The sequence below is a fragment of the Abrus precatorius genome, unplaced genomic scaffold (assembly GCF_003935025.1).
Source record: "Abrus precatorius isolate BTA unplaced genomic scaffold, Abrus_2018 Scaffold8, whole genome shotgun sequence".
In the NCBI taxonomy this organism is placed as follows: Eukaryota; Viridiplantae; Streptophyta; class Magnoliopsida; order Fabales; family Fabaceae; genus Abrus; species Abrus precatorius.
The window spans coordinates 14,160,993-14,233,081 of record NW_020874428.1 but is presented as its reverse complement, the minus strand read 5'-3'; the positions used below and the strand labels follow the sequence as shown (position 1 = coordinate 14,233,081).

Genomic DNA, 72,089 nt, shown 5'->3' with positions numbered 1-72,089 from the left:
ATATACATATTTATCATAATAATGCAATTTTAATTAAAATAAGAAAAAACAGGAATGTTACAAACCTTCCTCTTGAATTATATAATGAAATGTTTTTGTGGTAAGTAGGATCTTGTCTGGGTTTAATGCTTAAATTGACCCTGATACTTCTCTCTAATCTAGAGGTAGATTTGCTAGGATCTATGTAGAGTTTGACCTTAGGAAAAATCATATCCTTTCGTTTAAAAGTTGAGTATGAGGGACTACACCTTGTATGCTTTTATTGTGGAAAGTATAGTCATAGGCAGGACTTCTGCCCTGACCCCTATAAACATATTACTAATAACACTGAATCTATTCCTAGTCCTATGAACCTTGAGGAAAATAAAGTTGAGGATCTTATACCTCACAAGGAACCAAATAAAGCAAAAAATAAAGGAATTCAGGAGGGTGCTTTAGTAGAGGAGTAAGGTCTATTTTAAGCCCTAGATATTAGTTAAAAGGCCTATTAGGAGAAAGATAGGACCCCATTGCCAAGCAGCTAATCCTATTCAAGATGACATGAATAGAAAAGTAATCTTAGGGTCAAGATTTGATACCCTAGGAAGTTCTAATCTAGATATTCATTACAAGTTAGTTTCAGATGTGAAGAAATCTCTAGATCTCCCAATTAGGTCTGAGGAGGAGGGAAAAGTTCAAAAGGATCATGGAAAGAATAAATCCTTAAAAATTACTAGTGTTGAGGGGATCTCCTCTGGAAAACCCCTCAAAGGCAAAAACATCTTAAAATGAATATATGAGCAAGGAGGAAGAGAGAGTTAGTCAACCTCAGAAGTTAAATGAAGAAAGTAATGATAAAGATTGTCAAAGCTTTAACAATAAAGAACATAAATAAATTTTCTCCATTATAAATAGAATGTATAAAAAAATTAATAATAATCAATCTTGTAATAGGTCCATCCAAAACCTACTAGGAATGAATCTTAATACTACTTGGAGAAACCAAGATCCCACTAACAAGCCTCCTGATCCAGGACCTTTTATGGATGTTGATACCTCTAATAAGTACATTAGCCCTTCTGCTCTCTATCAATCCTCTAGTTCCCAACATCTTAAAGATGTTAACTAGTCTCTCCCTATTACTATTCATAGACTTGTTAATGATCTTATAGCTATTTATAAGTTGGATTTTATTACTCTATTCATACCTAGGATTAGTTCTGATAAAGCTGACAATGTTATCAAGAAAATTAAGTTTGATAAGCATGAAAAAAATAGATGTTATTAGTTATTCCAATGGCATTTGGTGCCTCTGGAATAGCAATAAAGTCTCTGCTTCCTTACTCGCTAAGTTAAATTCTTTTATTCACCTTAAAATTACAACTTTTGGGCATAAGGACTGGATCTTATCCTCAGCCAATGCTAGTTTGGAAGGAACTAATAGAGTCTGTCAACTACCCTTAGAACCTAGTAGGTGACTTTAATTCTATACTTTATAACTCTGAAAAAGTAGGAGGTAAACCCCTTAACTCTAAAAATATATATAATTTTGTTGACTGTCTTCTCTAGTGTGGTCTTTAATACTTGTGTTTGAAGGGAAACCCCTTCTCTTAGCATAGGGGAAACCTTAACAAAAGGCTAGACAAAATTGTTGCTAATGACCCTTGGCACCTCTCATTTCGTAATAAAACTGTTATCCATATTCCTCCCTTAAAATCATATCACTTTGGCCTTTGGGTTAAAAGCAAAAATAAAAACTTCACTGGTCATAAAAACAAAAATTCTAAATTTCTTGCCCCTTGGTTGTATCATCCTGACTTTCATGATCAATTAAGAATTCTTGGGTGCTTTCTAAATCTTGGAAAGATAATATCTCTAATTTTAAGACTAACATAGTTGATTGGAACAAGAATGTTTTTGGTAACATTTTTCAAAATAAAAAATGTATTCTTTGTAAAATAGAGGATATTTTCAGAAAATTAGGCTTTGAAAATAATCTTTTTCTTACTAACTTCATGAAATCCTTATGGAAGGGTTATTAACTCATTCTTGATCAAGAGAAAACTTATTGGTATCATCAATATAGGGCCAATTGGATGTTTTTAGGTGACAGAAATACAAAATTTTTTCACATAGCTGCTTTAGATAGAAGGATCAAAAACCATATTGAGACTCTAAAGGATGATGACAAGAATTGGGTATTTGATCCCTCTGTTTTACAATCTATGGCTCTAAATTATTTTAAGGCCCTATACTCTGATCCTAACCCTCTGGACTTTATGATAAACACTTAGTCTTCTTCCTCCCCCCCTTAGAGTTGTTGATGATAAGTTGTTTTCCCTTAGAGTTTCCATAGAAGAGGTCAAGGCTGCCTTATTCAGTATAAGTAATTTTAAGGTCCCTGAGCCTGATGAACTTTATGCTCTATTTTTTAAAAACTAATAGCATTTTCTGGGCCAGTGTTTATATAGCTTTATGATGAGTATTTTTCAAGATCCTAGGAAAGTTAGTGAGGTTAATAAAACTTGCCTCACCTTAATACCCAAATCTGATCACCCAGAATCTATTAGAGAATTCATTATAACCAAAATTCTTGTTAATAGGTTAAGAGACTTTTTCCTATTTGATCTCTACTAATCATTATAGTTTTATTCCTGGAAAGTAAGGGATTGACAATTCCCTAATCCTTCAAGAAATAATGCATTCTTTCCATAGCATTAAAGGCAGAAATTATTATATGATAGTCAAGCCAGATCTATAAAAAGCTTATAATAAACTGAGATGAAACTTCATCATAGATACTTTGATTAGGGTTAGCCTCAATTCTAATATGTAGACCTCATTCAAGTCTATATCATTTCTCCCTTTATGGTTATTAATTGAATAATAGTTTCACTAGATCCTTTCAACCTGTTAGAGGAATTCGTCAAAAGGATCTTATATCCCTTATTTAGTTGTTTTGTGTATAAAGTTGTTGACCCACTTTATTCAAGACAGTATTCTCAAGAACGATTAGGCTCCTTTTACCTTTGGTTCTTAAGACCTGCATATTTCTTATCTTCTGTTTGCAGATGATATTATTTTGGTTGCTAAGGCTGATCTTAACCAAGCATCTATCATTCAAAACATTTTGACAAATTTTTGCAAAGCTTCTGGTCTGAAGGCTAATCTTAGAAAGTCTTCCTTATTCTTTTCTAAGAATGCTGATCATAACCTTAGTTAGTAAGTTTCTGGGCATTAAGTCTCTAGTTAATTTGGTAAATATTTAAGAATTCTCATAAATCATCTTAATCCTTCTAAAAAAATAATTCTCCTTTTTAGTTGACAAAGTTAGGAAAAAACTCCCTTTAAAATATGTCATTCCTATCTTATTTTGATAATATCAATATTTAAGATTTCATAAATAAGATTAGATATTTGATTTGATAGGACATGCAACGTTTATGTATTTTAAAAAATATATCTGTTTTTAAGATTCAAAACAATGATAATTTGAATTAATGTATTACATGACTTATAACAAGATTATAAAATGATGTGTTGTAAGAGGTTTTAAAATTTATAATTTAATTTTTAATAAATTTTATAGATTAAATTTTTTTAAAATTAAATATTTAAAATAAATTATTTAAAAGTATATATTAAATATCTTTTAAATGATGTGTTATCCTACTTTGAATTGTGATCTTTGTAAATAGAACTAATTAAATTTGTAAATATCAAATATTCATCCTAATTCTCTTAGAAACAAACAATTTAGCTAAATTGAAATAGGGATGACTATTAAAAACTGCAAAAGAAATCATTTTTTGTAATTTTCACTTAAGCTATACCAAAAGTTAAAAAATGTAAAAAATTATTTTTTATAATTTTCACTTAAGTTATACCATATTCACTTAAGCTAATTTTATATAATGATAAACATACAAATTTTGTCAATATTTGATTAAGTCATAATAATTTTGCTTAAGAAAAAAATATGATACACACAATCTTCAATTCACTTAAACCAAACTTTATTTACTTAACAAATATTATAATATTATGTGTGGCTTATGTGAATCATTGGATAAGGGAGTTTTTTAAGTAAGGAGCTTCACAACAAGATGCATGAATTAATGACCACTTAAGTGATATTTATCTAGTGTGCCATTTTTTTTTCTTATAACTCTCACTTAAGTGAAATTTACAGAAATTATAAAGAATATCTAAAATGATATTGAACAATCAGTCAATATAAAAGCTGATTTTCATAATAAATTGAGATTGTGATAGTTGATGTAAAAGTTTTAATTATGATAATCATAAATTTTATATATAAATTTCATGGAAAACACTAAAGATTTAAAATAATATTCAACGTTCTATGAACTCAAAAGTTGTTTTTAATTATAAATTGAAACTGCATTAGTGCATATAAATGCTTCTTAAAATCACTACTTAGATACGAGATACATACAAAATTTGTTTAAAAAAAATAAAGAAAAAGCTATCAATACAATCATATAAATATAAATATTATAAAGTTTTGAAAGTTTGAAGAATAATTTTACAAATTTTTAGGAATGATTAAATTATAAATATATAAAAGTCAATATTATTAAATTACATGTCAAATATCTGAACTATTTATTTTTTAAAAAAATTCATCTAATAATTTAAAAATATTCACTCACTCATGCTCTACTTACTAACTCATGTTAGCTTGAGCATAAAATAAGATAATTTCATGTATGTTTTCGATTTCAATTCTTGTAAATACAAGTTTTAAATATTAAGAGGAAGGGTTTTATCATATATGATGATTTAGTTTGAACAAAATAACTTACCATAAAATACACATGCGGTTTAAATAAAAAAATGCCACCAAATATCTAATAATAGAGTTTTTATTTATTGATAACAATCCTCAAATTAATATATTTTATATTTTATAAAAAATAATTAAATAATATAAATATTTAAATTTGACTCTTAATATCCTGACTTATATGTATATATATAATATTTAGATTATTTAATAATTTTAATAAAATATAAAAATCAATTTAACAGTTTAATTATCTTATATTTCTAATAATTGTATATATAATTTAAAGATTGTAAGTATATTGTTTAAATTTTAATATTTATTTATATTTTAAAAATTTATTATACATTGAAATAAAGTATTCATTTATTTTATTTTTTTAAAATTTTATAAAATTAATTTAATTTAACAACAATATTTGAACTAATTATTATATTGATTAATTTAATTTTTTTTAATTTATTAAGTGATATTAGTATATAAATTTGACAGTTAATGTCAATAAAAACTAACTCATTTATATGACATAAACTTAAATAAAAAATTAATGACTTGTATTTTTTTTATTTGAGAAATTTATCTTACCATTACTCTAGAGATAAGATGGTCATAACTGACTTTTTGACTTGATATTTTATGCTTTTCTATCATTAAATCATCGTTAAGTTTATATTAAAATCAAATAATGATGAGAAAATTTAAAGGATTATTTAGTTTGTGGAAATAATTTTTATTTTTAAATATTTTTATAAGAAGCAGTGATAATAATTTGTTTAAATTTAAAAATATTTGATGACATAAAGATTAAGAGTGTAAAGTAGGAAAATATGAAATCATAAAAACAAAATTATCTTGAAATTTATATTGATTTTCTTCTTATATAAGAAGCAGAGATAAGGTGTATGAGATTATGGATGCATTTATATTGATATAACATATAAACACTTTTACATTTTTTAATTTTTTTTATATATAAAATGTAATTTTATCGATCCATTAATTAAAATACTATTATATATTATTTTGTGTAATACTTTTATAAAATCAATAATTTAAATTTTATTTTATTTTAATTTTTTTTATCTTTGTAATTTAATTTATTCTTTTTAACTAAAAATAAATTATTAATTTAATCAAAAATTTATATAAATTAAAAAGCAATAAAAGCATAATCAAATAATTCTTATCTTTGGATAAAATAAGAGTTTACTGTCAACAACTTCTTCAACTGTTCTTTTCTTTAACTAAAAAATAATAATTTTATGATGTCTTATAAATTAAAAAGACATTTTATATTTTCTTACATGTGAAACAATTAATATTATTAATTTTATATAAAGTATATAGAATAAATAGTGGAAATTAATAATTTATTTATATAAATATTATTTAATCTCTAATTTTTAATATTTTTACTATTAGATTTTAGGTTATATAATTAAAATTATAAAACTTATCATTCCAATTTTAGCCAAAAGAAATTTTAACAAGACCTTACCTTAAGCCATTTCATCGAGATCACTGTTTGAGAGGAAAAGTGGTTTTTTTTTTAATCAGAAAAACGTAAGTATTAAAAGTATTTATTATTTTAATATAGTTTAAAAGAAAATCACTAAAGTAAAATTATGGTATAAAACAAAGGTAAAAAACATTGTTACAGCAGAAGATAAGTTTAGTGTGTGGGTACAGATAAATACATTTTTGTAATAACATTACTTTGGCTAAAAAGCCGAGAAAAAGGCAAAGAGAAAAAACAAAGAGAAGTCGTTGTTTTTGGGTCAGCAAGAGAAGTGATGAACCCCCTGCGTTATTTTATTTTGTCAACAACACCTTAATTCTCAACAGAAGAACTGAACAGATTAGTCTCTAAACTTATTTGGGCTTGCTTCAAATTATGTCGGCCGAACAAAACCAAAACGTAGGTAATTGATCCAAATGACAAATCGCATTAAAATGACATAAAAATTATTTAATTAAAATTCGTTAGTTTTTTAAAATTATCTTTTTTATTATCCAAATATATAAATTATAATAATTTTGAAATACTCTACCCACATACAACCTTAAAATGTATGAGAATGCTTTTTGTATTGTTTATTTTTGTCCTTTCTTGTTGTTTAATGAAAAAAGTCTAATCTAATGTTTGAACGAAACAATTTATAATTTCAAAGAATTTTAAATGATGTAGAATCTGAATTGCAAGAAATGAATAGTCATCGTTTGAAAAATATTCAATTTGAATAAAAATCGAAGAAATTTGAATAGAATATAATATTAAAGATAACTTCTATGTTGATACGTTATACTCATCTAAATTTGTTTGGTTATAGATATTATTTTTTTATTTAAAAAAAAAGTACAAAATTAAGAGTGATGGGTATTGTGTTCATTAAAATAGTAACATATTGAGATTAACAGAAGTCCATTGAGAATCTAGAGCCAATACCCAATGGGCAATGACAAATTTCAGGAAGGCTTTTAATGGCCTCATGGTAACTTTTAATTATTTATATATCTATATGCAATGTTTTTCTTTAACAATCGAATACACGATTTTGTTTCCATTCATTACTATATTTTGTATTAAAATTTAATTTTATTCTTTTAGTTTTCATGATTTATATAAATAGAGTTTAATTTTAATATGATTTTTACACTATTAACTAATCAGAATACTCTATAAATATAATTTTTATATTAATTATTGTAAAAAAGAATCATTATTGTTAATACAACAATTCATAATTGAACAGAAATATAATTTTCTTCCAATAATAGTGTATTTAAATTAAACTTATATAAATAATTGATTACCTTAAAAAATTTTATTAAAAAAATTATATAAATTTTTATTAAGAATATTATATTTTAAAATAGGCTTAAATATATTATTGGTCCCTATCAATATAGGTCATTTTGTGATAAGTCCTTATAAATATTTTTATTATGAAGTAGTCTTTGAAAAGTTAAAAATTTAATATTTAATCCCTGTTATCAACTCCTTTCTATTAAGTGTTGAGGTAGCTGATAGAAAGCCAGTTCAACACTCACACGTAGTGCCACGTGATATGCCATGTAATTTATTTATTATTTATTATTTATTTTAAATTAATATTACAAATAAGTCCCTAACATATTTTTAACATTTGCAAAAAGATTTTCTTCTCTTTTCCATTCTCTTTCCTCTCCGTTTATACCCCATCTCTTATTCTAAACCACAACCCCTTCTCCTAAACATAAATCTCTCCCCTTTCCCTAAATCGCTATTCCTCCACCCCCACCGGCCACCACACCACATTACCCCACTCAAAGGTTGTGATTCTTTTACTTTGTTTTGTTTTAATTTGTTTTTTTCAACTTTTGACAGATGGGTTCCGCACGGCTTAATTTTTGGCCCATCGCTAGCCGTCAATCACGTTTCTCATGGATCCATCTATTATCTTGCAACCATTTTACATTTTCTTTTTAGAGGTACCAACACTTAAAAACATACATTAAAATCTTACTAATATCTATAGAAATTCTTTAAGTTAAATAAACTAATTAGTAAAACAAAAAATGTGCGAGTTCCATGGACATTGCCTAAATGAATAATTCTATATGGGGAGGGGTTGGATAACAAGAGAGGTGTGGAGATTAGAGTTAGAATAGGTAGTGGAAAGGGAGATAGTAGGGGTACTGGGTAGAGGTAGAAGAAGGGTAAGAATGAGGAATAGATGCTAGAAGGGGTAGGAATGTGGGAAGGAGAAGGGATGCTGGAAAGGGGTAGGAGAGGGGGGCGAGTGAAAGTAGGAGAAGGGTGAGAATAAGGAATAGAAACTGGAAGGGGTAGGAATGTGGGAAGGAAAAAGGGTGTCAAAAAGGGAGGCGAGTGGAGGTAGGAGAAGGGTGAGAATGAGGAATAGATGTCAGAACGAATAGAAATGTGGGAAGGTGAAAGGGTGTCAGAAAGGGAGGTAGGTGGAGGTAGGATATATACTTCTTAACAAAAATATTTATAGAGATTTATCACAAAACGACTTACATTTATAGAGATTAATAATATATTTAAGCTTTTAAAATATAAAAATAAACAAGATTTATATCAATAAATAAATATAGTTGTATTAATAAAATGTTGTTTTATAAATAGCCCTATGTTTAATTTTGATTAAAAATATTGAGATTGATTAAAGAAAATAAAAATAGTGGAATTTTTAATAAATAATTAATTAAATAATGAAATATTAAATTAATTTAATTTTATATAAAAGTTTAGAAAATTCAAAATTAAAAAAAATATGTAATTATATTATAAGAGAATGTATAAAAATAAAATAAAGACTCAAATTTGTTATACAATAAATATATGTTTGATTTAAGTGATGTATGCTTAATAATTTTTTTAAGCATAATTTTACCTTTTGAACATAATCACTTTCTATGGAGGATACTTTAATACCCAAAAAATTCTGTTTTAAAAAAGATAAAGAGTTTATACATATGTAAAGAGAAAATAAGAAAAAGATAAACAATAGCATTATTTGCACAAAAGAAATAATAAATATTTCTATAATTTTTATCTATAAAACATATTTTTTGAATTAAATATTTTAAAGTTAAATCTGTTAACTATTTAATTAATTTGCACAAAAGAAAAAACATGTCACTCTCAACAAAAACACTAAAAAATCAAACAAATTTCTCGCAACCAAGAAGATTATGCAATCTCATATTTGCTTGAAAACAGTACACATGTATCTCATAACTACTTGTGTATCTCACAACGAATAAATACACTCCCTATACGAAGACAAGAAAATTCTCATCTACCTTAGGCATCCAAATCAAAAGTTAAATGGGTTTAAAGTTAAATTTACCAAATAATTAGTTAATTTCTACAAAAATAAAACATTTCACTCTAAGCAACAAAAATATGAAAACAACATAAACAAAATTTTTCATGCTTAAGAAATTCATGCATATATCCATGTATATGTACCTCATACTTGCTTCTGCACTTCATAACATAACGAATATACTCCTATGTCAACCTAACACTCCAAAATGGACTCCAACAAAAGATGTTGCTCACTCTTTTCATGAAACATGGGCTCCACATGTTCTTAAATCTAGGTTAGTTCTAACCAAAGGTTGTCATATCTGTATAATAAAACAAACGTAATAAAATTTTAATTATTAAATTTAAAATTAATCGTTTAAATAAATTTTTTTCCTTGAAGGTTAAAATTCACATGCCTAATGTATTATCTAAACAATGATATTTTCAAATTAAAAAAAAAGTCTTAATATATAGAATAAAATATCTATTTCTTTTCTTCCTATAGTTGTATAATAATTTAAAACTTAAAAAGTTGTTTAATAATTTAATTTTTAAAAATAATTTTTTATTTTCAATTTTTAAAACTAAAATTTAGATTAGCTCCTATGGTGTTTTTGTTTTTGATTTTTGATTTCTCTCCCAAAACACTTTGAAGATGTGGAGGATTCAATTTTCATTAATGAGACTTTTGTAAATTAAGTAAAAGTTGGGTTATGGCTCACATAGTCACAACACAGTGTAGTCTCTCGACATCTTCACAGTCACACCCCCTTCTCAGTCGATGCTCACCTTCACAGTCAACACTCACCCTTACAATTAACACCCTTAGATGCCCTCATAACTCAGTCGAGACTCTCATATTGACATCTTTACAACACTGTCGACACCCTCTTAAACCACTCTTATAGCACCATCAACCATCTTATGAGAATGATGAAAGAAATTATGACATAAATTTGATAAGCACTCAAGTTTTTTCTTTTTCTCATCTTGGATTTCTTTTTCACCATTTTTTATTTTGATTTGGATTTGGATTTAGATTGAAACTCTTACTCATAACAAGCACCAACATATTTGAAGAAAAAAAAAAGCTCAAATTTGATTCTTCTCTTCTTGTATTTTTTTTTTTTTTTGTCTTTGTAGCCATACAATTTAACATTATGTATGAGTTTAAATGTTGTGTGATTTGAGTGTGGTAATGAAAGCAAAGATAAAGGTTCAAATTAGAACTCTAAGAAGGGTAAGATTTCTTTGACAAATCCTTATTGTTTTTAAATGCTCTATCTATTACCTTAACTATAAGTTGCAGCTGATATGATTTTATCAATTAGACATAATCTTTGTCAATTGTAGTTGTTAGACTTGACCATTAAACTTTAGTCATGTGCTCAATTTAGTTTTATTGAAATTATAAAAAAAATGGATTTGTATGCTATCAACAATTGGGTTTTTTGAAGTTTTGACATTAATGTTTGCTTATTTTTAATATTTCTTTATGATAGATGACAACTAATGTTGATAACAATGAGTCAAAATGTTGGCCTGACTTTGTTGTTAAGGCTTTCATTGATATTATAATTGCTGAAACCATAAAAGGAAACATGCCAAATGGTGCGTTTCACTCTAAAACATGGAATTCAATGACTATGAAGTTAAATTCCATAACAAATCGTTCATATAAATCAAAACAATTAAAGACAAAAATCCACAAACTATGAGCTATTTATCATGAATTTTCTCTACTTTTGCAACAAGTTAGATTTGGATGGAATGCAAAAACCAACACTATCACTACAAGTGAAGAGGTATGAAAAAATTATCTATGGGTATTATTTAATTTAATAGTTAATATTTTTTTTTTCTATTTAGTACAATAATTAATAGTGTATTGACTATTTGTTTATATTATTTTAGGTATATGATAAAGCTGCTCAATTTCAAAAGAAAAGATATAACCATTATAAGTTATTGGGAATGATATTCAATAGAAGTACTGCAATAGGAGTACTTCATTATTCATCTACCCAAGATCCACCAAATACAGATTAAAAAATGAGCTCGAAAATCAATACCTTAATAGTAGAGTTATGTAAATGTTGATAATGATAACTTAGATGATGACACAGTAGAAGTAGAGCGCATCATATGTAGTGAAAAATACACAATTTATGCAAAAGATCACAAATCTAAGAAAGAGTTTAGGGCATTACAAATGGGAGAGACACTTGCAGCATGGGTTGAAGCATCTGAGGCAAAAGTTGGGAAGTATAAGGCTTGGAGTATAGAAGCTACTTCTTCACTTTTTACACCAAATCATTCTATTACTAAGTGTGTGGCTGTTCTCGAAGAGATTGAAGGCATATGAGATGACATTTATGTGAAAGCCTTAGAAAAAATTAGGAAGCTTGATTGGAGGAAAATGTTTCTTGTCATGTCTATAATTAGGAAAAAAGCTTTAAGGATAAAATTTTAGACATCTTTTTAGTATCTTTGTTTATTATTTTTATGATTATATTTTTAATTTGTGGTGAACATTTATTTGTGTGTTTTTATGAACTACTTTGCATTTTAAGTTATGTTATTGCACTTTTATTATATAATTTTCATTGAATATCTTTTTTTATCAATGCTTTTTTTTATTGTGTGGAATTATATGACATGTTATAATTATATGGATATTGATAAAAGTGATGATTCTTCTTCTAATTTAAGTGATAATGAGTTAGTTGAGTTTCTTTTAATTAACATACTTTATGATTATGATCATAAATTTCTGAGCAAAAGAAAGGTTTGAACATCTGCATTGAATAATCGTGATTATACTCAAGAGTTATTAAATGGATCTAGTACTTTGAGTTACTTTGAATGAATAAGGATTGGTTTGTTAAGTTTTGTGACGAGTTGAGGGTCAAGAGCTACTTAAGTGACTTAAGGAATGTGCTTCTTGAAGAGAAGGCTACTATGTTGTTATTTATAATTGACCATGATGTTTGCCATAGAGTTGCTGCAAGCTTTCAGTACTCAACAAAAATAATTTTTCGTTATTTTAAGCAAGTATTAAGAACAATGTGCTTGTTGAGAAAAGAGCTGATAAAACAAGAATCTATAGAATTGTCTAGTAAGATTAGAAATGAGTCAAAATATTATCATTATTTCAAGGTATGTGTGTAATACTTATTTATTATTTTAATTAGTTTTCATTTTATTCTTTTATTTTATCTTGTTTAATTTTTTTATTTTAGCTTATGGTTATAGAACTGCAGAGATGCAATTGATGGTACTCATATAAGTGCACGAGTTTCTGTTGAAAAATAAATTGCATATAAAGATAGAAAGATAACTATCATACAAAATGTTATGTGTACTTGTGATTTTAATATGATGTACATTCGTGTATTTAGGATGAGAAAGAAATGCACATGATTCAAAAGTTTTTTTTTGGATACAGTTACCAATCCAAATGCAAATTTTCCATGGCTATCTAAAGGTGAGTATTTATATTATAACTCAACTATTTTTAATTAATAAAAAAATATTCATAAATATATATTCTATGTGATGTAAGTTTGTTCTCTCTTGTTAATTCTGACTGTCCATATAGGAGTGATTTACTTCTCCTTTGTAAGGAAGAAAGGTATCATACACAAGAATATAGAAGCTAAGCCAGGCAACTAAGAAATCTTACAAAGTTATTTAACTACAGACACTCTTCTTTGAGAATGATCATTAAGCATTTTTTCGTAATTTTAAAAAATATGTTTCTTATTTTGAAGTTGATACCTTTATATAAACTTTCTAGGCAAAGACTCATAATAACAACATGTTATGTTATTCATAATTACATATGGAAGTGGAATTTGAATGATGATTTATTTAAGATATGAGAAAGAATAGATTCTATAGGAATTAAACATGAGAATAAAAGTTTAAGTATGAAAGAAACTAGCTCCATCATAATTTAGAACTAGCTCTATCATAATTTAGTCAAATTATGTGATAAAGGTGCACCTGAGATGACAATATTTAGAGATTATATTACAAATCAAATATAGACACAATATAGTAATTAGTTAATATTAATTTACACATATATATTTACAAATAGTTATATTTTACATTGTAGGATTTGTTCTTAATCTATTGTATGTGTTATTTACTCTTTTTTTGTGATATTATCTATTCATACTATTTATTTTTTTATTAAAAATAATTTTAATATTAAAATTAATTATTATTTTTTAGTCTAATATTAATTTATTTTGTAAAATTTGTTATTTATAAAACTCTTTCCATTACAAGTATTACTTCAATTTAATATTAAATTTTGATGTTTTACTAATTTTTTAATTCAATGTTTCCTTTGAAATATCAAAAATATATTTAATTAAATAAAAAATACTAAAATTAAATATCAAATATATATATATATATATATTCATAAAATAAATAAAACCAAACACAATTTTTAGTTTTAAAATTTTTTAAAAACAAATTTATCAAATAAATTTTCTTATTTTCTCATCTTAAAAATAGTTTTAACAACTAAATTACTAAATAAATTTTATTTTCATTTTTTTCCTAAAGATAATTTATAAAATTATTTTAAAATATAATTTTTAAAAATTAAAAAATAAAACTAAATCAAACAAGTTTTATGTTTCTTAAATTTAACTTTTTTGAATTTAAAATCGAGTCCACGCTAAAAAAATTATAATATCGAAGATCATTTTGAAAAAATAAAATAAAATAACGTCTTTCTCGACGATCATGAGATGCGATTTTCGGACTCTCATGTTGCCCTGACACGTGTCCTCTCTAGATAATTCCGGAAGAAACACGCACTGAACACGCGTTTGAATGCACTTGTCAGTTATATTCCCAAACTTACACCGCCCACAGACCAAAATCTTGTTGAAAGTGACCCAAGAAAAAACGTACATACTCCATACTCCATACATAAGTACAAATCGCGAGTATTATACACAAATACGACAACATTTAGCGATAAAAATTAAAAGCCCATATATACGATTGATAGAATAAATATCATAACACTAGAATATTCGAGTCATAAATATCCTGTTGTAAGAATCGAAAGTTGCTTTCAAAAGCAAAAAGATGAAACTTCCTACCAATTGCTTCGTAGACTTGGATCATTCTCATCCACATCATTAATATTATGTGTTATTATCGATTTTTTTTACGCTAATTTCTTGCACACATAAAGTTGGTCCCACATACATTATGCGTGTGTGTGTATATATAGACACTTCAGCTCTTGCACATGTATGAGCATATAACTGTTGCGAGCTTTGACTAATAAGAAATACCAAAAGCTTGAGCAGAGACCAAAGAATTTACAATAATCATATACCCTTTTGTGCTTTGTGCCAAAATGTGTTCCCTAACACCCAGTGACTTGCAACGGATTTTTGAGAAGCTGGACATGAATGGCGATGGGATTTTGAGCCTTGAGGAGCTGAACGTGCTATTAGAGAAGACAGGCTTCAAGTTTAGCATAGAAGAATTGGAATCTCTGGTGGGAAAGCAGGTCTTGGACTTCAGTGAGTTCTTGTTCTTTTATGACTCCATGTTGAAGCAAAACAATGAGGAGGAGAAAGAGACTAAAGGTGAAGGTTGTGTTGAGATTGAGGAGGTAGAAGGGGACCTTGTGAAGGCTTTCAAGGTATTTGATTTGGATGGGGATGGGTTCATCACTAGCCATGAGTTGGAGTGCGTGTTGAAGAGGCTTGGCATGTGGGATGAATGCAGTGGCAAGGATTGTAGAACAATGATTTGTTCCTATGACACTAATTTGGATGGCAAGCTTGATTTCCAGGAATTCAAGGACATGATGCTGCTTACAACTTCATGATCGTCTAATTTTGCTCCAATCGATCATTATGTCGTGTGTGTCAGCTTCTACCTGGCCATACATTTTGTGTGTTTTATTGTTGTATATAAATTATATTAGTTGCAATATATCTATTGCTACTGTTATTGGTACTGCACGTTAATTGAAACTGTTAATATAAAACTCAAGTTACCTCACTCTTAAATTAACGACTCTTTTCCATATTTCGATGGTTTTTAATAAATTTTAATATTTAATTAAAAAGTGTATTAAAATTAAAAAGTGTTATTCCTCTCAGTATTTTGTAGGCATGTATATTAAGATACAGAAAAGAGAATATGAAGATCCACTAACTCTTGGAGCATGGTACATAACAGAGCACAATGCTCATACGCGAATATCTGTATGTTCTCAAATTCAAGTATGCTTCTTATTGATAATTTTTATGTATATTATTTTCTAAGGAAAATATTTAACGGGGAAAACTAGCGATATTCTATATTGGTCCTCGAAGTACTGAACGACAGTGATTAATTTTGTAAGTCGTTAAAAAAAAAACAAAAAAAAAAGGGCCATCACAGGATAGAAAAATCTAATTTTTGAAGTAGCTAGGAAAGAAACTTGCGAAGGAATATTTGCAGTCATAGGCGCGAAAGACACTGCACGGAAAATTGAAGAGCGGATTGACCTAGCTTTGTTTTTTTAAAATTGAAGTTAAAACCATCAAATGATAAAAAAATTTCTAAACCCTTGGGCGGTGCGTACGTGGCACCAATGTCACGGTGATGTGCTGATCTATATAAAAGACAGTGTGTACCGTACGAGACGTTCTCGTCTGGACTTAATTTTGACTGTATTAGGGATGCAAGTGTCTCTAATAGCCCTGTGCCTGATCAGGTTAAATTTAAATTTAAATTTTTTAAAAATGTTTAATTAATTGAATAGCATAAGTTTCAACTTAATTTTTTTTATCAAGCTTACTTTTTTTAGTCTATTTAAAATTTATTAATTTTATAATAATATATAACTATTTTTTATAAAAATTATAATATATTTATAATATTATATTAAAAATTAAATTTTACAGTAAATAAAATTTAAAATTTTATAATATTATATATATATAATTTACCGCCTATCTAAAACACACTTATTTATATACTAAATTAAATTAAATTCTTACAAAAATTAAGTCAAATTCAATAATTTTTTTTAATAAATGATAACTTATAAAATTCAAAATTATTAAATAAGTTAAATATACTTATCTAAAAATTTAAGTTATTTCTTTTCTTGTTTATATATGGTTAATATTCATGGAACTGAATCGGTATCATATATAATATACGTACTATTGTTAGTATTCAGTAATTTTTACTATATTAATTTTATTTAATAAAAGTTTATAACTTACAAAAAATATTAAACTATTTATTATAAATTATATGAATTTGAAATTAATTATCATCGTTGACATATTAAAAAATTTTCATAAATCATTTTAAAATGAATTAATGGTTTGATATTTTATTAAAATGGATTGTAATTTTTTAAAATAGAAAATAAATTGGCATCTATTTCATTTATTTATGCTTAAAGTTTAAAACACTATAAATTACCATTTTTTTTACTAATACTTATTGTTATATAAAAATTTAATTATGATAAATAATATCTTTATATTAATTGAGTACTATAAAATCCATAATAAATGATATAGTAAAACAATATATGAAATATTTACTATTAAAATAATTAAATTTCTTATTTTGTATAATTTTGTTGACAAATAAATGAAAATAATATATTTTAAAATTTTTTCAAAGGGTAGAAATTTTTATAATAACTACTTAAGGCTTTTAGGATACACCTTACATATTTATCATCAAGTTGAAAATTTTGAAGATATATACTAAATATTATATGAAAATTCAATGTGATCTGAGCAGAGAGAAATCTCCACCATCCACAAGGGGGAAAAAATCCTGTGGGTAAGGTATCCCGTTTGCGCCGCAGCAGAATCAGGATTTTGCGTCTGGGTATATAACTACACTCTTTAATCATCTCTCTCTCACTTCGTTGGGATCCGGTACTGTGAATTTCTTTGTAGTGTTTGTGGCTTTGTGCCCTTAGAGAATGGAGAACTTCACTATGTCGCATCGTGATTGCTTCAACCATTCACTTTCAAATCCACACCATCCTTCGTTCAGGTTTCTCTTCTTCTTCACCTACACCCTGTATTTTTATTCCCTAATGAAACTTTTGAAGTGCTATTTCAATTGCTGCTGCGATACTTATGATAAACTGCAAATAAATACGACTAATGCAACCGAAATTAGTAAGATTACGGTGGCCATGTAAATTCCGAAATTTTAATTTCGGATAAAGAAATTTGAATACGGGTATGTATTTCGCACAGATATGGGACGAGATACCACAAATTTTAAATTGGTACTTTCCTCTCAACTTTGGTCCTGCAAATGTTCGAATATGACACATAAAAGCAACTAGTGTAGCCACGTTGACCAACACATGATATTTGTGGATCCTTTTGGCAATGATACCATATTCATTACATATGCACTAAGTTTAGGAATCTAGTGCTTTATGATTACAACCATACTTCTTATTAATTATGCACATTTTTTAGTTTTTGCATTCAATTAAAGGCCTTCCATAGTGTCCTCCAGATTAGGATTGCTTAGGCTAGCCCATGTGAGCAATTGATGAAGTAATTGAAAATGGAAATATATGTTAACCTCCGTTTCTCTTGTCTGGCTTCCTAGGCTTTACTCCGAAGTTTTAAGCCTTAGTTCAGCAACGGTTTAGATTGTAAGTAAGAAAGAACCATGCTAAGTTCAACTAATGGCTACAACATTAATTATTCTTAACTCTATATTTTGGAAGTTGGGTTTAGAAAAGGAGAGGAAGAAAAAGGTAAGAAGGATTTCAATCTTGTTTAGAAGTTTTTTATTTAGGAAGGTAAGAGTTTTAAGGCTTTTTATAAACTCCTTAAAATCCTTTCAAAGTTAAATTGTTGAGTTTCTCAATTTGGAGAGGTTTTTTTTTCTTTTACTCTCTTATATTATTTTTTTAATATTAATTTTTTAAATAATAATTTTTAAAAAAATTTAAAAATATTAATTCTAAAATTATTATATTTTAAAAAAATTATTTTTTATTTTTATAAAAATAAAAAATAAAAATAAAAAATGTAAAATATAATAATATTATTTATATAATTAAACATTCTATTATTTTATTTTTTAAATATTTAACAAGACAAGAGAAAAAATTAACCTCTTTTTTTTTCTTTCTAAACCCTAAACCCTAAACCCTAAACCCTAAACCCTAAACCCTAAACCCTAAACCCTAAACCCAAACATATTATTAAAAGCATTTTTAACTTTACTTTGAAGTTTTTTATTTTAAAATATTGAAAACTTTTGTACACAGGTGATAACGATTTTTTATACAGGAAAGATTTCATAGTGGTAAAAATCAGCTTCTACTTCTTTATATTCAATATTTAATAGAAGAAGAAACTCAAATAAATTATATAGTTATTTATGGCTTAAAGCCACCTTTGACAATAATTTTAATGAGTTGCTTATCTCGATTATATAAAAGAATGTATAAACCAAGGGGCTTATCGAAGCAAATAAAGAGAAAATTATTTATATATTTTTAAATTATTTTTATAATAAGAAATCAATGGACGAGTCTAAAAGTATTTGCAAAAAATTGAGAGTTTGAGTATTAAAATTGAGGGTTTAAATAAATTTAAGTTTTTTTAACTTGTAATTCATGGACGCTTGGAACGAGCTAGCTCACAGACTGATTGATGTTTAAATTTTTTTAAAGTAAATATATTTTTAAGGTAATATTTATTTTAAATTTATATTGTTATTTAAAAAACTAAGAATATTAATTTATTTTATGCTAAAATTTATTGACATAATTCTAAATAACGATATTGAGGAGGATGAGAAGAAAGTTATTGTAATTGAAAATACAAATATTTCTTAAGGAGGTTGATATAATTGAGAAATTAGTTGAAATATTTATTTTTATATTTGAGATTATTAAAAGTATTTATTTTAGTTTTTTAAGATGAAGTAATTTGATTATATTTTTATTTTATATTTATTGGACAGATATTCAATATTTTAAATTTTAATATATTTTAGAAGATATTGTTAACACAATCTTTTATTTTTAATATATATAAAGATTAATTATACTTTTAATCTTTATACTTTGATGAATGTATAATTTTGATTTTACTATTTTGATTATTCATATTTAGTTATTTTAATTTTTTTTAGAAGTTTAAATTAAATTTTCTATCTCAAAGTTTTATTTACTTTTTAATAAAATTTTTATTTAATAATTTTCATTGATTTATTAAAAAAAGTAAATAAAAATTATAAAATATTTCAAAAATATAATAAAATAGTTTTATTTTATTTTATTATATTTATAAATTTTAATAAATCAATGATATATTAGCATTTTAAAAAAATAAATACAAATTCATTTATTTATGTCAATTTATAAAGAAATACACATAAAATATTTTAATATACATTAAACTTATTTTTTATTATAATTTTTATATTTTATATTTTATTTTTATTTAAGTATGTTGAATATTTTTTATTTTGTTATAAATTAATAATATGTTATATCTTTATTATATTTTTACTAATTTATTAGCCAAAATTCTAAGATAAAATTTTAATTTAACTATTTAAAAAATTAGAAGAACTAAATATAAATAATTAAACTGATTAAAATTTACATATATTAAAATATATGAACGAAAAGTGTACTTTATTCTAAAGGTTATAAAGCGAGTCGCACCTAATAGCTCAAATTGAAAGTTTTATTACTAAATAGAATTTATCCATGTTTCCTAACTTGGCATGGTATTTGAATAATATTTACATTGAAAATAGGCACCGCAAGTTGCCTAATAGATCCAATAATATTTAAATTTAACACTATTATATATCAACAAGTCTTAATTCCTGAAAATGGTATATTTTTATATTTTCTGTCATATAATGTCATTGTTACTTACTACTTTTAGGTGAAATATATATATATATATATATATATTATCTTTTTAGTTATATTAGAAGTATTACCCATTTTTAATAGTAAAAGTATGTAAATATATTAATATTTAAATTCAGTTGCATAGGATAGCATTTTTCATATGTAAAATTTTATCAACTTAATTTATTTTTATTTAATATAATGAGCTATGAACTATTATTAATAAAAACTTATTTTTCTTAAAATTTATAAATTTTAAAAAGGCTGTGTAATATGATTTTAAATTTTAAATTATATTAATTCAATAATATTAGTGTATTTAATATATTATATATAATAAAGTTCATAAAATTTTTAATAAAGATAATATTTACATTAATTTTTTATGTATAATTTCTCATAAATAAAAGAATTCTATTTTGATTTTCATTTTTATTTTTTAATTTAATTATTAATGACTTCAAAAAGTTACAAAGTTGATAATTATTTATATTTCAAGATATAATAAATTTACGAATAAGTAATGAAGTACGGTTTTTAAAATTTATATTAAAATATTAGTTAAATTTTAAATTAAAGTTTCAGTCTTAAATCTTAGAGAACTACTGAATTTGTTAAGTGTTCTTTTACTTATTTGAACTAATCATCTGGAATAATGTTATCAACTTGAGTCTCAGTTTTTATGTGATCATTCATAAAATTTGTTTAATAAAAATTAATAATGTTATGTCCCACGATATATATAAAATGTATTCTTTAACATAAAATAAAAAATTTTAATCTTTAATTATTTAAAAATTTGCTAGCTACTTGATTTATGCGCTTTAGGCATCACTTTGAGATATTTTTCCTTTTACAATTGTTTTTAGCTTGACTTTTACAACTTTAATATCATTCAATTAGAAGCCCCTCAATTTATAAAGGTGAGATTAAGTTTTAGAGATATAACTAAACTACTTTAATAATGGAGGACAATATCTTTATAACCAAAATACCATAAAAATATCTAAAGATATTGATTAGAGACAAAGTTATGGGAGTTAAAGTCTCACTTATGCCATGACTAAAGATGGATTAATTAGAGCAAAAACTTGTTCATGTGGAACTAGAAAAGGGTAAGAGACTAAAGTCGAAGGTCTATGTTAATGATGAAGTGTTTTGTGAATTATGTCAGTTATAGGAGCTTGCTTTAATAATTAAGTTGCTACGAAAAATTGTGGGAGTTCATTGTAATGATTGATTGTTTGAAGCAATTGTGGAAGCTTATCGGGGACTTTGACATAATGGATGTGGTCAATGAATTTTATATGGTTAAATTCGACTATTACGCTAATAGAGAGATAGTGACCAATGGATGGTCTTGGATAATCTTTGATCACTATCTTGCTATCACGAATTGTTTCCCAAAGTTCATTTAGCTGTCTGCCAAATTCACTCATACGTTGGTATGAATTTGTTTGTCAAGTCTGAATTTTGTTTTTTTATGATGAAAATTTTCTCTTGACAATGACTTTCTCAGTGAGCTCACCTATTTGTTTGAGGACTAAAAGTGATCACTATAGAAGATTAGTTGAGGAATCACCTTGTGCGTAGACACTTTTGGGACCAAAAGTAGCTATGTTAGAAGCTTAGATGAGGAATTATGTTGTACATAGACACTTTTTATGCCAAAAGTGGTCACTCTAGAAGTTGTGTTATGCAGAAACCTATGCGCGTAGCTACTTTTATCATAAAGAGTGTCCACTTTAATGCTGTACATGCTGCACATAAACACTTTTTGGACAAAAAATGATTACGCCAAAAGTACAGGAAAATTATAAATAAAAAAGTAAGATGTTTTAGGATTTTTTTTTTTCCACACACTAAGAGAGTTAGAGAGAGAGATAAGATTGAGGGCAAATTTCAATGCTCAATTCTAGAGGAATTAGGCTTGGGACTTAGATTCATGGAGATTTTCTACACCTTTTCTTTTACTCTTTCTTTTAGAATCATGTTATAATTTTCTTTGGTTAGGGATTGATGGATCTGATTTGAATATTGTAAATTGATTATGGATTAGGATTCTAAGATTTTAATTTTATTGAACATTTAATTTTTTTCTTAATACAATTCTTGGATTAGTTAGTCAATTAAATTAAACCTAGAAAATTTACATCAATGAAAGTTGAGTGAATTTTTCATATCTGAATTGAATGTCAAGGTCATTGATATTTTAGAAACAAGTATTCATGATGTTTTAATTTCTTAATTTATAATGCTTAATGTAATGTTTGATTGATTTAACACCTGAGGAATTAGGGTAATTAATTGGATATTAACATCATTGAGTCAAGAAATTGAACTTTGATTAACCTCGTAAAATTGATTATCAATCAATTAAGGAACTTAGGAATGCAGACCACATTTAGTATTGCAATTGACAAATTGGTAAAATCAACCCTAACTTATTAAATTAATCATCTCATTTTTTAGATCTTCACTCCGTTTACTATTTTCTGCACTTTATTGCTTTAATTCTCAAATGTTTAAAACTTCTCATATTTTGATTAGTTCAAATAGTTTTTGATCTTGTGAATAGATAATTGAATGAATCAATCCATGCGAACGATACTCGGAACTCAAAATTATGAATTTTATTACTTGTTACAACTATCTAGTATACTTGCTTGATAGTATTGTTAAAGCGTGACAATGGATAATGTTTGGTTAAAAGATCATTGATACAAGGTAGAATATGAGGAGTTTCATGTAATTTGTTCTCAGTGTGGGTGTTATAGCCACCATGCTAAGGACTTCACTGCCTTCACTGTGCCACCAAAGGTAGCACATGAAATAGTTGATGAAACAATACAACAAAAGAAAACGTGAAAACTGGAATGATTGCAAATAATGAAGATAATAATGATAATGAGAAAGTAAGGAAAAAATTATGCTATTGTAACAATTGTGAAAAATAAGAATGATGATGAGGTACATGGAGAGTAGCTTATGGCTACTAAGCAAAAAAAATTTAACCTAAAAATGAGTGGACTCAAGAAAGGCGAAACAAGTCACAAGGAGTTTGAAGAAAGAAAAGGAAAGGTTATTTTGAGGCTTCTAATGTTGTCATCTCAAAAGAATGCAGAGTCACGAGTCAAAATTCTTAAATCTAGTAATAATAAAAACAGAGAAAAGGGTGATCTTCATAACATTGGTCATAGGAGAAAGGGGATGAAGGAGCAGCAAGTAGTAGGTTCTCAAAAAGCCACATTCTAAGAGTGTGACGGGGTTACATGCAACATAAGGGCATTTACATGTCCATGTAGAAATGCTTAACCCCAACTCACTAAGTTAACTCAGTAAAAGGTGTAACACTTGATGGAAGTCAAGCCATAAACATAAAATTTGGCCAAGAAAATTATATTAAATTTTTTAAGATACATTTGGCAAACACTATAGTTACAAGATCAATGACAATAAATAAAGATGAGTTTATGGTGGAAGTGGTGGGGGATACACCTCTCAATGCTTAAATCTTATATTCTCACGACTCACCTTCTCATGATGTTAGAAATTATAGAACTTTCAATTCTTTCTTGAAATATTAGAGGAGTTAGTATTAGAAGGGGACAAATGCATGTCAAGGATCTTACCAGTAAATACCAGTATATGATACTTTTCTTTTGTGATACTTACATTGAGTTTACTAAAATATCTAAAATTTGGAGGAAAGTGGGTTGTTTATTGGTTTCAATAGTTGAAGCCCAAGGACACTCAGATGTTTTATGGGTTCTTGCTCAAGAAAATAATTAGTTCAGTTTTGTGATCACTTATATTAACCCATATTTTATCACCATTAAAATAAGGGTAGTGGATAAAGAATGACCATTGCACTTATATTTATGTTAGCCCTATAGCCACCATAAGAGAAGAGACGCGGCCAAACTTAAAGGGTGTTCATGCCAATGCTTTTACCCTATAGATGTTGATTGAAGACTTTAACAAAGTGCAATTTCCTTATGAGCAAAAGGTATAATTTATTTATACAACAAGGCTCTGATGTTCAATACCAAGCTTAATGAGTGTGGTTTAATCAATATTTATTCATTAAGTTGTGTATTTAATAGACATAGGAATCATAATGGTCAATGCATTCTTTCAAAGAAATTAGGGGTGTGCTAAATCTATCTTAGTTAAAAAGCTTTCCAGAAGCCTTTTTGAAAAAAACATGATCTTTTGCACTCTAATCATAGTTTTCTCTTGTTAAGGTGTGGGAGTCTTCCCCAAGTGCCCTAACCTTCTTGCTTTCAAGCAGGCTAGATAGTTCAAAAAAATTATTATTCAATTGTTTCTAAGGTTTGGAAGAAGGTAGTAGAAATCACCTCTTATCACTTCAAAAGGTTAGAGTGGATTTTATCATTTTCAACTATGAGATATTTGGTAATATTACTCAGAATGAGAAAAACATTAAAGCCTAAATTAGGGAGATTCAAAGATGGCTAGAAAGGGTCGACTCAACCTATCTCACTCATCTTGACAAGCATCTACAATTTGAATATAATAAAGTCTTTTTTCATGGTTTTTTACATAAATAAATTAAATTAAATTATTTATTACCTAAAAGTCCTATTTTGAACAACTTTACCATTGTGTCCTGAAACTGTGATAATGAAAGTTGACTTAAATCGACTTTGGTTACAAATTTGCATGTAAGTGAAATAAAACTCGATTTGAATGACTTTTCCTTGTTGAATATTTTCTGTTTACTTAGAAGTCAATTTAAATCAATTTTTTTAAATGCTAAATTTTTTTTTACATTGAAGTCAATTATAGTCAACTTTTGTAGAAACTTTTTTTTATTTTCTTTACACTTAAGTTGATTTAAATCAACTTTTGTATATCTAATTCGTAGTACTAAGGCCGATTTAAATAGATTTATGTTTAAAAAAGAAGTTGATTTAAATATAATTCAGTTTAACACATAAGACGATTAAAGTAGATTTCTGAAATTTCTTTACTCATTTGCTATAAATAAAGATATATAACTTTCTCACTTTGCATTATTTTGTTTCAAAAATTTGTAAGATTGAGTGTGAAAATCGTAGTGAAATAACAGAGACGTGTACTTATATATTATAACGGTGAGACTATAAACACAATAGAGGGAGACACATTTTGTAGTGACAATTAAGATTGGTTGGTTGTTCGTCTACCAATTACTTTATTATAGTTGGAGAGTCGAATATTGGAGGAGTATGAGGAAAACAATATATAAGTTTCAAAAATATTCTACAGGATGCCAGTTGATATTGGGTCAAATGGTATTCGATATAAAAGGTGGTGAATTCAGAAAGATGAGCATATTGATCACATGTTTAGTTATTTTAACTCATTTACTGAAGCTCATACAACAGGGCTTTTTGTCGAACTACAAGTGATCATTTTAGCTCTGAAGGTTCAGCCCCAGATCCATCTCGTTCTCCACTGAATTCAGGCTCATTAGTTGAGATGTTCCATCATGATGTTTACAATTCACATGATGACGTAGGTTCTCCAAGTTTTGAATACTTTGTCAGACATATTAAAAAGCTATTATCACTAAATCCATAGGAAATGAGACAAGGTAGCTTGGTCGGAGATTTTGATTTTATTGTGGCATAACAAGATGATGAAAATGATGAAGAGGAAGACCTTGATGATAAAGAAGATGAACAGTTATTTGATGTGCAAAATGTGGATTAAAATTTGATGTTGCAATCCCAATCCTAATCTCAATCTCGACAACGTCCTAATCACTACTCAACAGTTGATTTAGAGTCAATGCATTGTAATGTGAGTGATTTTGGTTCAAGTTCGAGCATAGGGGGAGAGAATGATTTGTCACTTAGTCAAGTATTTTACACTAAAGATGAAGTGACATTTGTTGTTAAATATTACAGTATTCGAAGAGGTGTTCAATATAAAGTTTATGAATCTGACCACATAAAATTTCATTGCAAGTATGTGAAGTTTGACATTAACTGTAATTGGAGTATACATGCACTTTCCACCAGAAATTACAGTTATGGGAAGTGCAAAAATTGACAGGACCACACACATCTTTGCAGAATCTATGAATTAGCATACTCAAATAGATTATAATATTATCTATGCTTACATATACTCCATGATGCAAGCGAATCTGATGACCAAAATCAAATCTCTACAGGCATCAGCTGAGTCAGAGTTGAGGTTCAAAACAACATATAGAAAGGTGTGGCTCGCCAAACAGAAAGCTATTGCTATGATATATGGAGATTGGGAAAAATCGTAATAATGAACTTCCAAGATGGTTGGGTGGCTTGCAATCTTATATGCAATGTATTATTGTTCAAATGCAAATTGGACCATACTATATTGGTGATGTTGTAAATTATGGTTGTTTGATGTTTCATCGTTTTTTTGGACCTATCCACCATGTATAGAGGCATTCAAATATTGCAAAAAAAATTGATTTCTATTAATGGAACATACTTGTATGGCAAGTATATTGGAACATTGTTGATGGCAATTGCCCAAGATGACAACTCAAATATCTTGTCAATTGCATTTGAAGTAGTGGAGAGAGAGACAAAAGAAGCATGGTCATTATTTTTTATAAATGTTCGTCAGCATGTGACACCACAAGAAAGAACTCTTGTCATATCTAATAGGCATCATGCTGTCAAAGCAGCTCTAGAAGCTATAGGGAGTGGGTGGCACCTTTTTCAGCACTGTTCGTGACACATTGCGTCAAATTTTGTTATGAAGTTCAAGAATAAAGGTGCAAAGCAATTGCTAATGAATGCAACATATGTAAAGATTAAGCATAATTTTTAGTACTGATTTAGAGCATTGGGAAATTTAGTTCCCGTGATATGTGCATAGGCTAACAACATCTCGCATGCAAGTAGGCTCAATTTGCTATTGAGGGTCATTGCTTTGGGCATATGACTACAAATTTATCTTAGTGTATGAATGATGTCATGAAAGACACTTGCAATCTTTCCATTACAGCCATAGTTAAGTCAACATATCATCGTCTTATTGTGTTGTTTGTACAAAAGAGCGTAGAGGCAAAGACGCAACTTGCAAGTGACAAAAAAATTTTACAGACCCTGTTAAATGTAATTGAGGAGTACAGGGAACACTTTGGTAACATGAGTAGCACTCGAGTAACCTGCGCTGCTTTAAAATACTTGGTGTTTAAAAGAGACAACATAGGAAGTTGTGGTCATGGGAATTCATGGTGCATTTAACAGAGTGATGGTGTGACTGTGAGGAATTTCAAGAATTGCATTATTGATGTCATCATGCACTCATTGCGTGCTCTGACATTTGAAAAGATTGGACCTCTTTTGTTCATGAGGTTTACACCATGGAGTTCGTGTTCAATGTATATAAAGCACAATTCTTTTCAATTCCTAATGAAGATATATGGCCACCATACATTGGGCTTCCTATACGACCAAATCCTGCTCCTAAGTGAAATATTAAGGGTTGTCCAATTACTATAAGGTTTCACATTGAAATGGATGAGATTGATTTGAGCCAGGGAAAATGATGTGGATTGTCTAGAGGTTTTGGTCACATCAGAGAAATATGCCCACATGACCTATTTTGTAGTCAACTAATATCCATGTCGCACAGGTATCAAAAGTAACTAGATTCCTCATAAAAATATGTAGTTTAGGGAGCAACCTAGGTCATCTCTCATAAGGATGCAAATACACATTATTTCAATATCAATTATGCAGAAAAGAGTTGTATGTTTAGGGGAGTTTTGTGATTAAATTGCTATTGCAGAGAATTAAATTGCAGAAAATTGAATTGCAAGTAAATCAAAATGGAGAATGAAAACCGAGAATGATCAAACACAATCAAAGATCCAGAACACACAAAACACAAACGTAAGTGATTAAACCGAATTCATTTAAATCTCTTCTGCACAACAATCAATTAATCAATTGCTTGTTATACGATCAAGAACAAGAGGCACAATTCAATCGACTCATCCTTTCTATGCAATCGCAAATATGTAAGGTCAGAAAACAAACTCGGAGCAATCACAAACGTCTTGAACATATGCGATCCAGACTTTGGCAATGTAATTGAGTGAGAAACGTAGAAGATAACATCTTGAAATTGTAGAAACTTAAACGCCTTTCAATTGTAAATGCAGAGGAATACGAATTCGAAGTGAAAAGGTGCAAGAGAAGAAGACGAATGAGTAAAAAATGAGAGTTTATTGGAAGCGGGAAAGTTCTACAACACTGGAAAAAAACAAAAAAATGAATAAAGGTGCTTCCAAATCAACCTCTGGCCTCTATAAATACTAGTTCTAAAAGAATAAGATAAATGGGCTAAAGCTGGGCCGAAAATAAATTCAACAAAACCGAAAAGAGAAAGACAAAACAAAATCAATACAAAAAGTCAAATTAAAACTCTAAACTTCTAAAAATCATAGAAAATAGCTCCAAACTCCAAACAACACGATCCAAATGTCCAAATTGAAGTCCCAGAAGTAAGGAATGCAATGCAAAAAGAATCAGCTAAAAAGGATATCTACAAAAAAAAGTTATGGCCAAATTAGTGAACAAAGGTCAGAAAAGCAAAACGTGAGTATTTACAAGAAATTCCTAATTAAAGTGCAAAATCCAAAAACACACTAAATGGAATAAATAAGGGAATGAAAAGACATGTAAAGGATGCACTAAGACTATAAATGTGGGAACAAAATATGAGTCATCAAATACCTTTACACTTAAGCTTTTGCAATCCCAAACAAAAGAAAAGAAAAGATTTTTCAATTGATCACAAAGTGTAAGTAATGTGAGCAAGAAAAAATCAGTCCAGCAATCAAAGTATGGAAGAATCAAAGCAATCAAGAATGTGCTCCAAACATTAAAAGTGAAGAAGAGTTTCAATCTAATCAATTTATGGATCACAATTGGTAAAATTCTCACAAGGATGTGTATCACTCAAGTGTCTAGGCAAGAAATTTCACTCAAAGCACATCATGAAAGTAAGCATTACCATAGGCTTGAAAAGCTTCTAATTTCTACCATTTAAAACACATGCACCAAAGATCAATAGGACTTTTATTAAGCTTGTAATGTGGCTAAGGTAAAGGTAAGATAAAAGAAAGTGTACAAAGCTAAAAACCAAAGAGAAAAGAAAAGCAATGGGGAATGGATTAAAAACAAGTAAAAGAAAAACAACAACACACATTACAACTATTTAAACAGCAATAAACAAATCAAAAGGACTTTTTAAAAAAAAATAATTTTTTTAATTTTTTTTTTATTTTCGCAGTTACTGCACTACTTCTATACAATCCACTTTCCAATCAACTTACAAAGCATCAAAATCTTCTCAAAATTTTATGAATAAAGCAATGTATACAAAACATCCCCACACTATTTTTAACTAATTCCTAATACAATTCCAAAGCTCATCTATTCCCAAAGGTTAGGCACATCATAGTTTTTCAAGTTACATGGCTTGGAATGAGCTGCAAAATCATCAAGAAAAAGGTCAATAAGGCTCAAAGGGAGAAAACAAATGGAATACATGCAAGGTAAGTCAATTTGGCCAAGTGGCTAAAATCAAAAGAAAGCCTAAATCATATCAAAAGTACATGTGATCAAATAACATAAAAAAGTGTCAAAACAAATTCTAGAATACTTACAAACATGAATGCATCACACAAGAAAGAAGATAAGCTCAAATCTCACTAAGGCATACATTCTACCAATCAATGATCCAAAACTTAATCATCATGAAAAACTAGCTAAACTCAAATTGCAAGAAACACATCTATCAAGTTATGAAACTTCCAACTAAGAATGGCAAATGAAAAGCTGCTCACATAAATGAAATCTAAAAGCAAGGGAATTCAATGAAAAATATGCTAAGGAACACTCCCTCCCCCCACACTTATACCAAACATTGTTCGCAATGTGGGAAAAAGAAATAGAAAATGAAAAACATGCAAACAGTCCAAGAAAAAAGTGCAAAATATACACAAAAAAGTAAAGGAAAGTATAAGGAAAAGAAACAAAGGTCAAAGAAAACAATGCTCCAAACTCCAAGTGCCTATGTAGACACATCCTCCATCAAAGTAGGCTCCACTAAGGATAGATCAACTACGTTCTGAGCCGGCTCCACTGGTCTGCTCTCCTAGAATAATTTTAGCTGATGACCATTGACTTTAAAAGTCTTGCCAGTAGCTTCATCCTGAATCTCAACTACACCATAGGAAAAAATATGAGTAATCACAAAAGGTCTATCCCATCTAGATCGAAGCTTACCTGCAATCAATTTCAATTGAGAGTTAAATAATAACACTTTCTGGCCTACAGAGAACTCTTTCCTCAGAATATGTGTATCATGAAATCTCCTAACTTTCTCTTTATAAAATCTAGAATTCTCATAGGCTTGCAGGCGTATTTCATCATACTCCTGAAATTGGAGCTTCTTTTCAATTCCAGCTTGCTCAAGTGCCAAGTTACAGCTCTTCACAGCCCAATATGATCGATGCTCAATTTTCACTGGAAGGTGGCATGCTTTACCAAACACCAATCGAACCTGCAAAATATATGAGTACGGAGAAAATCCAAAACAACTTTAGAATCATTAGTTCTGGTGGCCTTTGCCTCCACCCATCTGGACACATAATTAACAACAAACAATATGTAAGAATATCTAGCAGAAATAGGAAAAGGACCCATAAAATCGATGCCTCAAATATCAAAGACCTCACAGAAAATAATGGGCTACTGAGGCATCTCATGTGTCCTGGTAATAGTCCCTCCCGCCTTCTGACATATCTCACAGCTCTCAAAAAATCTGGCTGCATCTCTCAATATGGTGGGCCAATAGAATCAGCTGTCCAATACTCTCCTGGCTGTCCTCTGCAGTCTAAAATGGCCTCTTGCAGATGTGCCATGACAAAAATGCAAAATGTTCTAAAATTCATGGTCAGGGACACATCGATGGATAACCTGGTCATTAGAAAACTTCCATAGATATGGATCATCCCAGACATAATATTTAGCATTACTTTTTAGTTTATCAACCTGGGCTCTAGATGCATCAAGAGGTATAACAGAAGTAACCAAATAATTCACAATATCAGCAAACTACGGTAAAGAATCTATAGAGTTCAGAGCAAATAAATAATCATCAGGAAAGCTATCACGGATAGGTAAAGGGTCAACAGTCCCTTCAATATGACTCAAGTGATCAGCAACCTGATTCAACACGTCACTCCTGTCTTTTATCTCAATCAAACTCCTGCAAAAGAAGCATCCATCTAATCAATCTAGGTTTCGCATCTGACTTCTTCAATAGGAATTTCAGTGCAGCATGATTTGTAAAGACAGTTATTTTGGAGCCAAGCAGATAAGAACGAAATTTATCTAATACAAATACAATAGCTAACAGCTCCTTCTCAGTGGTGGTATAATTTATCTGAGCTGCATCAAGAGTTCTAGAGGCATAAGCAATAACGTGCGAAAATTTACTAACTCTCTGAGATAATACAGCTCCTAGTGCAAAGTCAGAGGCATTACACATCAACTCAAAGGGGAGCTCCCAATCTGATGGCTGTATGATAGGTGTTGGGGTGAGTCTCCTCCTCAACTCCTCAAACGCCTCATTACATGAATTAGTGAATAAGAATAGTATGTCTTTCTGCAGAAGACTGGATAGGGGCAGAGCAATGGTGCTGAAGTCTCTGATAAATCGCCTATAGAAACCTGCATGTTTAAGGAAAAAACGTACCTCCCGCACAGACGCGAGGTAAGACAAAGAGGAAATAACATCAATTTTTGCCTTATCAACCTGTATTCCCCTCTCAGAAATAAGATGTCCTAAACCACACCTTCCTTTACTATAAAGTGACATTTCTCATAATTAAGCACAAGGTTAGTTTTGACACATCTTTCTAACACCCTGGTTAAGCTATGTAGACATGAATCAAATGAAGAACTATAAACAGTAAAATCATCCATAAACACCTTTATGCAATTATCAATTAAATCAGAAAAGATACTCAACATACATCTCTGAAAAGTAATAGGTGCATTGCATAGGCCGAATGACATCCTTTTATAGGCAAAAGTGTCGAAAGGACAGGTGAAAGTGGTCTAATGTTGATCCTTAGGAGTAATATGAATCTGCATGTAACCAAAAAAACCATCCAGAGAACAATAATGGGATTTACCTGCTAACCTCTCAAAGACCTAATCAATGAATGGGAGAGGGAAGTGGTCCTTTCTAGTAGCCTGGTTGAGTCGCCTATAGTCAATACACACTCTCCATTTGTTACCAACTCAGATGAGAACCATCTCATTATCTTGGTTCTGCACAACAGTAATTCTAGACTTTTTAGGCACCACTTGGACAGGTGAAACCCATGTACTGTCAAAAATGGGGTAGATGATTTCAGCTATCAGTAGCTTGGTCACCTCCTTCTTCACTACATCCTAAATGGTAGGATTGAGTCTTTTTTGGGGCTGTCTCACTGGCTTAGACTCATCCTCCAAGTGCATCCTATGTATACATACAGTTAGACTAATTCTAGGAATGTCATTCAATGTCCAATCGATGGCTTTCTTGTGAACCTTTAGGACTTGCAACAACTTATCTTCCTGGTCCTCCAAAAGGCTGCTGGATATAATCACTGGGAACCTCTGCTCTGCATCCAGATAAACATATTTAAGGTGCTTTGGCAGAGGGCTCAACTCCAATGAAAATGACTGTTGAATACTTGATAATGGAGGTTGTGGGGCAGCAGTAGCCATGGATATCACAAAATCTGGATCTACACCTGCAATGGAAGGTAAAACAACAAAAGATATGACAATATTAATCTCAGCACAAATGGAACAAATGCCACTATCGCAGGTGCAACCTGGTAAAACATCTAAATCTAAATTTGAAAACAGAGACAAATCAAATTCTAAATCTAAATCTACATCAACAGCATCTACAACAATATCAGAATCAGAATCAACATCAACATCAACATCAAAATCCAAATCAAAATCAACATTAGAATCAAAAACAACATTTCTATCCAATACATAAACTAGAAAAACAGAAAAATTAGAACACTCAGAAAGCATCGAATGGCTCTCAGCTGGATGTCTCATGGCATCAAAGATATTAAAGTGAACTGTGTCATCTCCAAACTCCATGGACAGTGTGCCTGTATGGACATCAATCTTAGTCTTCGCAGTCATCAAGAATGGTCTACCCAGAATCAGAGTCGAGTTCTCATCTTGCATATCAAGAATGTAAAAATCAGCCAGAAAAATCAATTGGTTAACTTTTACCAACACGTCTTCAAGCACTCCCAAGGGCTGAGTTGTGCTTCGGTTTGCTAACTGAATAATGACGTTGGTTGGTTTCAAATCTCCCAAATGTAACATTTGATATACAGCTGATGGCATAACATTGATAGAAGCTCCCACATCCAGCAAAGCACTAGCAAAAGAAGACTCTCCAATTATGCAGGGAATGGAGAAAGTTCCTGGATCACCACATTTCTGTGGAAGGCTAGAATAGGACAAGGATGAAATTGTCTGGACTTTCCTCTTCTTCAAGTTCCTCTTATTAGTACAGAGCTCCTTCAAGAATTTTGCATGACGAGGAATCTGTTTAATGGCATCCAGCAAAGGAATATTAATCTCCACCTTCTTGAATGAAGGAACTCTAGATGGGAAAGGAAGAGGAATCCACTACCGCTGCACATAATTATCTCAGACTCCCTCTTCACTTCCACTACCTTCATTGGCCTGCACTGGACAATTGGTCAATTCCTTGTCACTTCTCAAAGTAATAGCACTCACATTATCTTTTGGATTAACTACAGGTTGAGAAGGAAGTGCTTCAATCCCTTGCTGCCGTAAATTATTCACTGAGGTTGCCAGCTGCCCAATTTGGGTCTGTAAATCATGAATGGTGGCTGAAACGTTCTGCTGAAACTGTAGACTTTGAGTGGCCATCTGACTCATCAACTCCTCCAAGGAAGGTCCGTTGGTGGGCTATGGAGGAGGCTGTTGTTGAGCTTGATTTTGCTGTGCAGGCTACTGCTGTCTCAAGGGAGGGGGCAAGTACTTTGGCTGTTGCTGCTGCACAGGGTGGTGTATTGGCTGGTGGTATGAAGGATATGCAGGCTGCTGTGGATAAACATACTTCTGCTGCTGTGGTTGTGGTGGTGGTGGACCATACCTCAAATTGGAATGATTTCTCCACCCTAGATTATATGTAGGGAAAAAGGATTATATTGCTGCTGAGGCTGCTACTGGTGGCTTTGATAAGGAGGTTGTATGCCTGCCATCATATGAGAAGATTGTGCTGTCTCCTGCAGCTGAGGATAAGAATCTGTATAATGGTCACCTTCACAAATACCACATGTTTGCTGGAACTGCCTAGCCATCTCACCAAGGAAGTTAATTCTGTAAGCTTGTTTTTCAGCCTTTGGTTATCAACTGCAGTAACACTGCTTGTGGTTGCCTCATGTACAGCTCTGGTGGTCAGGTTTCTAGAACTGAATTGTTAAGAGTTTTCTGTCATGTTAGAGATCAAATATCTTGCAGCTGCTGGAGTTTTATCCATTAAGGCACCTCCATTGGCTGCATCAATCATGCTGCGCTCCATAGGCATCAACCCTTCATAAAAGTTTTAAATCAATAGTTGCTCATTTATCTGATGATTTGGGCAGGTTGAACTCAATTTGTTGAACCTCTCCCAGTATTCATATAAGTTCTCTCTTGGAAGCTGTCTAATGCCATTAATTTCTTTCCTTATTGTTTCTGTTCTGGATGCAGGGAAGAATTTCTCCAATAATCTCCTCTTCATGTCGTTCCATGTAGAAATTGGTGTTGGCTGCAAGTACAGCCAATCCTTGGCCATATCACATAATGAGAATGGGAATGCCTTCATCTTCACAAAATCCTCAGGCACATCCACTGGCTGCATGGTAGAACAAACTACATGAAACTCCATCAAGTGCTTATGTGAATCCTCTCCTGCAAGACCATGAAATTTAGAAGTAAATGAATAAGACTAGACTTCAGTTCATAACTTGCTACTCCCTCTTGTAATTGTGGTATCTGAATGCACAATGGCTGGTGGCCAACATCAGGGGCAGCAAGCTCCTTCAAGGTCCTCTCCTGGTTGTTTGCTATGTTACTTGACTCTGAAGTAAACTGACTATGAGTAGTGTTGTGCTCTTTCTTCAATTTCAAAAGCTTCAATCTCATCCTCTCAATCTCAGGTTCAAATGAATGCAATATGCCTGGATTAGATCTGGTCATGCAAGGTTAGAATCACAAAAAACAACACACAATTCTTGAGTAGGCAGAGTCAGTCAACAAAGCAAGTATCATCAAAATGCAAGATATAATTGAAGTAAGACCTTGATAAATCTCTATATGCTATAATATAACACCACAAAAATTTTCAGAATTTTTTGAATTGATTTGGTATGAAAACTGGAAGCCCAAAATCAAGAAAAATAGGTCAATAAATGCTAAAAAATTAAAAAAATTAGAAAACATGCAATTTTGCAATTTTTGCAGTTGATAGGAAATTTTTTTCTACCCCAAAGTCATGTGTGGTGGGTTAAATTCTGTCATTCCTAGCAAAAGTTATAATACTTTTAAGTTTCACAAAATTTTTCTTCACTACCAAAGTGTATCTCTATTTCTACAAATGCTTTTTCAAATATACCAACTCTACACACTAATAGACACTAAATGTAATCTGGACACAAAAATTCAGGTCAAAATTTGACCTCTAACTATTTTTTTGGAAATTTTCAAAAACTGGATGAATAGTGCAATCAACAAAGGAAAAACGATTTCTACTACTACTTTGTTTTCATATTTCTATTTTCAGATTGCAATGCAATACAACATACACAATATGGTATCACAAATCCATTGGAATTAATCACAGACTCAAACACGAATTAAAGCACAACACATATACATCATGCAATACACAAACACATGCAACTATTAATTCAACAGAACATACAATACAATACACTAAATACAGAACACAAATGACAGAACAAAACAACCAAATCAAATGCAATCAACACAATTCACAGAACATAGATCAACACAGTGTACAATACAACACACAAACTACAGAACAATTGAATAAGAATAGTCGCAGATGCCTATACATTGGCCTCATTATAAACGAAACGAGGTGTAACATATCTCACCTCATTGTTGTTGTAGGGCGTTCACCTAAACTGAAATAATCAATAAGAAATATTAGACTAATAATTTTTATAATGGTATAGAAGACTAAGTCACATATGCCATATTTTTACATACTTCATTAATGCTAATTGAATCAATAATCCTTCTATATACAACAACTTATCCGTGTGTAATCTTGTTGATGGCCTAAAACTTTTTCATCTAAAGTGAATATAATTGAATTTCATACTTGCAAATTTAACATACCTTAATGTTAGTGGAAAAGTGAGTAGATGATGGCGTCTAGGAGCCAATTAAGGTATTCTGTACCATATCCAAGCCTATAGAAGAGGTAAACAATCCGCAATATCAGTGTACAGAGCTCATGATAAAAGGATCCTAGAACAGTAAACCCCCAACTATAGTTTGTAGTCCTAATAAAATCAATAACAAAAGGGAGCCACTTCATATGAACTCTAAATCCAGATTTATCTAGAAATAATATTCCATCTGATAAAATCATTATGTATGCTTTAGTGTAATGGATAATAGTCTGCTTATCAGCATTATGGGGTAATGCTCCCAATGTATCAGTGAACCAATGTAGATTTACGAAGAATCCTTTTATGTTTGTCTCATTTCGAACTGATCCAAGTAAATTTTCACACAATGCCCATTTATTTCAATCATAAAATTTCTTCCACGCACCAATACACCCACTCACTGGAGCCTATTTACACGCAAACCTAGTTGAAACACAACATCCTCCAAAGTTATCGTACATTGTTCGTTTGGAAGGTGGAATGTGTGAGATTCAAGCCTCTAACACTTCACAAGTGCAGTGATTAGTGCCCTATCATAATCAAACATCAGCACCATCTACACAACATGCCAAAAACCAGTATGCCTAAGAAATGGTTCTATCCTCGGATCTGGAGTGATTATTATATTATAACGTCTATTTTTTAAAATTTGAACTTCCTATAAGATTTAAAAAAATTATATATCAAATATTATTCACCAAAAGTAAACACTAAAATAGTAACTAATATTTAGTTCATATACTTAAGATATTCAATATAAACACATTACAACAAAATTATACTTAAATTAACTACCTTAAAATAAATATAACAAATAGTATAATTTAATTAAGATTATCTTAATGTATCAAGTCCATTAAAATAAATTAAATTATTACAATACAAATCAATAGTTAAATTTCTTTAAATATATTTAACATTCATTATATTTAAATTTATTCTAATTCACTAAGTTATAATCTAAATGTTTACTTACCTAAAACTATAATTATTTAATTTATAATAATAAATAATAAAAATTCTAATACCAAATACAATAATAGTTTTATAATTGACAATTGATTAAATACATAACAGAAATTATATGTTATATATACAATATACATCATATAATATATTACCATAAAAATAAATATATAACAAATAAATAAATAAATATACAAGAATAATTTTTTTGTAATTATTTTTAATTAGAAACTAAAAAAACATTAATGAGATTAAATTTAAAAAATTTCAGATAAAATTATATAATATTTTTAAATATTTACCTATACCGACAATTTACTTGCAATATGATCAACAAAATTAAGTCGATTTAGATGATTATCCATCTCTATTGCAGCAACATTGAATATCTTTATCTTCTTTTTTTCTCAAGGGATTATAGGTGTGTCTTCCTTCCAAGTTACCATGGCAGCAGATATATGGTGCGCAGAAGCCAATTTAAGTCGACTTGTACCCTTCCTCTATAGTCAATTCAAGTCAACTTCTATACAACATCAAAGTCAATTGAAATCGACTTTCTCACAACACCAAAATCATTTACAATCGACTTTTGTAGGAGAAAGTTGCGACGCAGTCATGTTTAACCCAAGTCAATTCGACTTCCTTGCAGCAGAAAAAAAACAGTTTCAATCGACTTTTGTAGGAATAAATGAGGTGGATTTACCTTCAACTAAAGTTGATTCAAAACAATTTTATTTTCAAAGGAAATTGTCTTAAATCGTTTTCTTAAAATATCAAAACAGAACATTTATTTTATTTTACTTTTGTTTATTTTATTATTTAAAAAAAGCTTCTTTTTCAAGAGGAACTTCTATGGTACCAAAAGTTTAGAGAGAATTGGATTAAGCTTGGGGACCATAACACTTCATTTTTTCATGCCCAAACTATGAATAAAAAGAAAAGGAATAAGATTAATGATCTCACTCTTCTTAATGGCATATGGTATTATGATGATTATATTTAATTGGAAGAAGCTCATAAGTTACTTGTGAATTTTTTTTTCAATTAGTCTCATGTCATAAATGAGCAGTGCCATCTAAATAATATCTCAACAATCACACTTGAGGATGCTTTCAATTTGGAGCAACTTATAACAAAAGAAAAATTATCCCTAACTTTCCATGCTACATACCCTTACAAGGCTCTCAGGCTTGACAGATTCCAAGTAATCATCTACAAAAATATTGATATGAAATGGGTAGTGATCAACAAAATCCCAATCACAAATCAAATGAACTAAAAATTTAACAAATGTATGTGATGCAACCTAGGTCATACTCTAGAGAATACTTTCATTTTTTAAAACGATTAGGAAAGACATGTTTGAAAGATTTATCATTCAACAGTAATCAGTTAACAAAAATACAAATGAGAATTATTTTAGAAAAATAATTAACAAAGCTCAACCTAAAGAACTCTTATGCAATGGTTTAATTCATCATTGATTTTAGTATGACTGATATTTGATTCCAATTTCAATAATCTCGAATTCTTCTCATGAGCATCTTCAAGTATTTAATCAATGTACATACGTCAATTAACAATCACATAATCAATGTTAGGTAATCTAATTTTAATCTTATTCGATTTACCTTGATCTTAGATCCGTAAATCTTCATAAAGTTATTCATAACTATAATATCTATAATATACAAATAATAAAGTGACTATAAATTATACAATCTATAAAAAATAATTTAAAAAGTGTAGGTGTTAAAAATTAATAAACTATATTTAGGGATATAATCTTTTGTCTTTGATTTTAAGAATGAGTCAAACAATAAAAAAGTTTGTTACTTTTAGTCTAATAATCAATTAATATTGAGTGCACTACCTCATAAAAGGGTGATCCTTCACTTTTCACCTTTCTTTCTTATTTATGTATATTCTTTCTAACATTTTCAATCACTAAATCTCACAATTCATATACTAAGCGAAGAGAAAAAGCTTTGATATCTATTCTTCTAAAAAATCATAGATAAGACTAATAAAAATGAGTAAATAGTCAACCTTATCCTACCAAATATCATCTAACAAAGTATCTTTTTCCAATTTAACTTTTCTAATATAATATTCTTTGTTGGAATATCATTGCTCACTGATAATCATCTCGTAGAGTCCTTTCTTTAATTGTTTAAACCTCTCAAACATTAATATAGTAGTTTCAAATATTATTGAAGTAACAAAAAGCAATTTTAAGGAGTCGAATGAATTAAATATTGATAATCCATAATGAAATTTTTAATAAAAATGATATCTTCTACAATTTTTGAAATCTAGTAACATTCTTGATAAATATTGTTTTTATTTTTTAATTTATTTTTGTATTCTTGGTTGCCCATATGTTTCTCAAGGGCTCCAATAGATGGATTGAAACTTGACTTCTATGATCAAATATGCTACTTTGAGAGTTCAACCTCTATAGTTACATCCTTGTTTGTTTGACTAAAATATTTATCTTTTATTTACAAGAACAATTTAATGTCTTTAAAAATATGGGTCGACTCTCCGTAATAGCCATGAAATTGAGAAGAGGTCTTGTTTAGAATCACTGCAACCATTAGTAACAATGAACACACTCATTTGACTCCATATATTTTTTATTAACTCTATGTATAATAAGCTTTTCACACGTCTTATTTTATTTAAAAGCAAACTTGTTCTCAACTTATTATAATTGGGAGGTTAGTACCCACTTATAAAATTGTTGGCAACACATATCTTTCTATAATGAGATTTCTTCCTACATGAAATGACAATCCTAAAAAGTAAAACATTCTAAAAATTTTATAATTAAGAATTTATAATGAGATTTCTTCCTAAATGAAATGACAATCGTAAAGAGTAAAACATTCTAAAAATTTCATAATTAAGAATTTCTTTAGTTTGCATATTAAAAGCATTTTCTAAATGTTGAATTTTGATTTTTTTTTTCTAAAAATCAGGGGCAATGTTACAAATTTTATTGTTGACTTATCCATTCTTATTACAACTTAATTATCTTGAATGTGTTACTTTTTTACAAGTTCTAATTCCTTTTTTAATAATATTTAACAAGTGTGCTCTCATTGCAATGTAAGTCCTATTAAAAGTTACATTACATAAGTTGCATTCAATTTTATAATTTCTACTCTCACCTACACTTTTTAACTTTGTAACAAAATTCTATAGAGGTTGTGTCATGATCTTGTTCTTTGTCTTAACTAGAATTGCTATTTTTACAATAGTTTTATACAAACATAATTTAAAACATATAAATAGTTAAAGCAAATACCATAACATAGTATCTTTCTTTGTCTAACATAAGTAATACATGAAGCAAGAAATTTTATTTTATTTTGGTCACAAACATAGTGACAAAAGATAAAATACCTCAATGAATGGAGTTTGAAAATAGAAACTATTATAAGCATTTAAAGAAGAAGAGTGACAAGAAACCACTCTCAAGCACTAACTACTGATAACAAAGAATAAGCATCCCATAACCATTAAAGAGCTTAAAAAAAGAAGCAACCTCACAATCACCGAAAAATCAAGAAAAAACAACCTATAACCATAGAGATGTAGATCTGAAAATAGAGATGTTTCTAACTTTGAGTATAGAGTAGGGATAAGGGGTCCAGTTAAAAAATAGAGACTTACCTGTGATGTCAAGTTTTATTAATGACAAGAAGAGGAGTTTGAAAAAAAAAAAAAAGTATAGCAGATAGGTAAAATGTTAAGCGTGGAAAATGAAAATAAAGGAAAAACGTGCAAAAGAATTCGAAGAATACAAAACATCTTTGAGTTCTGAATATTATTTTAAATATTAAAAAATAAATTCTAACACTTGAAATCTCTAAAAAAAATTTAAAAAATTCTTATGCTTGTAATGTCAATGAAGTGTCTAGCCATTTCAAAATTTCAGATGAGCATTTTAGTCGTATTAGAGCCATGTTAGAGTTGGAAAAGTATTTATTTTTTATTCAAATACTTTCATACAAGTGTTACACAGATGTTTGGTGCATGTTGGTGTTAGAAACATGTTTGACACCTCCTTGGATAGTTCTATGCTTCACAGCCAATAACAATCTAAGACAACAAGATGGAGTTCCTAAGATTAATTATAAAATGTTACAACTCTTCCCTACTAAAAGGAATATGACTAACATAAATTTCACTTAAAACTCAATTAGAAAAAAAAAAAAAAAACAACACATCTCTATGGTTATCATTTAAGAACAAGAATGAATTACAATACAAATAAAGCTGGAGGCACTAGAAATCAAGCATTAAATGTCACCAGTATGATCGTTAGGCACCTCCACAACTTTAGCTTTATATCTAATTCTTTGTTACACTTGGTCCTCATCATCAAATTTGGTACAAGACTTTAGTAAGATTAGAATCTCATATTTATAAGGATTTGTTAGTTCAACTAAATATTTTTTCTCCTTCGTATTAATAACTTTACATATATTCCAAACTAATACATTACTCATTAAATTTCAATATAAAACTATTGTATAAAAACTTGTCCTGCAAAATTTCAAGTTGATTGACATAGTATTATAATTTGTTTGACTAATTATGGTCACCATATACATCTTTTGGTTTTTTAACCATGATTCTTAGAGGTAATTTTAAGCTCTTAGAATTGAAAAAGTATTTATTATATTTTTGTATATAATAAATATTTTTAAAAAATTACCAACAGTAATTGGTTAAAATCACGTTTAAAGGTTAAAAATAAACATTTTTTATTTAATAATTTCATAAAAATTGTTTTTATATCTATTTAAATTGGATTAATTAACAAGAAAAAATAAATACAATCATAATTTCTAAAAAAATTATATATATGTATATATATATATATATATATATATATATATAAATTAAAATTAGTATCATTATTATTATTGAAAGAAAAGGAAGGATTTTAATTTATTTTGTTTTTATGGTTTAAAAAATATTTTATAAAACTCACTAAGTGAGAATATTATGATTTGTTTAATAAAATTAATTAAAATTTGTGAGCTTATAATCATGAAAGTTAGATAAAAGTTTATAGTCGTATTACGTGGCTTAATTCACTAAATTAGAATTATTTAATAAAATTAATTAGATGATAAACTTAAATGTGTTAAATGATTAATATATATATATATATATATATATATATATATATTTGATATATTATTAGGATTAAGTGTAGCTTGTTTATTTATTTATTATCATTTATTTAATTAAATAATGAAAAATATTAAAGGAATAAAATAATATTAAACAGAGAAAAAGAAGATCTAAAAGTATCAAGATTGTAATTACTATGAAACTGTAAATTGTTTAAAAAATAATAATAAAATTAAAAATAAATTAACTACTAACTTTTGAAAGATAGAAGCTAGGCAGCTTTCTTAAAGTTTGTTTTTCAAAAGTTAGTTATTAAAATTTATAAACTCCTTTTACTTTTTATTTATTAAATAATTTTATTAACTTATTTACAAAGTAAGGAATAAACAAATTTTTAGGAAAATTATAAATTTGTGTTATTAAATACACCTTAAATTGTGTCTTGTTTAGTTTAGGAGAAGGTGACGTACGTGTTTCATGATTTTTTTATTTGTTTGCATAGATTTTTGGTTTGATAAAACAATAGAAAATAAAATCTTTTTCTATTAACAAAAGTAAAGAGTTAAATGGATGCTCAGAATATCATATCATGTAGTGGTGGGTCTAAATAGAGAGATTGTGAAAACATTTTATTTCGGGTTAATGGTGTTATAATGACTTTTGAAACTATCACTATCTAAAAGATAGTAAACAATTTAATTATGAAATTGTGAATACTTGTAGTATATATTTTTTTCTTTTGCTGATATAATCTACACTCTTAATTTAACAACTTTTTTATTCTAAAATACTAAAATAAAAAATAACCATGTTCATTAAATGATACAATTTTAATATAAAAATATATATTTAAAAATACTACATCTCATCTCATTTGGATTTATGGATTTTTTATTTTTTTTCTTAATTCGTTGAGTTTCCAATAGTTTTTTCATATTTTGAGCTATATAATAGATGGGACTCTATAAATACACACATGCTCATTCGTTTTTTGTCATTAAATATTTTTTTCTTAGGAAAATAATATCATCATATTTTGAGTGAGTAAGATTTAAAAAAATTAAAATTGTACTTGGTGCAAGTTGATTTGCAACGAACAGAGGTTAGCATTTTTTATTCAATATTTGCTTTTGCATATTTATCTATCTTTCATTTGGTATCAGAGCCTCGTTACTTAGGTTTGTAATTAACTTGACATTGCATTTACAATTGAAGTTTTGAGAATATATCAAAGTAATTCAGGTGTTGACTATTGGAAAACTATATATAAAAGAAAGTAATAAGATATCTTTAAGAAACAAAAAGACTAATAGTTTGGATGTAATAGGCTACTCTGGTTTAGAATCTGTTGGCTACATTGATACTAAGAAATCTACATTTGATTACATTTTTACACTAGTTTATGAAATTCTGTTTTGGAGCAGTGCAAAATAGATCTTGACTTCTACTTCCATTATGAAGGCTAAGTTCGTTTATTATTTTAATGTTAATTCACATAATGTGTATGGTTGGAGAGTTTCATATCTGAACTTAAAATTGTGAACTCCATTTCTAAGTTGTTAAAATTATATTGTGACAACCCTGTTGCAGTAATTGTGGTTAATAATAAGAGTGAGAATTGAAATAAGCATATCAAAATTAGATATTTAGTTATAAAAGAATGTGTTAAATGAAAAAAAAGTGACTATTGAGTATGTTAGCACTAAATGAATGATTGTCGATTCTTTAACTAAAGACATGTTGTTACAACTCCTCATAAAGGATCGATGATATCACATATCCCTACTCCGAGTATAAATTTATTTGTGAAATAATATACATGTATAGTGCAATAAGGAAATATCTTCCCAAAAATTCAACTTCAACTTTTCAATGATTATAGCCAAGCTCCAACGACATTTCCATACAACTCCAAATTATTTTATATAAGCATGTATATTTACAATAGATGCCCCACGTGTAGCTCAAAATACAAGTTTATGACTGACAATTATATTCTAGAAAACTGTATGAGAAGTGGATACAACACATGTCCTAGACCAACAAAATAATTAAAGTTAAATTTTTTCCAGAATCATGTTGGCTTCGACTTTCCTCAACTAGTCCTTCTAGTATGAGAAGTGGATACAGCACATGTCACTTCTGCTCATGTACCACTATATGATCATTGCAACAAATACACCCCTAACACAAACAATATGCAAGGGTGAGCTTACAAAATAAAAATCACAATTAAAATATATATATATATATATATGTATGAATGTATATAGAATATAAACATAAATATTTATACAGTTTATTATTTCAACAATTTTCAACACCTAGCTTATCAATACATTATCAACTCATTTAATACAAATAGCAATAACTCAGCTCCAACTGGCACCACAACCTTAGCAAATTCAAAAAGAAGTTATAATCTTCCGGTCTGGGAACGACCCATTTTGATACTGGATCCAGATAAAGCATGACTTAACTCGGCATATTTCTCAATCGTTGCATGCCTACGCCCTCAACTCGGCATGTTTCCTACTAGTTACATGCTTACGCCCCTTTAAATACTTGACTCGGCCCCAGTATAATGACATTTCATACAAACACAACTAAGCCATATGGTAAGCATTTTAACATGTTATTTCATAGTATTTATTAACTAGTCTTAGCACATTATGCTACAACGATTCAACAACTATCTCAAATATGAACAATTTTATACCAGTCACAAAGCATAAAAAAATCTCATCATACACACATCAAGCTTATTACATCCATCAACAACAGTTAATCCACTCAGTTAGGGATCGAAATAGGTCAGGTCGCCTGACAGGGGACTAAGACTTAGCCTGGTCTAGACTTGACCTAACCTGACCTCTTTAATAAACAAACAAAGATTGAGCTTTTTTTAATGTCTGTTTAAGTAAATAAGTCTGGCCTGAACTGTTTACAAAGCTTATATATATATATATATATATATATATAATTTAAAAATAGAACTGTCAAAATATGTTTAAATAATAAATTTATTTAATAATAAATTATCATATTTGTTATATTTAAACAAGTTAAAGAATAGCTAAGTCTTTGAATAAGAACAAAACACAATCAAAACTAAAAAAAATATTTAAAAATAAAATAATAATATTGTATTAATATAATTTTTATATTCTTAATTTTAATATTATAAATATTTAATTATTATATTAATATATTATATTTAATTTTTTTTATTTATATTAAATAGAAATTGCTTAAATATAAATTATATTTTATTGAAAACTAAAATTTTATAAAAAAATAATAAAATTCAATATACAATATATATATATATATAATAAAATTATATAATAAATAATATAATTTTAAATAAATTATATATAACAATATATACTTTTTGTAATTTGCTACGTATTTTATTTTTATTAGTGTAAATTTTTTAAGGTACTAATAAAAAAATTTTAAAGTACTAAATCCACATCATATAGCCATACACCTAAATATAAATAAGTAATATTTAAATAATTATTTTTAATAAATTTGATATAAATATAGATAGTTGTTGATATACCATTAAATTTTAATAATTAATAAATATTTATATAAAAAAGTATAAATAAAATATTAAATTATTAATTAATTTATTAATTTATATATAAGATATAAACATATATTTTTATGTATTGTATCACTAATATTTTTTATATTATATTAATATTATAGTATAGTTAATTTTACGTATATTTATTAATTTAAAATAATAAAATAAATAAAATTAAATATTTTATAATAATTTTTTTAATTTAATAGTTATTATTATTACTATTATATATATATATATTACATTGAATTTAAATTTTTATATTAAATTTTATCACATTTTTTATTAAGATAAAAGTTTAAAAATATAAGGTATTTTAATTTAAATATAAATTTTATTAATTTTTACTATGTATATATGTTATTTTTCTGTATTGATGAATTTTATATCTATAATTTTTACAATGACAATATTTGTTTACTTTTTTAAATATAATATTTTTTTTTAGTTAATTTAATAAATTTTGTGTGTTTTACAAATCGGGCCAGTTTAGAGTGAAGTCTAGCTTAGCCTAGCTTATTTTCATCCCTACATTTAGCCATACTTGGTTTGGGTTCTATCCTAAGATTTATTCATACATTATCTCATTCTCAACTAAAATAAAATTATACATATAAATATCTCCGTGTCTAGTAAATAATTAAGGCTAGTTTAAACAAGCTCCCCTTACCTGGAACTAAGTTTTCTTAAATCGGATTCCACGCGAGTTCTAAAGAAAGAAATAACACTCGAGAGCTCAGATCTCCTCACTGTTAGGAAATAGAAACTTTAGAGAAGAGAAACTTAAGAAATTAGAAGTAGAGTTGGAGAACAAGATCTTAGGAGCTCACCTAGATCTGCATTAAACAGAGGTTTCCACTTGAATTGGGAAGAAGTTTGGCCTTGAAGAGATTTTATCTAAGGGAAGAAAGTGATAGAATAGAGAGAAAATGAGAGAGGAATGTTGTCTGGTGAAAAATGGATGTTTCTTTGCACTGAGGTTCCTTAATTACCCTTCCCAGTTTTCACGTTCTCGCTTGAGCCAGCTATCCCTCGCTCTACTGAGCCTTGCTCTGAGCGAGAAAACCAGAGTGTAAAACTTCCTAAATTTTTGTTATTCTCGCTTAAGCGAGAAGCGCCTCGCTTGAACTAGCTGCATATCGCCTGAGCGAGCAGCGTTCTCGTATGAGCGAGATTGGGCCAAGAGGGCTAACCATTTTTCCTGTAACTCCTCGTTTGAGCGAGCTTCTCTCACCTGAGCAAGGTCATCTCTCGCTTGAACGAGATCCCTTCTAGCCTAAGCGAAATCCTTTCTCGCTTGGGCGAGGGGACAATTGGGACACTCCTATCTAACAATCTAAAATGCCTAATTCAGAACGAATCAACCTCGCTTGAGTGAGAATTAGGTCGTTTGAGTGAGACACCCTACACCTAGAAATCCTAATTCTTCCTATAATGAAGCAATACAAGTTCTCAGCTACAATCCTCAGGTTATTATACCCCTAATACACTCAATGATATTAAATACAACAACTACTCTAAACTGCAATGACTCAGCTCTAAAATCAGCAATCATATGGCTTTCGTATTCATATGAAACTCTATACACTTCAAGCATACATAACACAATTCAAAAGAAATAATACATATATGAAAATACACCAATCTGACACATAGCACCAAAGAATTTTAAAGATTGTGTAGTATGAATGAGACTTGGTTTCATAATATGACAATCATTATAGGTAGCTAGGTACCTTTATTATTTTGATAATTATTTAGTTTTCATATTTTCTCATTATTTTGTACACATATTTGTTTATTTATTTTAAAATATCTTATTTAATTTTAACCTAGAATAAACATGTAATTTTTTGTATTAAACATAGAGTTAGTATTGAAAGACTTAATATATTGTAATACATGAAAGATAATACTCTTATGTTACCATAATTCATATATTTAATTTATAGAATAAATGGATCAAATAAAAAAATATTAGCAGTGTTGTGCAGTTCTATTTCTTAATTTTTTAGGAGCATAATGTGATTTATCAATTCATTATTCATGTTTTTTTTTTTTTTTGTGTGTGCAAATATTTTAATTTTTCAATTCCCATTAATATCTTCATGTCTTAAGCTCAATAATAGACGAAGCTTTATACATACGTCCTAATCAGTTTTGGTTCATTAAATCTATTATTTTCTTTGAAAAAAAAAACATTATTGTGTTTTGAATTTGAAAGAATGAAGACTTAGAAAAATCAAAATCATGTTTAATAAAACTTGATTTGATTTGAAAATGACTAGATATTAGTATTTTTTATTCAACAACGTTAGCTTTCCCGTATTCATTCATCTTTAATTTTTACTTTATGTAACCTTTTTATACACATCGAAAGAAACATTTACTTCTTTTACTGTCTTTCATTTTGATTATAGAAACGCGTGAGAGAGAGAAATTAATAAACAATATTTACACGTCAGTTTTACACCATTCTTATGTCACCACGTCCCTTTAAAATAAAACGAAGATAAACACATATTTCAACCCACATTCTTTAGAGCTTTTAATTGTTCCAACAGTAAAGTAGAAGGATGATAATATAATTTTATTTTCATCCAGATTCAATATGAAATATATTTACATGAACTACGGTCACATAATAAAAATAACACCATTTCTTATAAAATTAATTAAACAACAATTTATCACCTTACTAGTAATTATATTTCTCTCAATTAATTAAAAAGGTGAATGGACATAAAGAAGCGTTACTTATAGTGCCATGCTTTGTCGTTGTTGGTGGCCCATTGTTTTCATCATTTGAGTGGTGACTTTGCAATAGAAAGTAGAATCAAATCACTTGAAGGAGAAGCTCTTCGCCAAAAGCAGTTTCAAGCAATAGATTGATACAAATAGAACCATGAAAAACATCACTAAGTGTCCCACCTCTAATGGAAAAAAACAAATATACATTGACACATGAAAACTTGAATTAAAAAGACAAACAACACTTGGAGGGCCATCCTCTTTGCTTAGAACCTGTAAATTGGAAACACGTGGAGACCATGCAATGCAAGCTGAGGGTGGGTCCTAGCCCCTCTCACTTCATTTTTTTTATTTTATTTTAATTTTAGTGTAAAATAATGTAATCGTACAACTTTTCACAAATTTCAAGTTTAAGTATATTTTTAGTTTTTAATTTTTAAAGATAACATATTTAATTAAGGGAATAAAAATATTGAATCTAATAAATATGAATGAATACAACGACAAAATAAATCTAAGAGATTATAATTACATAACAAAAGTGTTGCCATTAAAACCATATTAAAACTTCAATTTAAACGATCATCGTTAATACGAAGACATTTTATGATATGTAACTTTACTATATTTTTATATTTATTTGTATTATTAAAAAAATTCTCAAATTATTACTTATTTTAAAATTATTGTTATAGTAAAATTTTGCTTGTCTAAAATCTCAGTTACTTATTTTATCATTTTTTTTTTCTAAATTTTTTGTAATTATCTTAACCAATTATTTAAAGTAATGATTAGAGGAATTAAGTACCAGCCCTTTTAAATTTTATCATCTTTATAAATAGGCACCTCAAAGATCAGTTTCACCATAAATAATTCTTAAAATTTATTCAGTTTAATTTTAAATTTTATTATCAATTTTCAAAAATAAAATAAAATGCAAAAATTAAATGAGACAAAATCAAATTTCAAAATTTTTATTTGTAAAGAGAAGTAAATTTGAGAAAGATGAATTATCTTATTTATTTCCTAATTAATCATATTTTTTAATAATTCCAAACATTTTAATTTATATTTGTTTGAAAGTTTACAGAAACTTTGAAATACTAGTTCAATGTAAGAGATATTTGTTCATTTATATTGATTTGTTTACACCCCTCTCCCTTATCTACGCTTTGGATCCATCTGAGTAGGACAGGCATAAATCATGTACACTGGAAAGTACTATCACTTGAAACTTGAAAGCTATCCTCTTGACTAAAACCAGTTAAACACACTTAGAAAACTACTGCAATACGTACTAAGCCTAATAATTCTGAAATGTCTACTGGAAAAAACACTAAAAGTCAAGCAATAAATAAATAAAATAGAATCAAACAAACAAACTCTTGATGTGCTCTTTGCTAAAACTAGTTATGAAACACCTACCAATTATGCCAGGATACACTTGGCTTCTTGGATATACCAAGGCTTCGCTGGAAATATTACAGAAAAAAATCTTAATTTTATTTTTTTAAAATTATAAGTACTGTCACATCCAATTTATTTATATGATTTTTTTAGAAATTTTAGGTGATTATTATATCTGAACTCAATTAACCTGTCTAATTATAAATAATTATTAGCCAATATGTTAAATTTGATTAATATTTGTTAATCGAAAAATAATAAATTATTTACTATATTTTATAATTTATTAGATGAAATAGTTCAAAATTAATTGGTTAAACATAAGTTATTAATTAAATTTTATTAAAAATTACAAAAAATTACGTGTATTTAGTTTTTTCTCATTTTTAAATTAATTTGTTTCTTTCATTTTTATAATTTTTAATAAAATTTAATAAAAATTAAAAGTGTTAAATTTTTAATATATATATATATAACTAACATATTGAAATAATTAGTCTATTGAAATTAAGAGAAATTTAAAATAATTTATCTCTCTTTGGCTTGTTTTAATACAACGCATATATAGCTTTTCTTATGGATATGCATTACAGGCATTTGGATGGACGTATGTAAAATTGAATTTCAATGATCGTATAAAATTTATTTTTCTATAAGTAGGTTTGAAATAATTTAATTTTTGGTTAAATATGAATTAAAAATATTTTTAACAAAATATTATTCGGATGATTTTACTCAGAATTAATGCTTAGTTGCTAAATTAGCATTAGATGAACATGTAGTGCATGTATTTTGTTTTTTATGCTTAAATATTTTCACACAAATCTTAGTTATTTTATATATCCTTAAACATTTCACTTGGCTACAGACAAGATGTCATGCAAATTTAGAGGGCGACACTTTGAAATGTTGGAGTGTTCGCGCGTGTCCCGACCTCTCACGGAGATCTGTGTAATTTTTTATTTTTTTATATATTTTTTGGGTTATTTATGTTATGTCATTTTGCTGCCACCTTGTTTCTCTCCCTTTGTTTCTGTCTGCTAACTCAGAAGAAGGTGTGAAATAAGACATGGATAAAATACTGAAAAGAAAATTATATATAATTTTTTTTATATTAATGTAAATTTAAAATTTTTTATACTTAATTTGAATTTTTTATTTAATTTATATTTAACAGATTATAATTTATCTAAATTAAATAAAAATCTTAAATCAAGTGTAAAAATTTTTAAACTTACATTATGTTCTTTCATATATATATATATATATAAACATATAACTTTAATATAAATATAAAATAAATATGTTTATTTATAATATTTTCCCCTTATTCCTCTTTCAACTTTTTTACGTAACTTGAATGAATTTTTTACTCTATTTAAATAAATATTTTCTTTATTCAAAGTCGTCTTCTTTTTTTTCACTTTATTAGCAATTTTTCTTTCAGTTTTTTTTATTCTGGCACAATTCTCTTTGTAGTAAAATTCATCAATTAGTTAGTAAAATTTTTCTTCAACTTATAAAAAGAATAATTTTCTTCAACTACTTCTCTTTATTTTTTCTCATCTTTGATAAGAATCTTACTATGATATTATCATTTATGAACTGTTCACTTTGATAGAATTGTTGGAAAGAAAGATGAGTCCTAAAACCGCACATAAAAAAATTAAAAAATATAAAACTAAATATAGTTTGATATCTCTTACTTATGAACTCTCAATATAATTTTATTATTTTGTCATTTTTTTATTAAATAAAATAACAAATTATCTCATTTATGATTTTTAGATGGACAAATTGATAGTATTTTGTTGTCACTTCATTTTTAATTTTTTTAATTTGAAACTTGAATAAATATTCTACTCTAATCCAACAAATTTTAGGCAATTTTATAAGATAGTCATGATAATTTCTTCTCAATTATATGTTTACCAAAATGAATCAATAAAAGTTAATTATCTAAAAACATTAGACACAAGTTAATGTGTGTTTGGGGTGAGGCAATTGTAAATTTATATTTTGATATGAATTACAAACATCAAATCACATTGGAAAGTTAAAGGCAAAAGAATAAAACTTCATACCTCAAATATGTTATACCTTATTTAACCTCCTCTTACTTGAATATTGAAGTGTTTTTTTTTTTACAACAATATTACACCTTGCTTGGAATTGTCTCACCACCATTTAAAGACAACTTCATCGAAACTGTACCTGCCTCCCACGTCAACTAGGTACTGGGACTGAAAAGTTTAAATGATTTTTTATAAAATTAATTTTACTTAAAAGCATGCTTAAAGTGATATGATTTATGTATGGATAATTGTTCTTGTAAAATTAGATTTGCAATAAAATTTAATATGTATAAGTTTTTGAAAGCTAACTTTTCAAAAGCTTGTTATGTAACATTTAACACAATTTATACCTATCACTTACCTTTATCTCATTTATAATTTTACCTTTTTAAACAAATTACATATAGATTTAAATCTTAAATTTCTATCCTCATTTAATTATAAGATTATATTAATATAATATAATATATTTTTTCAATTATTTATTACGTTTTCTCTAATTTTACCAAACGACTCTAATTCTATCTACTTGTAAAGTTACAAGTTTTTAGCTTTCAATTAATTTTACTAAATAAAGTCTTAGTATGTATCTGAGTGAGTATTTATATTTTTAAAAGATAAGTTTATCATTAAACTTAAAATAATTTTAAAATTTAATACAAAATTTATAATTTATTACATTAAGTTAAACATAAATTTTAAGAATTTAATTATGTTATAAAATTTTGTTAAACAAATTCTAATAAATTTTAACTTCAACTTTATGCAATTTAGTTTGTGTCGGAGTTTTTTTTTTAAGTACAAGTATAATTTTTCTTCGAGTTTCCAACTTGAGGTGAAACAATCTCGCATCACTTAATTCGGATGTTGCAATGCTGGAAGTTTTTACAGGAGTTTGTGTTTGTTATCTAACTTTTATCAACTTCGTTTTTATAAAATTAATTTTAGTTAAAAATAATTTTAAAATAAACCAAATTATGTTAAAATTTTTTGTCCAAACTTACTTAAACAGAATTAATTAATATTGTTCAGATAACTATGATCAAAAAATTTTAAGTATAGGTAATAAAAGTAAGAAAACTGAACGAAGGAAAAGATTATCTGAAAAGTATCATAATTTAAGAATAAAGTAAAAGAAAAGCAATTCAATTATTGTACGTTTCAGACCAAATTCAAGTTCAGCCTCAAATCAATTTTGAACGGACGCCTCAACTGAAAATAAAACAAAAGTAGAAAATTGCTTCAAGTTTTATAAATTGTCGGTAAATATGGTGAAGTGTCCACCCAAACATGCAATTAGCTGTTCATCTCTAACATTAATTAATTATTAACTTTTAATTATTTGTTTAACAATGAATGGTAATGTTTTAAATGAGGTAAAATAAATTGAAAGCATTTAAAATGTCAAATTTTCACAATTATGTGTTAAAAAGACAATAATACATTTATAATGATCATAGACCAAAATGGGATACTGATATTTTGTTTGCAATGATTTTAGCTTTTACTTTGTTTGGCAGCTCCATGATTGAATAGCCTACAGACTTTTTCCTCTGCTACTTACACAGCCATCTGTATGATTTGTATCTTTCACCTTCCCTTGTCGCCGTCCTTATTTTCCAGATTTTTATAGGATCCCACATCATAATTCTTAAGCTTGAAATTATTAAAACGTTGGAATGTAATTCTAGTAAACAAAATTAAATTAATTTTTTATTTATTTTATCATCTAGAAGGTGTCAAAAAAGAGAGTTTTAAAGTAGAAAATGTATGGATCCAACTCCTAATTTATTCATATCTTATTTTATATAAGACTTAATTCACACTTATTCTACCATAATATTTAATTCTTTTAAATATTATGATTCAAATCGTTATAACACTTAATTGATGAAATAAACAGAAGACTGAAAGATAAATTATACGGAAAGAAGATAAAAATATAAAAGTAAATTGTAACAGTTTCAAAAATTAATGTAAAATGAAATAAAATCTCATGACATATATTCTTATTTTTTATATTTTAAATGAATTAATTATATATTTTTTTAAATGGTAAAAGCAGTATTTACCATGGGAAAGAAAAGACAACGGTCCTTGCTAATTGGTATGAAGTAAATAAAGAGAATTGTCGATCGCAATACTTATCCAATTTGGATGACTTGCTGGGCCAACTTTTGTCGCTCTAATAATGCGCATCGCTCTCAACAGTGGTTTTCACGAACATACAATTCCAGATTTTCCACTATAAATAGTACATCCAACCTCAGAGGCAGAATCAACCCATCAACCTAATTGATTCTTCTTTGTCCATTGAAGCTATGTCTAGCACAGCTGGTCAAGTAATCAAATGCAGGGGTGAGCCATGCATGCATCATTCTCCATCTCTTCTTTCTTCAATGTGCTTCTTTTCCCTATTTTTCGATTTTCGTTTTTCTAACCTAACATATAATTATCACAAATTTATTAAATTCATCATCTAATTTTATTTATTTTATTTTATTCTTCTGACTTTTTTTAATTATCCTTTAAAGCTGAGTCTAAGAGCAATCGGAATGAAGTCAATGAGCTAACATTTTTCAGATGCACCCATTTTTTCTCCTCTTAATTAAGTTTTAAAAGTTAAATTAACATGACATATGGTATAATCTTATCAGATTTGTTTATGTCGCAAGACAAAATTCATTAAATAATGATATGTGACATATTCGTATAATTTTATTTCTGCTAAAAATAAAACTTAATTAAAAAAATAATTTATCTTTATAATAGGCGAAACAGATAATAACATAACAAAAAAACTCTAAACAAGAAATATGTTTTAAAAGATTATTATTTAAAAAATTATTTTTGAAAAATATTTAAAAAGTAAATCAGCTCATTATATATATCTCTTTCTTCTATCATTTTCTTATCTCTCCGCTTGCATACATCCAAGAGAATGTTCGAGTAACATATTTTATTATGTTATTATTTGTCTCTATTAAGCTTTCATGTTAATCTTTAACGTTAAAGTGAAATAAAACATAATTAACTTGGGAATTAAATAACTAGTTGACATATACAACATCAATAATAAACTGAAGCTATACTTAATCTGATTTGAGGTTCATTTAAGGAATTTTCAGTTTGATAATCATTGGCTGTGGCATGTGTAATTAAACTACAAAGTAAGTGATGAACTTAATTAGTTGTTTGGTGTAAAATGCAGCTGCGGTGGCATGGGAACCAGGGAAGCCACTGTCAATAGAAACGATAGAGGTGGCGCCACCGCAGAAAGGGGAAGTGCGTTTGAAGATCCTCTTCAACTCCCTTTGCCGTACCGATGTTTACTGGTGGGATGCCAAGGTAAAACACACTCATCAGTCTCTTCTGATCCAAAACAATGATAGCCAAAAAAAATGATTTTTCTCCTTCAGATGAAAAGATTATGATTAAAAGTGTGTTAAAATACATAATCACAGATAAACGATAGCAGTATAAATAATATTTGTTCAATTCTAACTGTTCTGCTATTTGAATCAGAAAAAAATAAATATTTATATGTTATTATAACTTTGAAATATTTTAATACATGGGCCTATCTTTCATGACCTGATTAGTTCAGAAACGCGGCACATCGACACATGCAAGCTTATCATTAGTAATTGGTAGGACACACTTTCAAAAGCATCTTTGACACCTGTCAACAGAAAGATTCTTCCTGATTAATTTTTTTTTATACGAAACATATATGATTTTCCATTTTTTGAAAATGAAAATATTTTACCTTTAAAATTAAAAAATAAGCATAAACTAAAACTTGTTATATGAATAATTTGTGAGATATGAATTGACTGTTGATGTTCTTGAGGCTCATGCTTTGTAGTTTTTCCATTTCAGGGCCAGAATCCACTGTTTCCTCGCATATTAGGCCATGAAGCTTCAGGGTATGTTACTTTTGGGGGAAACTATTTTTTAACTGGCAATTGATTAAACAATTTGTGCTAAAATAATTCAACTTTAAACCTTATTAGTTGGTTCAGTAAATTTATTAAGATAATGTTGACTTTTGCTTATCACGGTCCAAAGATAACCTAACAATATATTTTATTATTGTTAATATTGCAAGAGAAATTCATATATATTTGGATAAAAAGAATTTCTAACTGGATAACCATTCTATTATGACATCTTTGCCCTTAATGATTAAGGTGCTCGATCATATGATTCTTTCCTTCTCTTACGAATATTCGCAGATATTTCTTTTCCGTACGTACCATTTGCCTACAGTTTTTAGGCTTATGTATGTGTTTGGGAAAGATTATTTTTCCTCGTTATTGAAAAGAATATAAAAAGATATTAGTTTTTTTATAATAATTAAAAATAAGTAAAATTTTAAATTTTATGATTAAAAGTTACTGTATTAGCTTTTTTTGGTTAACTTTTTTCTTAATAGTTTATGATTTCAAATATAAAACTAATCATTACACATAATTTTATATTTTTTATGATTTTAATTTTTAAGTTTATACAATCCAAATATAATAAATTATTTTCTACTTTCTCTTATATTCATTTTGTTTTTGACAGATTTTGTTGGATTGAATTTCATCGGGCTTAATTAAGTTTTTTAAATTTCACAATTTTTATGTAGTCTCTTATTTTATTTTTTAATAAGTTTTTTTTTATAATATTATATATATATATATACACACACACACCAAATAGTCCCTTCGTGATTTTTATTTTCCATTTAATTCTTTTAAATATTATAAAATTTCCATTTGGTCCTTATAAATATTACAGATTTTTCATTTAGTCATCCAAAATAAGAGACTAAATAGAAAAATTAACAGAATGGATCATCTTATAGCAAAAAAATATTTTATGAAAAACTTATCTAAAAAAATTAAGAATTTTTAAGGAACTAAACTTAATAAAGTCAGTTTCATTGATATAAAATGTTTGACAATTAATGAATCAAAGCAAGAGTTAGATTAAAAAAATTAAAAGGAACTAAAAAAGAACTTGGTCCATCATGCTAACAAGTATATCTTTATGAAATTAAAAGTAAAAAAAATAAATTATATTACTATTGTATTTCTATAACGATTTTCAATGCACCCAAAACATGTTTTTTTAATAAAGTTTAAATTATCAATTCCTTAAACTGTATGTTTAAAGCACTTATCAGCAAGACCTTATTCAATTGTTGCAAATTTTTTGCTTGTGCTTTCATAAGCAACTGCTGACACATTTAATTGTAATGACCATAATAAATGAACTAGGATTGTGGAGAGCGTAGGCGAGGGTGTGACAACTCTCAAACCAGGTGACCATGCCCTCCCAATATTCACTGGGGAGTGTGGTGAATGCAAGTATTGCAAATCAGAGGAAAGCAATTTGTGTGAGCTTTTAAGGATCAACACGGACAGAGGAGTTATGCTCAGTGATGGCAAAACAAGGTTTTCCAAAAATGGACAACCCATATACCACTTTGTGGGAACATCTACATTCAGTGAATACACTGTTCTTCATGCTGGATGTGTTGCCAAGATCAACCCTGCTGCCCCACTCGACAAAGTTTGTGTTGTTAGTTGTGGATTTTGCACAGGTTTGTGTCATCCACATCCAATTTTCAAAGACATAATGCTTTAAAAAGTTGCAAATAATCTTTATGATTTTTTAAAAATAAATGTATATAAATCATTTTTTTCATATACATGTAGGTTTTGGTGCTACTGTAAATGTTGCAAAACCAAAGCCTAATAATACTGTTGCTGTCTTTGGATTGGGAGCTGTTGGTCTTGCTGTACGTTATTCCTCTCTCCTTTTTTATTCAATAAACCAAAAGAATAACAGTGAATTTAGATTAACTTTTCAATATGCACTTAATAGAATATAAAATAAAATAAACCATTTTTTCAGGGTAAAATTAAATTAATGTACCTTAATTTTTTATTTAATTTCTCTATAATTTAAGTCCATATATGAGATAAGTTAAATTGATTTTGTTTATTAATTCTTATTTTTTTCTCGTACAAGTATTTAATAAAAAATTTATGCAAATTCATTCTATAATAACTAAAGCTCTAGACTTGTGATCTGCATTTTAGGCCGCGGAAGGTGCACGGGTTTCTGGTGCATCTAGAATCATCGGTGTTGATTTACTTCCTAACAGATTTGAACAAGGTAGGTTTAATTACTATTCAGATTTTAGAGATTCAATGGCTAACTACATTGCTATATGTTTCTTTTGTTTGGTATTTATTGAAAATTTCTATTACATTGTTCTTGGTCAGCCAAAAAATTTGGAGTCACTGATTTTGTGAACCCGAAAGATTATAACAAACCAGTACAAGAGGTTAGTTCATATTTCGTAGACTATTTACCAAAGTTTAATTTTTATGTGCTCACAAATATTATTTAATTTAAAAAAATTTATTTAATTAATGGCAAGTGAATTAATGCTCTATTGTATTGACGTGTGACATTTTTTAATTGGTGGAAGGTCATTGCTGAAATGACTGATGGAGGGGTAGATCGTGCTATTGAATGCACTGGAAGCATCCAAGCTTCGATTTCAGCATTTGAATGTGTTCATGATGTACTTTCCCAAAATCTTATCCTTATTATACTAACTAGATCAGCATGCAATTCATCTTATTATTTGAACTTCAAATGCTTCTCTTCAGGGTTGGGGTACTGCTGTACTTGTTAGTGTGCCAAAGAAGGATGTAGAATTCAAAACTCATCCTATGAAATTCATGGAAGGGAGAACTCTAAAGGGTACCTTCTATGGTCACTTCAAACCCCGCAGTGATATTCCTTCTGTTGTGGAGAAGTACCTAAAACAGGTGATCACAGAGCCAGATATATTGATAAAACAGGTCTATTTAGAAGAGTTTATGAAAAGTTTATAAAAAAATTATAATTTTTATAGTTGTCCTAACTATTTAATAAACTTTTTCATAACTTCTCAAAATTAACCATTTTCAACTTATATAAATAAGTTTAATATCAAATTTATGATATAAACTTTGTATGCCACCCAAATGCACATTCAGTGTGTTTAATTTTTCCTTAAATAATGCAGGAGCTGGAACTGGACAAATTTATCACTCACTCGGTTCCATTCTCAGAGATCAATAAAGCATTTGATTTAATGCTGAAAGGGGAAGGAATAAGGTGCCTCATCCGCATGGAAGAGTAAATGAAAAACAACAATAATGTTCTCTGTCGTGAGAACTGAGAAGAGTGTTTGTGTGTAATGTGAAATGGGCAATGAAGAATAAAATTGGCATGTAATTCGGTTATTGGATTCGTGCTTTATGAGTGTGTAAAGAGGTAAGGGGGTGATGACTTTCTTGCTCATTGTTGTGGTTTTGTGACTTCTGAGACAAATGTTGTCCTGTAACTTTGTTGTCAGCAATATATGCATATTATCTCTCACTCTTTGTCATTTCATCTTTATTACCACCGATTTTTGTTTTTATATTTTAATTGTGACAAGTACTAATCAATATTCTTAGAATATTAGTAAAAAAAAATTTAAAAGAAAAAATTTATTATTTTATTACGAATACACTCTCGTTATAAGCTAATGTCTTGTTATTTTTAATTTTAATTTCTTAGCTTAATTAATAAAACATTTGTTTACTTCCTACTATACTTACCATATTTATTATTTTATTTTTCTTTTCAATTTCTCTCTTTCTATTAATCTATAGGCATGCTTTTACGGTGTTAAAAAAGACTTGTTTTTTTCATTATGTTCTCCAACTTGGATTTGATATCACATAAGAAACAAAATAACCGACATATTAAATATGATATAAAAATAAATAATTATAAAATGTTAAAATATCTTTGATAAATTTACAAATAAAATATATAATTAATTCAATAAAAATATTAATTTAAAATTCCTATAAAAATGTGATTGCATGAAAAGAAAATAAAATATACGTATTAAACTCATTTCATTGATATAAATGAACATTACAAAATTTTTTCTACAAATATTTTGATTCGTGTGAGATGAAATGAGCTGAAGAGTGAAGCCCAGATAAAGAAAACAAAACTAAGATTTGAAAATTACATCATGTAATAACCAATTGGCTAATTGAGGTGGGGAAACTCAATTATGTAAATATCAAAACAACTTCTAAGATTCTAATAAGCTAAACAGCCTACACATGGGTCCTTCCATGCAAAATGTAGGTGAACAAAATGTCACTCTTATCTAACCAACAAAAAGAAAATTTGTAAATATTACTCTAAATGCGAATATTTTTACCCAAATGTGAGAAATATGTATGTAGTCATTGTTCTGAGTAATTTTTATATATATAAATTAATAAATTTTTGACTTATGTTTTAACGATATTACATCACCTTAGTAGTAGTTTGCTTTATAAGTCTTTTTTTTTTTCATTCTAACTCTTATAATTAGACCGGTTTGGTTGTAGGAAACAATTTTTAAAAATAGTTTTTATTTTTAAATTTTTAAGATTTAAAAAATGTGTTTGGTTTGATTTTTTATTTTTAAAAATAAAAATATTAAAAATATGTTTGGTTTGACTATTTTTTACAACAGGTTTATTTATTTTTTATATAAAATTTAAAATTGACCATTAAGGTTTTGTTAATAAATAATTTTTATTATAAAAATCTTACAATATATATATCCTTACTTCTGTTAATTTTATTATACTGTTTATTTAACAAATTTAAATATTATTACTATTGCATCTTAAGACTTAAAAATAATAAAAACATTAAATAAACATAACTATAATTTAGACTATGGGTGATGATTTTCTTAATATAAATTTATTAATCTAAAAAAAGTTAAAGAGTATACACTTTTCTCAATTCAGTTTTATTTAATTATAAATATTTTAATAATATATACGTACTTTTACCTCTTAGCATCCTAAACACGATTTTAACATAACTCATAAAACTTACCTCTTAGCGTCCTAAACACGATTTTAACCTTCAATCTAGCTCCCAAACGATTTTTGAGGTAATTTAATTGGTAAAAATGGGTTAGGAATCGAGAGAATAGAGAGGGCTCAAAGGGAGAAGTGGGAAATAAAATTTTCAAATCTTAAATCCCTCAAATACCTTATGAGTTGTGATATTTTTCGCTACAACAAAAAATTCAGATGAATTTATACTCTGATTTCTGTAGAATTTCACTACAGTGAGACTACACCCAAAAATGTACCTTTCTTTGTTGTTCTTTTGTGCCCTTTGTCTAAGACCTTCTCGCTACCAAAGTTTATTAAAGAAAGCATTAAAAAAAACTTTTAAAAAATAATCTTCAAAACCAGATTTGGATTCAGGAGTCATTTACGCGTATGAAAGGTATACAACGTCTGTTGATTAAAACGATTATCTTCTAATTAATCATGCAAAATTTATTTTAACTTTAAAATATTCATTTCACTCTAAAATAAAATAATTAATATATTTTATTATTTTCAAATTTATCTTTATCTTTTAGTTTTATTTCTAATTTTTGTAATTTTAAAAGGTTTTAATTTTATATATTTTCATAAATAAAGTTAGAAAAGAGAGAGAGCAATATAGAGAAAAAGAGAGAATTTAATTTCATTTCACATCATCCTCAATATAAATGAGACACTTATTTGTAGGCCTAAATCTAGACCAAAGAATCTTATCTCTTTGAATGTGAATTAAACAAAATGGTTAAATTACAATGTGAGGAGTTATGAAAATAGACATTAACTCATATAATAATTCATAACACAATGTGTAATTTTTTTAATCTTTCAAACAACAAAAAAATATTATGTTATGTTATATTTTTTCTTCAATTATAGTTTACGTATTAACCCATACAAGTATTATACTTAAGTAATTTTAATATTATTTCAATTTTTCATGTGCTAGCAAAAGGAGTAAAATTTAAACTTGCGCTTTAAATCATCACAAATTTTACGAAAGTATATTTTAAAATTCAAAAACATATTCGATTGTTGGTCTCGATTACTTTTTTGGTTGTGAATATTTTTCCATAACAATATAATTAAAACTTTTGAGGAAAATTATATTTACTAATTTCATGTTTTGATTGATAAAATATTTTCAAAAATTTAAATTAATACTCCTTATTTTTCTTTGTATTTAGTTTGTTACATATACGTCCTGTTATTTATTTGTGGATAATTTATTTTTTATGATAGAAGTTTTTTTACATAAATTAAAACTCTTAATTGTAAAACTCATGAAAGATCATCGAGCAATGATAATATTTTTACTTGTTTTACTGAATGAGAAAGAAATAAATAAAAATGAAAGATAAAATTAAAGTGAAGAAGAAAAAATAAATTAGTTGAAAGTAAAATAAAAAAAGAATAAAATAGAAAAAATAATGTATATGTACTGGATAAAGATCAACTCGGTCCTACTTGTAGGAAAAAGAAACTAAGTACCTATTTGGCATAATAGGTCGGATATCCCTCGTCAGGATTAAAAGGTAATTAACCCAATTACGGGTAATAATCAAGATATTATTTACTTTAAATAAAGGGCTAAAATGAAGACAGGCTCGACAGGCCTATTGGCCCATTACAGTGCCTATATAAGGAAGGTAAAAGTACAGGTAAAGAGTTGACTTTTCATTATTAAATAGCATTTATTACTCAGAACCGAATCCTGATTTCAGCATCAGAGTGCCTTTTGCAGGTACCCTCTCACGTCAGCAACGGTTAGAGAAACGTCAACACGTCAGAGCAGAGACTTGACGACCCGTGTTACCTTAACAGGAATATTTTGGCGCCCACTGTGGGGCACGATTAGCCTCATTTTTCAGAATTAAACATGGTACTAACGAGAAACCAGTAGGAAGGACATGTTCAACAGGGAGGAACCTCTCAGCAACAGTTGGAGAATGTTACACCAGATGAACCGACACCTGAAGTATTGATGCAAGGAGGGACCGATGAGAGCCTTTTAGCTTTACTAAGATAGCTCAAAGCAACAATGGCAGAGATGAAAAGGGAGAGAGAGAAGGATGCACTAGAGCTCTCGACTCTGAGAAGGGAAAATGCTACCTTGAGAGGAGAGATCAGAACACACATCCCTTCCCAAAATACACCTATCATCCAGGATCAGGGGGAATCCTCGGCGCTGCAAGAGAAATCAAAACAGGTTTATCAATCTGAAGCTAAAAATGACCGAGACGATCTCGTAAGCCGAAGCCCATTTGTTCACCATATACTGGAGGTTAAGCTGCCTAATAATTAGAGAGGCTTAACAATAGATAAATATGATGGCACATCGGACCCTGGGAAACATTTGGATGTCTTTACAACCCAAGTCAGTCTGTACACCAAGAATGATTCTTTATGGTGTAGGATTTTTCCCACCTCACTCCGAGGGCCTGCACTCAGTTGGTTCACCCGACTCCCCTTTCATCTATCGACTCTTTTGTAACACTCGCAAGACGATTCAACTTGCAGTTCGCCACAAGCCGACCTCATCCCTTAACATCCTTGGCGCTGGTCAACATTCGCCAAGAAAAGGGAGAGTCACTTAGAGCGTTCATGGAACGCTTTGGCAAAGTGACCCTTTCGATCTATAACTTGGAGCCAGCAGTGGCCATGCACCACCTCACAACGGCCTTAAAGCCAGGACCTTTCGTTAATAGCATCTGTGAAAAACCACCTGTCGACCTAGACAAGTTAAGAAGTCAGGCTGCAAAGTATATGCAGATGGAAGAATTGTCCAAGTACCAAAACCGGATACGGATGGACCAAGGGTCCAATTCAAAAAATACAGACAGGAGAGAAGCTTTCAAGGCTAGGCAGAGAAATAAGAGAAGAAATGAACTTGAAAGGCCACCCCAAGGACCTAAGTATCCTTCCTACACTACGCTCAACACTAATCGGTCCAGAGTACTTGATCAGGCATTAGCCACAGAAATATTGAGAATGCCTAAACGCGCCAACACCCCTCCTCGGGCAGATAAAAGCAAGTCTTGCCGATATCATCAGAACAGGGGTCACACCACTAAGGAGTGTACAACGCTAAAAGATAAGATTGAAGAATTAATCAAGGAAGGATATTTAAAAGATTTTGTACAGACAAATCCCATCGGTCAAATTAAGAGAGGAAGAGATCAATACCCTGAACCGCTGAGGAGATCCAATGACAAAAGATTCGAACAACAGAGGAGTAGGTCCAGGGAACCCCAGCTAGAAGATACGATGAACGTGAGAAGTATCCTAAAAGGATCATTAATACCATAGCTGGAGGGTTTGCAGGTGGAGGACCCACTCATTCGGCCAGGAAGAGGCATCTCAGGCAGGTTTGTTCTGTCAATAATGTTTCATTAGGCAGCAGAATCCGGATCCCCCTATTACATTCACTGACGATGACTTTCAAGGAGTCGATTCCGTGCAGGACGATCCCATGGTCATTAGTGTAGATATTCTTAATTGCACCGTCCAGAAAACACTAATTGATCAGGGGAGCTCGGCTGACATCCTGTATTGGAATACGTTTAAGCAATTAGGCATCCCAAAAGAAGAGCTCAGAGAATATCATGAATCGTTGGTTGGTTTTTCTGGAGAAAGAGTGAAAACTCGGGGCTGCATTGACCTGTATACCTCGTTTGGATCAGAGCACGAGGGAAAGCGAGTAAAAGTCACTTATCTTGTGGTGCATGCGAATACCTTCTATAATATACTACTCGGCAGACCATCCCTAAATAAGTTGAAGGCTATAGTATCCACTCCACACTTGGCCATGAAGTTTCCATCTGAAAGAGGCCGAATCGTTACAGTTCATGCTGATTAGAAGACAGCTAGAGAATGTTATTTTGCAAGTCTACGTCTTAAGCCTTTCCATGGGGGCAGCCGAGATGTCAACATTGTATCCCCTCGGCTGGGAGAGGAATTGGATGTGGAACTGGATCCTAGAACGAATGAGGGGTGTCAGGTTGAACCCAATGAAAATAAGTAGCCTTTCCAACTTAGATCAAAACCGGAGCAAGTAACTTATTTAGGGGTCAGGTTGAATGTACAAGAAAAGCAGGTTTTTCAGGAAATATTGCTGAATAACACCAATTTGTTTGCTTGGTCAGCTTCAGACATGCCTGGCATCGATCCGGCATTTCTATGTCACCACTTATCGGTTTATAAGGGGGCCAAACCGATAGCTCAGAAGAAAAGGAAGATTGGCGGTGATAGAGCAAAGGCAGTAGAAGAAGAAATGGGTAAGCTGCTACAGGCCCGCTTTATCCGAGAAGTCAGGTATTCAACATGGTTAGCCAACGTGGTCATAGTTAAAAAAGCCCATGGTAAATGGCGAATGTGCACAGACTTCACAGACCTCAACAAAGCATGCCCAAAGGACGTATACCCCCTACCAAACATTGATACCCTGGTTGATGGCGCAGCTCATCACAGGATACTAAGCTTTTTGGATGCTTATTCTGGATACAATCAAATACGTATGTATCCCCCAGATGAGGAGAAAACGACATTCATCACAAATTCAGCAAATTTTTGCTACCATGTAATGCCATTCGGTTTAAAGAATGCAGGGGCGACATACCAGAGACTCATGAATAAAATTTTTGAGAAACAAGTGAGTAAATGAATGGAGGTGTATGTGGATGACATGGTGGTTAAATCCCTCGCATTGAAGCAACATCTCAACCATTTGGAGGAGTTATTCGGCAAAGCCAGGAAGCATAGTATGAGGTTCAATCCCGAAAAATGCACATTTGGTGTAGCCAGCGGTAAATTCTTGGGTTTCATGTTATCCGAAAGGGGGATTGAGGCAAACTCTAATAAATGTAAAGCCACCATCGAAATGACCAGCCCTCAGAATGTCAAGGAGGTTCAACGACTGGCCGGGCGGATTGCAGCCCTCGCTAGATTCTTGCCAATAATGGTAGAGAGGTCTCGGCCTTTCATTGAATTATTAAAGAAATCCCAAAAATTCGCTTGGTCCAATGAATGTGAGGTCGCCTTCGTCCAATACAAGCATATGCTAGCAGCATCACCTGTGTTAACAAAACTGAAACCTGATCAGGACATGATTGTTTATTTGGCTGTATCAGATAACGCCATCAGTTCAGTTTTACTTCAAGAAATACCTGAACCGGCTCATGTATACTTCGTCAGCAGAACACTCTAAGGTCCCGAATCTCGGTATCAATTAATGGAGAAAGTGGTGCTTGCCCTAATCCAAACAACTCATCGGTTAAGACATTACTTTTAGAGTCATCGAATGGTGGTACAGACAGATTGTCTAATATCTAAAATTTTAAGAAAACCTGAGTTGGCTGGTCGGTTGGTAGCATGGGCAATAGAATTATCCCAATTTGATATACACTTTGAAAGCCGACGCCTCCTTAAAGCTCAAGTACTTGTCGACTTTGTCAATGAATTCACGGCTCAACCACACACCAGTGGGGATATGTGAAACTTGCATGTTGATGGATCATCAAACCGATCCCGTAGTGGAGCAGGAATTATACTCGAAGGCCCGAACACCGTAACAATTGAACAATCCATTCGGTTTGGATTCAAAGCTTCTAATAATCAAGCTGAGTACGAAGCCCTCCTAGCCAGCCTCAGATTGGCAAGGGATGTGGGAGTAAAACGTGTCACTTGTTGTAGTGATTCAAAGATAGTGGCCGAACAGGTCAATGGAACATATCAGGTAAAAGACTCGGTCATGCTCCAATATTACCAAGAATTTAAAAATATAGTAGCTGAATTTGACAAAGTAGGAGTTCGATACATCCCGAGAGCAATGAATGAACAAGCTGATAAGCTTGCTAAGTTGGCCAGCCAAAGAAAACCTGGTCAATTACAAAGCGTAATTCACCAGGAAATCCTTAAACTGAGCATAGCTAAACAAGAGTACCTGGATGTAGAAAATGTGCCTCACAATTGGATGACCCCCATTATCCAATACCTTACTAATAGCAGCCTGCCAAATAATCCAGACTCGGCCAAGAAAATAAGAATGCATGCAGCTAAATACCTCCTTCTCGGCAAAGACTTGTACAGAAGAGGGATTTCAACACCTATGCTTAAATGCCTTGACGACGACCAAGCAAACTATGTCATGAGGGAGATTCACGAAGGAATCTGTGGTACCCATTATGGTGGACGAACCATGGCGGCAAAAATACTCAGAGCTGGGTACTATTGGCCAACACTCTCCCAAGATTGCCATTTGTTTGTAAAGAAATGTATTCCTTGTCAACAACACGGTCCACAATTACATCAACATGCCGACACCCTCCGCCCTATTAGCTCTCCTTGGCCCTTCGCCATTTGGGGTATGGACCTCCTCGGTCCTTTCCCCTTAGCAAAAGGGCAGTGTAAATTCCTAATTGTCGCTGTGGATTACTTTACCAAATGGATTGAGGTCAAACCCCTTGCCACCATCACGGCCAATAATGTACATAAATTTACTTGGAAAAATATCATCACACGTTTCGGTCTCCCTCATGCGTTAATAACAGACAACGGATTGCAATTCACAGATCGGCGATTCAATAAATTTTTGGAAGGGCTTCATATCAAGCACAGGGTTACGTCTGTCGAGCACCTTCAGACTAATGGTCAAGCTGAGGCCGCAAACAAAGTAATTTTGCATGAATTAAAAAGAAGATTGGGTTCGGCAAAAATAGAATGGGTAGAGAAGCTGCCCAAGGTGTTATGGGCTTATCGGTGCACACCGCAAACCACAACAAAGGAAACTCCTTTTCGGCTTACCTATGGTATTGATGCCATGGTGCTGGTAGAGATTGGAGAACCTTCATATCGAAGGGAAAGTTTCAAGGAATCGGCTAATGAGGAGGCTCTGGCCGTCAACCTGAACTTAATAGATGAGATGTGTGACGAAGCAACCATTATGACTGAGGCGAGCAGAAGAATGCTGGCTAGAAAATTTAACTCCAAAATCAATCCACAACAATTTTATGAAAATGACTTAGTATGGCGAGTAACTAGAGATGCACGCAGGGATTGGCGAGAAAGGAAGTTGGCAGCTAATTGGGAAGGCCCCTTTCGGGTAGCGACAAGATTAGACAATGGAGCATACAAGTTAGAAACATTAGAAGGAAAACTAATACTGAGGACCTGGAATGTTACACACTTAAAGTATTATTACAGTTAAAAGCTTGTAATTTATAATCGGTGTACTATTTTCCTTCCCCAAGTTTTATCCTCTTAAAAGAAAGTGAAAAGGAGTTTTCCTAGGAAAGTTTTTAATGAGGCACCTCATCAATAAAATACTTCTTCTCAGCTATACGATTTTTTATGAATCAGTATTTCTTTCAAGTACTTCATTTGGATTAACTTAATTCCCTCCCGAGTACCCCTACTCGGCCAAGGATGAATCATTTAAATTCCCTCCCAAGTGTTTACTTGACCAAGGTTGAATTAAATTCCCTTCCGAGTACCCCTACTCGACCAATGATGAATCATTTAAATTTCCTCCCAAGTATTTCTACTTGGCTAAGGTCAAATTAATTTAATCCCTCCCGAGTACCCCTACTCGGCCAAGGATGAATCATTATTTAAATTCCCTCCCAAGTGTTTACTTGGCCAAGGTTGAATTAATTTAATTCCCTCCCGAGTACCCCTACTCGGCCAAGGATGAATCATTTAAATTCCCTCCTAAGTGTTTACTTGGCCAAGGTTGACTTAATTTAATTTCCTCCCGAGTACCCCTACTTGGCCAAGGATGAATCATTTAAATTCCCTTCTAAGTATTTCTACTTGGCTAAGGTCGAATTAATTTAATCCCTCCTGAGGTCAAGGTTGAATTATTATTAAAATTCCGTCCCAAGTATTTCTACTTGGCCAAGGTCGAATTAATTAAATCACCTCCCGAGTACCCTATTCGGTTAAGGTTGAATCGCTATTAAAATTTACTCATATTTTTTACTTCGCTAAAGATGAATTAGTTAAATTCCCTCCCGCGTACCCCTACCGGTCAAGGTTAAATTGCTTATGCCCAAGTTTTCAATACAAAGTACAAGAGAAGGAGAAAAAAGAGATTCTATTTCAAAATTAATGGCTATAAAATTTGAGCACTAATGGCTCATGAATACAAAGAAAACAAATCTAATTTTCTTCCCCTTCCTCAACATCAGGACCGGCTACCTCGGGATTAGCAGCATTTTCATCAGTGGTAATTTGTCTTGGGGCTTCGGCGTCAGGCTCCACATCATCATCAACCTCGTTGTAAGGAATAAACCTGCCGCCAAAGAAGTCCTTCGTGATGTCAAAATGGAAATCGGCTGGAACCTGGCAGAATCCATGGCATTGGCGAATAGCATGGTTAAAACTGGACTCATGTTCATAAGCCACTTGCTGAGAATACTTCTCGGCAAAGGTTTTCATCTCAGTTTCAGCCTTTTTCTTTTCAAATGCCAAGGCTTCCTCCATCTCGATAGATTTGGCCCGTAGGGCCTCCTCCATTTGACAAGACTTCACCCTTAACACCTCCATTTCCTCCTCCTTGACCCTCAAAGACTCCTCAGCTGCTTGAACCCGGTCTTCCACTATCCGGAAGTGCTCTTTATATTGATTAACCTGACCCTGTAGGGATTGAATGGTCTCGTTAAGATTGGCTTGAATTTCTCTGCTCTCTGCCAAAGCTTCTTCAGAAGCCGAATAGGCAGTTTTTAACTTCTTAACTTCAAGAATTGGATCCACAACTAGCTTTCAGAGCATCGCTGTTGATCGTATATGAAGTTCTGCATAGCAGCGCCAGAGCGATTCATGGTCTATGTTGTTGACTAGCTCTTTCCTCGAATCAGACAACAAGTTGGGAGCAGCCAGCCGGCTGGTATGAGTTCCAGTTGTCAGGAAGCCCTCGGCAAGCATTTCTAGAGGAATTACAGGGTTGGAGGAACTGCTTCCCCCCTCGGTAGCCGCGACTCGGGTTTGCTTGCGCATCCCCTCTACACTGCTCGGCCCACCCGAATGGGCATGTTTTCTCTTTCTCTCCCTCTCGGGCTCTTTGCCTTTGCCCTTGTCCATGCGTTTGTTGGATTGACCTTCAGCAAGAACAAGGTCTCGGGGAGGAGGGCGAGGCTCTGGTACTTCAGGAAGTTGATCGATTTGAGGATGATGATGTTCCTCAACTGGTGTCTCTTCTGGTATTCTTTGCTTCATAGTACGACGGAAGGTCGGTACATCAACACCGCGCTGAGCCATTAAGCCTGCATTAAAAATAACAAGTCAAATCAATACAACTTGATTCGAAATATAAAAATGAGATGATACATACCCTCCATATCCCACCGAGGATGCGGGGACTTGAGCATGAGGATTACGTGTCGGGCAGGTAGTTCTCGGGGAAGGGACTTCAAAAATTCTAAATCCGACAACTCCCTAGCCGATAACATGTCCTCGGGGCATATGTCGTATTGGCGAGGCGCCCGAGTCCAGTAAAAAGGGAAGAGAGGATTATTCTCGCTATCAAAAAAATAATTTCTACCTACAGGGTCCACGGTCACCTTGAAGTAACCGGTCTTGAAACCCTTAAAAGACAAAGCATATGGTTTAAACAAAGGCAACTCGGGTTGCCTTATTAGAGACACCCACCTTGCTAAGTCAGATGGGCGTGTACAAAAGAGATGAAGAAATAGGCCTACACTAGGTTCTATATAATGGAATTTACAAAGTATCCTAAAGGCCTGTATCGCCGCCCACCCGTTCGGTGCAGTTGTGTCGGCGCTACATTCAAAACCCTTAAAACTCCCATTTGGAAGTCATCAAAGGGTAGCTTGATACCTAACTCTCTAAACATGTATTCATACATAAAGAAGGTGTCGGCCATTCCAACACCCCCTAGGAAAACAAAGTCAGGGTTCTCGGTTTCGTCCCTTTGGCAGGGATTGAGGTGTATTGGATACGGATCAGACACCTCCCACAAAGAAATATCACAATTATCTACAAAGAGTTGAAGACTTTTATTTATTCTAAAACGAGAAAAGTACGGGGCCACTTCACCGTGCACCCACTCATATCTAGGTATCGTACAGGAGGGAAACACCTGTCTT

The 72,089-nt window shown here is 29.8% G+C and overlaps 3 protein-coding genes across 3 annotated transcripts; all 3 read left to right on the top strand.

Moving 5' to 3' along the window:
• Positions 1 to 14,905: 14,905 nt before the first annotated feature.
• LOC113847928 (probable calcium-binding protein CML44) lies at positions 14,906 to 16,003 on the top strand. Its single transcript, XM_027477261.1, has one exon. It carries the CDS (start codon positions 15,007 to 15,009, stop codon positions 15,484 to 15,486), a length of 480 nt encoding a protein of 159 aa, XP_027333062.1. The 5' UTR covers positions 14,906 to 15,006; the 3' UTR covers positions 15,487 to 16,003.
• Positions 16,004 to 55,325: 39,322 nt separating this feature from the next.
• On the top strand, positions 55,326 to 60,428 carry LOC113874928 (alcohol dehydrogenase 1-like). Its single transcript, XM_027513230.1, has 10 exons — positions 55,326 to 55,387; positions 56,241 to 56,377; positions 56,912 to 56,958; positions 58,300 to 58,625; positions 58,741 to 58,823; positions 59,128 to 59,203; positions 59,314 to 59,375; positions 59,523 to 59,618; positions 59,707 to 59,868; positions 60,108 to 60,428. Exons 1-10 carry the CDS (start codon positions 55,351 to 55,353, stop codon positions 60,222 to 60,224), a joined length of 1,143 nt encoding a protein of 380 aa, XP_027369031.1. The 5' UTR covers positions 55,326 to 55,350; the 3' UTR covers positions 60,225 to 60,428.
• A 3,599-nt stretch (positions 60,429 to 64,027) lies between these two features.
• On the top strand, positions 64,028 to 65,845 carry LOC113874282. Its single transcript, XM_027512519.1, has 3 exons — positions 64,028 to 64,270; positions 64,402 to 65,259; positions 65,387 to 65,845. The coding sequence occupies exons 1-3, from the start codon at positions 64,028 to 64,030 to the stop codon at positions 65,843 to 65,845; spliced, it is 1,560 nt and encodes a 519-aa protein (XP_027368320.1).
• Positions 65,846 to 72,089: the final 6,244 nt, after the last annotated feature.

What these genes read in the sequence shown, in the direction of transcription:
- LOC113847928 (XM_027477261.1), top strand. Translation starts at nt 15,007, where the DNA reads ATGTGTTCCCTAACACCCAGTGACTTGCAACGGATTTTTGAGAAGCTG.
- LOC113874282 (XM_027512519.1), top strand. Translation starts at nt 64,028, where the DNA reads ATGGCAGAGATGAAAAGGGAGAGAGAGAAGGATGCACTAGAGCTCTCG. An exon ending in TTGTTCACCATATACTGGAG is followed by an intron (nt 64,271 to 64,401) that starts GTTAAGCTGCCT and finishes TTTATGGTGTAG; the next exon opens with GATTTTTCCCACCTCACTCC. An exon ending in AGCTAGAAGATACGATGAAC is followed by an intron (nt 65,260 to 65,386) that starts GTGAGAAGTATC and finishes TTCATTAGGCAG; the next exon opens with CAGAATCCGGATCCCCCTAT.
- LOC113874928 (XM_027513230.1), top strand. Translation starts at nt 55,351, where the DNA reads ATGTCTAGCACAGCTGGTCAAGTAATCAAATGCAGGG. An exon ending in TAGTTGTGGATTTTGCACAG is followed by an intron (nt 58,626 to 58,740) that starts GTTTGTGTCATC and finishes ATATACATGTAG; the next exon opens with GTTTTGGTGCTACTGTAAAT. An exon ending in CATTTGAATGTGTTCATGAT is followed by an intron (nt 59,619 to 59,706) that starts GTACTTTCCCAA and finishes GCTTCTCTTCAG; the next exon opens with GGTTGGGGTACTGCTGTACT.